At 49.9% G+C, this 56131-nt stretch overlaps 1 protein-coding gene and 1 long non-coding RNA gene across 2 annotated transcripts in view; both read right to left on the reverse strand.

Annotated features, from left to right (window-relative positions):
• The window catches only part of LOC114813130, a 2806-nt gene extending 603 nt beyond the window's left edge, over window positions 1–2203 (reverse strand). The window contains exon 1 of the long non-coding RNA XR_003760744.2: window positions 1968–2203. This is a non-coding gene — a long non-coding RNA (uncharacterized LOC114813130). The remainder of the gene's footprint in view (window positions 1–1967) is intronic.
• Window positions 2204–7998: 5795 nt separating this feature from the next.
• Window positions 7999–14753, reverse strand: FAM124B (family with sequence similarity 124 member B). The gene is made up of 2 exons (XM_029069376.2): window positions 14018–14753; window positions 7999–8669 (listed from the first exon to the last, which is right to left on the reverse strand). The coding sequence occupies exons 1-2, from the start codon at window positions 14741–14743 to the stop codon at window positions 8079–8081; spliced, it is 1317 nt and encodes a 438-aa protein (XP_028925209.1). The 5' UTR covers window positions 14744–14753; the 3' UTR covers window positions 7999–8078.
• Window positions 14754–56131: the final 41378 nt, after the last annotated feature.

A 56131-nucleotide genomic window follows, 5' to 3' on the forward strand; every position in this document is an offset into this window, starting at 1 on the left:
ACTTCTACCTTAAATTGCTGGGACCCATTTTTTTCCCCCTCTGTGACATGGTCTGCCTGGAGGCAGAGGGTTGGAGCAAATGGCTTTTGAGGTCATTTCCTATTCTCTCTACTAAAGCTGTGAACTCCTAGTCTTGACTCCACATTTTAGCATCATGCCCCTCTCAACCTGACAGACAGTGTCCTTATAAAGCCCTGTGTGACCTTGGATAAGTCACAACTTCTTTGTGTCTCAGTTACCCCATCTGTAAAATGGGGATTAAGACTATCAGCCCCATGTGGGTCAGGGACCGTGTCCAACCTGATTAGCTTGTACCTACCCCAGTGTTTAGTACAGTGCTTGGCTCATAGTAAGCACTTAAATACCACAATTATTATTTCCTGCTTTACTGTATCATAATTGGTGGCTGAATCTCTACTATGTAACCAGAAAATGCTTGCGCGAAGGGGGGGAGTAGAACCTCTGCTATCGAATATTCCCTGGGAAATCTTGGCTATTACCTATTTTTCTCATTTACTTCAGTATTTGTTCCTAAGACTTAAAGAATGCCCCTCTGGGGGATATCTTTGTCCCATCAAAGAAACATTCGCTGGGCATGATGATGCATTTAGCAGGGCCGTCCAAGTTCACAACTTCAGAGTTACTTTATCTCCAGCTAAAAACCAGAAGACACTCAATAGCCAACAATTTTTCCTATTTCGGGCTTTAAACTGCAAGCTCCTTCCATTCCTCTTCCCCCAGAACACATTCCTACCACCTCCTATTTATTCCCTTTCTCTCCTCTTTCACATTTAGTCATACATAGATACATAAAGCATCCGTCACACGTATACACAGACTTACTCTCCCTTCTGTTAAGATATTTTCTCTACTGCATACTCCAGCTCTCTGAGCCACGTGTCCATGTCACTCACAAAAGCACATAATTTCTGCACACACACGCAAACGCTCACACACACAACCCTTCCCCCCAACAGTGGCTGTACTAGCAGACGGCTGCACACTAAGGCACGCTCCCGCCTATCGAGGCAAACGTGCCCAGGTTTTCTCTCTCTCACACACACACAAACATGCTCGTGGCCCAGTGGGTCTGGAACGTTATTGACGACACATCTCCTCCAAGAGGCCTTCCCTAAGCCCTCTTTTCCTTTCCTTCAACTCCCTTCTCCATCACCCTGTCTTCCTCCTTTTATTTCCAGTCCTCAGCACTATGCGCATATCTGCAATGTTTTATTTATATTCATTCAATAGTATTTATTGAGCGCTTACTATGTGCAGAGCACTGAACTAAGCGCTTGGACTGTACAGTTCGGCAACAGATATTAATGTATTTCTCCGTCTCTAGACTGTAAACTCACCGTGGGCAGGGAATGTGTCTGTTATATTGCTATACTGTACAGCGTGGCTCAGTGGAAAGAGCACGGGCTTTGGAGTCAGGGCTCATGAGTTCGAATCCCGGCTCTGCCACTTGTCGGCTGTGTGACTGTGGGCAAGTCACTTAACTTCTCCGTGCCTCAGTTCCCTCATCTGTAAAATGGGGATTAAGACTGTGAGCCCCACGTGGGACAACCTGATTCCCCTATGTCTACCCCAGCATTTAGAACAGGGCTCGGCACATAGTAAGCGCTTAACAAATACCAACATTATTATTATTATTACTCCCCCAAGTGCTTAGTACAGCACTCTGCACACAGTAAGCGTTCAGTAAATATGATTGACTGAGTCAGAGGACCTAGTTCTAATCCCAACTCCACCTCGTGTCTGGTGTGTGACCTTGGGTAAGTCACTTAGCTTCTCTGTGCCTCAGTTACCGCATCCGTAAATGGGGATTCAATACCTGTTCTCCCTCCTAATTAGACCGAGACACCCTCGTGGGACCTTACCTTGTGTCTACCTCGGCGACTAGTACGGTGCTTGGCACCTAGAAAGAGTGTAACCGATACTACAATTATTACCGTTATACTCACTCAGACCTCTCCATGCTCGTCCATAATGGAAGAGTGGTGTCGCTTCTGCTGTCACAGATTCTTCAGGACTGTTTAATGCTTTCTCCCAGCTGGCATCCCAAGTGCCCACCTTCCTCCCCGGCCCTCGGGACCCCGCTGCGAGCCCTGGAGAAACCGGAGAGGGGCTTCTGTTTCACCTCATCGTGTAGGCCGGACAGGTGGTCCCAGCTATCTAAGAGAAGTTCCCAGAAGTTGAGCATTTTGATGTTGGGCCAACAGGTGAATGTGTTTGTTTTTTGTTACACTGTATTCTCCCAAGTGTTTAGTACAGTGCTCTGCACGTGGTAAGTGCTCAATAAATGTGATTGAATGAATGAATGAGGTGGATGTGTCTCCTCAGTTCTGCAGGCTCAGACAGAATTTCCGCCTGAACAGAAACCAGGGACCCACAGTGGCGACTCCCCCCAAATCACTCCTACACAGTGAAAAAGCAACCTGTGGCTCGGCAGCCGCAAACCGGCCAATCCTAGCCTCCGGCGACCCCCGAGTCCTTTGTATGTAGTATCTCTTTAAAAATAGATACAACACCATGTGGGGCAAGCGCTTAGTACAGTGCTCTGCACATAGTAAGCGCTCAATAACTACTACTGAATGAATGAGAAAGTGGCCGGCTTTTACCCTTCCCATTCGACCGACGGGGAAAGCGCTGCTTAGAGAGGTTCGAGGACACGCTCAGGGACCGGAATCTCAAATCCAGTGAATCTCATCACAAGTCGAATTGGGACAAATGAAACTTCACTTCGCCAAGGTATAGCTTCCCCTGCAAAAATCGGTAGAAACACTCAAGTCGAAGGATTGACTAAATCATTGCCCTCGGCAACTCCTGGGCAAATTCATTGTTGGCTCATAATGGGTCAACAACCCGGGGTGGAGGAGTGGAAGGTCAGAGAGGTAAAGGAGCAGTGGAGCAGAGGGACAGGGAAGCAAAGGGGCACTGGGGTAGTGGGGCAAAGGAGTAGAGGGGCAATGGAGAGGAGAGGTAGAGAGGCCGAGCGGTAGAGCGGCAGCGGGGCAAGAAGAGTAAGCTCGGCCAGGCCGATCTCCAAGAGATCCCAGGAAAACATTTTAGCATCATGCCCCTCTCAGTGTGATAGACAGTGTCCTCATAAAGCCCTTGCCATTCTTAGCGATGGAAAGTCATTCCTCGGTAAACTCGTTTCTGAAACGTTCCCCCAAACTGGGAAATCTAAGCAGCAGCCTGACCTTACGGATCCCCAACGGGCTGGGAGTCAGAGGACCTGAGTTCTTATTTTGGCTTTACCACTTTTATACTGTGAGACCTAGGGCAAGTCACTTCACTTCTTTGGGCCTCAGATTCCTCATCTGTAAAATGGGGTTTCATTACTTGTTCTGTCTCTTCCTAAGACTGAGAGTCCTGTGTGGGACAGGGACCGTGTCCGACTTGATTATCGTGCATCTCTACCAGAGTTTAGTACAGGGCTTGGCACCTAGTAAGTAGTAACGTAGTAAGTACTTAACAAACACCATATTATTATTAACAAAGCAAACACCATATTATTATTATTATCATTATTCTTGTTATCTGGCACTCTGATACCTAGGTACCAAGTTTCCATTTGGTGAGTGGGGCTAAAAGAGATAGGATTTCTTTTTTTTAGGGTATTTATTTGAGAAGCAGCGTGGCTCAATGGAAAGACCCCGGCCTTGGGAGTCAGAGGTCACGGGTTCTAATCCCCGCTCCGTCACTTGTCAGCTGTGTGACTCTGGGCAAGTCACTTCACTTCTCTGTGCCTCAGTTATCTCATGTGTAAAATGGGGATTAAGACTGTGAGCCCCACGTGGGACAACCTGATCACTATGTTAACCCCCCCAGTGCTTAGAACAGTGCTTTGTACACAGTAAGTGCTTAACAAATATCATCATCATTATTATTATTTAAGCACTTACTATGTCCCAGGAATTTACTTCCCACTGGGGTAGATACAAGTTAATCAGCACGGGCACAGTCTAAGTCCCACATGGAGCTCATAGTCAATCTCCATTTTACAGGTAAGGTAACTGAGGCACAGAGAAGTGAAGTGACTTGCCCAAGGTCCCACAGCGGACAAGTAGCAGAGCCGGAATTAGAACGGAGGTTCTTCTGACTGCCAGGCCCATGCTCCATTCATTCACTCATTCATTCATTCGTATTTATTAAGCATTTATTGTGTGTAGAGCACTGTAGTAAGCACTGGGGAAAGTACAATTCGACAATAAAAAGTGACGTTCTCTGCCCCCTAGGCCACCCTGCTTCGCTAGAATTTCTAGGAAGGGGCAAGCTGGAGGGCCTAAAAGTGGAAGAGAGGATTTGAAGAGCTCAGGGGACAGAGAAACCTGGACTTGGGTCTTGTGAGGCCTTGCTGGGAAACGCTCAGGTCTTGTCAGTTTCTTGGGATAAACAAGGTTAGATCAAGGACAAGGTTAGATCAAGGACAGAAGTCCACAGAGCCACGGGAGTGAAAACAACAGTCACGTCCGCCCTGCCGGTTGGCACCACGGGCTCAATGTTCCCCAACCCCGGAGGGTATGTCCCGATTTCGGGCAGAGTGAGGCCTGACTTTTCAATCAGCTGCAGACTTCAAACACTCTGGGCTCCAGGCTCAGAGACGAACCGCTCTGCGTTACTCTCACCATCAGAAGGAGGAAATATCGGACTCCATAGGACGGAGAAGGAAAGAAAACATTTCCAGTGGCAGATGTTCGGCCCTGAAGTAAAAAGTCACAACATTTTATTGCAAAAAGTTAAGCTCCTTACTGGAGAACATAAAAGGAAATGATAAAATTATGGGAGTTCAGTGGTAGGACTGTAACACAGATGATTAGTTATTTCTGGTGATGGATGGATTTAGATTTATGGGAAATCCGTAAACTCATATAGCTGCTTCCCTCAACTGAGGAGCCAGGAAGTCACAATCCACTCTTCATATACTAAACCCCAGTAACAGGGCTGAATTCTTTTAATAATAATGATGGCATTTGTTAAGCGCTTACTATAGGCAAAGCACTGTTCTAAGCGCTGGGGAGGATACCAGGTCATCAGGTTGTCCCACGTGGGGCTCACAGTCTTCATCTTTTCCTGATAGCAGGAGAACCCTCACCCCACCAACTCCTCTTGGTCCAGGGGCACCTCTGTGCCTTGCTTGGATTATTAGTAATTATAATGATTAAGGTACTTATTAAGCACTTACTATGTACCAGACACTCTACTAGGCACTGTAGAGGATACGAGCAAATCGGGTTAGTACAGTGCTCTGCCTACAGGAAGCACTAAATAAATTCTATGACTTCTCCTAATAATTGTGGTATTTGTTAAGTGTTTTGCACGCAGTAAGCACTTAATAAATACTATTACTAATAACAATTGTGATATTGGTTAAGTATTTACTTTGTGCCAAGCATTATACTAAGTGCTGGGGTAGATGCCAGATAATCTATGTCTGTCCATCTCCCCCGATTAGACCGTAAGCCCGTCAAATGGCAGGGACTGTTGCCGACTTGTTCATCCCAAGCGCTTAGTACAGTGCTCTGCACATAGTAAGTGCTCAATAAATACTATTGAATGAATGAATGAATGAATGAATAATCAGGCTAGACCGAGGTCCTGACCCTCATGGGGCTCCCAGTCTTAGTAGGAGGAAGACTAGATATTGAATTTCCATTTTACAGTTGAGGAAACTGAGGCTCAGAGAGGTCAAGTGACTTGCCCAAGGTGTCACACAGTAGGCAAGTGGCAGATCTGGGATTAGAACCCAGGTTCCCGCTCTTTCCCCTAGGTCACGCCGCTTCTTATACGAGCGACTCCAGCAACGTCGATGGAATCTCACTCCCAGTAATCCCAGCCTGGGAAAATGAGGTACTTAACACCCATGATTTGCGGACAACTCACGACGACACAATTCTCCTTCTGCCTGGGTTTCTCAAAGACATAACATGCCAGTGTTTAAACCAGTCTCACCTAATTAAACGAATCAGTGTTTATCTGACAAGTGGTAGAATAATAATAATTATTATTGCACTCTTAATCCTCATTTTACAGATGAGGGAACTGAGGCCCAGAGAAGTGAAGTGACTTGCCCAAGGTCACACAGCAGACAAGTGGCAGAGCCGGGATTAGAACCCGGGTTCTTCTGACTCCCAGTTCCAATCAGTGGTATATATTGAGCACTCACTGTGTGCACGGTATCCGAGTCCTTGGGAGAGCACGAAATAACAGAGTTGGTTAGATCCGTACACTGCTTAGGCAGTGGCCAGCTGCCATCACCCAGAGGAGACCACCACCAGAATAGGGCCATCTTTTATTGGAATAGGGTGGTCCCCCGATAAGGGGCATTCCTGACCCAGGGGCGGAGGATTCAGAGGAAAAAGGTCTGCTCTCCAAATCACCTCTTGGGTTGGACCTTAAATCTCCTACCCTCCTGCATGACTCCATTTCTATTCCTATTTCAAACTCACAACAACAACAATAGAAACCCCATTTCTATTCCCCGCTCCTTGCCTCCATTCCAGCATGGGGAAGCAGCATGGCTTAGTGGATAGAGCACGGTCCTGGGAGGCAGAAAGACCTAGGTTCGAATCCTGACTCACTTGTCTGCTGCGTGACCTTGAGCAAGTCACTTCACTTCTGTGGGCTTCAGTTACCTCATCTGTAAAAGGGGGATTAAGAGTGTGAGCCCCATGGGGGCAGGGACTGTATCTGCTCCAGTGCTTAGAACAGTGCTTGGCACTAGTAAGTGCTTAACAAGTACCATAATTATTATGAATTATTATTATTGGTTAAGTACGAATGAATGAATGCAGATGGGTTGTGACGAGCTTTTGGTGTTTTTACCAAATAGATTGGGCGGGGGAGGGAATAACTTTGGGCAACTTAACATACTCTTTGTATTTTTTAACGAAGCAGGATCAGAACAATTTTAAAGGCAGAACAACCACAGGGCGAGGGACAAGTAAAACCAGGGGGCAAAGAGGGATCACTAAAAAACTGGGAAGTGGTACGGGATAAACGACGCATGTGTTAGAGAATTTGCTCTGCAACTCAAAGGAACATTAAAGCAAAATTAACCGCTAATGAGACTTGCACAACTTCTAGCCCCCGACTAATTCAGAACGCACTGCCCCTTATATACGCTGACCACCAAAATCAAACTGAAGCAAGAAGGTTGCATTTTTCTTTAGGCTTCAGGTGTCACATCACAGATGAGTGTAGGTGAACTCCATCAATGGCATGAACTTCCTCTCTGGAGTTTTATCATCTTTGTTAGTAAAAGTAGCCCAGATGCAAAAGTGATATCCAGAAATCCTTCTAAGGTCACGGCAGACGGCATACCGTCTCCACAGTAATTTCTCCCCACCTCTAGGTAGCCATCTCCTTGAGGGCGGGAAGCGTATCTAGTAATTCTACTGTACTCTCATCACCCTATTTATTTTGTTTATTTTGTTTAATGAGATGTACATCACCCTGATTCTATTTAGTTGCCACTGTTTTTATGAGACGTTCTTCCCCTTGACTCTATCTATCGCCATCGTTCTCGTCCGCCCGTCTCCCCCGATTAGACCGTAAGCCCGTCAAACGGCAGGGACTGTCTCTATCTGTCGCCGACTTGTTCATTCCAAGCGCTCAGTACAGTGCTCTGCACATAGTAAGCGCTCAATAAATACTATTGAATGAAAGTGCTCAGTAAAGTGGTCCAGACAGAAAAAGCAACTAATATATACTACTGATTTTATTATTTGACTTTGTTCTTTTGCCTTTGTTCTTTTCTATCGTTCTCCCCACCTTCAAAGCCTTACTGAAGGCACACACCCACGAGGCCTTCCCCTACGAGGTCCTCATTTGCTCTTCTCCCTTCTGCGTCGCCCTTGAATTTGGATTTGCGCCCTTTATTCGCCCTCCCTCAGCCACCAGTACTTACCCGATTTACATTACTGTCTGTCTCCCCCTCTCGACTCTAAGCTCGTTGTGGGCAGGGAACGGGTCAACCAACTCCGTGGCACTGTACCCTCCCAAGGGTTTAGCACAGTGCTTGGCCCACAGAAAGCACTCAATAAAAACGACTGATGGATCGCAACCCACTATAAGAAGAATTCCTCCTCCTCTTCATTTCCACGCGGTGCTTCTGAGCGTTGCAAATGAAATTCCAAGGCTGCTTTCCCTACCCTCCCGTCCCCCTGGTCAGCGAATGATAAGGGAAGGCCTCTCAAGGGCAGGCTGTCCCGTACGTCCCTCGGGAACGTGCTCAGAGAAGTCTGTCTGCGACCGGGACCGACGACCGGGAATCCCGTGTCAACATCCACCTCCTCCTCGGGCTCCGGAAACTCGCTTCCCTGGCTGAGAGTCTTCAGCCTGGCCGAGCCGAGGTGGAGGGAGGACCTGTCCCTCTGGGCCCCTGCTGCCGGGCTGCTCGAGTAGGGCGAGGAGCAAGAGCTGCTTCGTGGACTGCTGCAGGGGCTTTCGGAAGTCAAGCTGCCCCGGGATTCCGGAGGCGTCAGGGAGCCGGGCTTCCCTCTCGCGGCCCGGCCTCGCTCCGGCCTTGGCTCGGCGATCCTCTGTGGGAAATTAAGTGGCCGGGGGGAGGTGTGCGGGACAGTTCCGGCCCCCGCGCTGCTCCTGTCCCGAGGACAGAGCCTATCGTTTCTTTCAGCGACGCCTGGGTTTGCCTGCACCTGTCAAGGAAGGAAAGGAACAGAGTTGAGGCTGTTTTTGCGACTTATAATCGGGTGGCCGCCACTGAGAACTGAAAAATTCAGGCTCTGACTGGAGCCTAATTCTCACTCTAAAAGGCTTCCCTCTGGGAAGCGGCACGGCGTAGTGGATAGAGCAGGGGTCTGGGAGTCGGAAGGTCATGGGTTCTCAGCCCAGCTCCGCCACTTGCTTTCTGTGTGGCCTTGGATAAGTCACTTCACTTCTCTGGGCTTCAGCTGCCTCATCTGTAAAATGGGGATTAAGGCTAGACTAGGAATCCCATGCGGGACAGGGACTGTGTCCATCGATTGGCTTGTATTCACCCCAGCGCTTAATACGATGCCTGGCACAATACCACAATTATTATTATTTATTGATCACCACCATGGGATTATTAAACTGGAAGTTCCCGAGATCTAGCAGAGCACCCCAACACTCTGCGTGTGCTCGGCAAATGCCGGCCGATTAGGACGCTGACTTGTGTGATCTGCGGCAAGTCGGTCACTTTCCCTGGGAGAGGGCACATGATCTAATGGCAAGAGCGGAGGTCTTGAGGGCTAAGAGATCTGGGTTCCAGCTCTGCCCACTGTGGGATTTTAGAGATTTTCCATGCACCTCCGCTTTCAAAACGAGAATAAATGGGATTACTGAGATGAAAACAAAGTACCGGGCCAGTTCAAGATACTCATTTTATCAAGACAGCCAGTAGACTGATCTGGGCTCTGCCCAGGTTGAGCAAGAAACGGACGGGAGGCGGCAGTGAGCAAGGGAGACGGACACACACCATCTTCTCAGTCACGTAAACACTCTCGCTCGGTGACCCTCGCCTCCAAAAAGATACACGTTCAACGCCTCCATCCCTCCTCCCTTGGAGAATAGAGCAGTAACTGGAGCTGCTAAGGATATTAAACATTCGGTGGCATTTACTGAGGACTTATTGTGTGCTGAGCTAAGCGCTTGGGAGAGTACATTGTGACAGAGTAGGCAGATACATTCCCTGCCCACGACGAGCTTACGGTTTAGAGGATAGAAACTAGAGCTGCTGTCCCAGCTGAAGTCTCCTTGGAGTTCCCACCACATCTTCCCGGTGGGAAGTCCCGGAGCTGGCAAAGGCAAAATCCCATACAGCTAGCAACTGTGGCTAATGTAATTCTGTTGCGCTGTACTCTCCCAAGCAGTTTGCACAGTGCTCTGCACGTAGCAAGTGCTCAATAAATACCATTAATCGATAGGGCAGGGAGCGTGTCTACCATCTCTGTTGGATTGTAGTCTCCCAAGCATAGTAGATTGATCGATTGTTTCGTTTTTATTTTCTAGATTTTGATTTCAATCTCTCTCGACTTCTTCAGTTCCTTCACCCATGAATGGGTAGAGCCAAATAGATACGGTTGAACACCTATGAATAAAACATCTAAAGAACGGCTTGGTGGATAGAGCACAGGCCTCCAAGTCTGAAGGACGTGGGTTCTACTCCTGGCTCCAACACATGTCTGCTGTGTGACCTTGGGCAAGTCATTTAATTTCTCTGGGCCTTAGCTACCTCATCCGTAAAATGGGGATTAAGACTGGGAGCCCCATTTGGGACAGGGACTGTGTCCAACCTGATTAACTTGTACTTACCCCAGTGCTTAGAACAGTGCTTGGCACATAGCAATTGCTGAACAAGTACCATCATCATTATCACTATTACTAAAATTCAAATGATAAAATTTGGCTCTCGCTGGTTCCCGGCCCTGCCCTAATGGCTGTTCCGATCCCCCCTCTACAAGCTTATCAAAGCCACATCCTTTCCTCTGACCCAACCCAGCTCACTCCATATAGACTCGCGGCTCCAGTCTTTTTTGTGGGGCGGAGGGAGGCCGAGGAAGGGGGGAGCGTATGGAGGTGAAGGGGAGGAGAGGAGCAAGAGAAGGGTTATTTGGCGTTTGGTTAGGGGATGGTTGAGAGAGAAGTCACGGGAGACTTTGAGGGATGTTAGTGTAGGTGACTGGGGGAAAAGTTGAAGAATCACTGGTGGGGCAGACAAGCTTAGGAGTGTGTATTATTTATCTCTTCTCCAGAAGCTTTTGAACCAAGCTATGAGAACATTCAGAAGGGGGTGAAGAATTTGTTACACGTAAATCTTATTTACTACACTTGGATGGGGTCAAGTAGATAAGAATGACCCCTTGGCGGTTTCCTCGTTGATCCTTTTTCATTTTTAAGAGTTAGTAGTTCCGAATTTCATTATAATGGGCTAATGTCTCATTCTCCAGGAAAAAAGGGGAAACTGGCTTCCACCAGCATGGACTCTTCTGTATCGGGTGACTGAAGAGTAACTCGCTGCTTTTAAACAAGACACATGAAAGAATAATCCCAATGATGGGTAAGATGTAGAAAAATGTTTGGTGAAAGAACATTTCGGTTATTGTCTTGAATTCTCTGCCTATTCCCTCATCAAACTGCTCCCCCAAATGAAAGATAAGAAGTGTGCGGTAGGCTATTATTCCTATTTATATGAGAAGCAGTGTGACCTAGCGGAAAGAGCATGGGTCTGGGAGTCAGAACAACCTGGGTCCTATTCCCGGTTCTGCCACTTGTCTGCTGTGTGACCTTGGGCAAATCACTTCACTGTGCCTCAGTTCCCTCATCTGCAAAATGGGGATTAAGACTGTGAGCCCCATGTGGGACGTGGACTGTGTCCAACCTGATTGTGTGGTATCTACCCCAGCACTTAGTACAGTGACTGGCACATTATAACCAATACCATTAAAAAAAAATGACATTAAGGCAACCATTTCTCTCTTTCTCTTCCACACAAAGTCCTAAAGGTAATAGAAGAATGTGGGATGCATAAATGATTAGGGAAGTAGAGGGGGCAGGCTGAAAGATATCAATTTACTGAGAAGTCGGTGCTTATTTTAGTTTTATGCGACTTTTCTCTAATTGAGTTTGATTTCTATAGGACGGCGGGCAAGGAACATAACCAGAGAAAGCTGGGCCCCTCACCCAGAATGTCACTGTCTCCGCCATGGTTGGCTTCACTCTGCTACAGCAGGTGTGAGGAGGTTGATGAACCCATCCTCTGTCAGGGGATTTGCAATCCTGCCCTAGAAAATACACGGAGAAATTATACTAAGTACCTAAACTAAAATGAGTCAGGCTACATATTGTAACTTCTAGATTCTCGAAAGATAAACTTGCCTGCTCAGAGTACTCAACTTAACAGATATATTGACAGTCAAGGTGACTGAATGCCAGTTATTCACCAGTCTAGTATCAAAACCAAGAGAAATAAAGGGAATATATGAAGTAATGGCTAGGTAGTTTATGGAAGTGCCTATTAACATCATCTCCTATTCAGCCCTATTCCAGGAAGGCAGGGGACTAGGATTTTTCAAAGCCTTACTAAAATCACAACTCCTCCACAAGACCCTCCCTAAGTCCTCATTTCATCTATTAACTCTCCCTTCTGTCTCACTTTTTGCACTTGAAACTCTACCCTTTAAGCAGTTGATATTCACCCCACCTTCAGCCCCACAGCACCATATTCTTGTACTTTTCCATTATCTGTAATTCATTTTAATGTCTATCTCCCCCTCTAGACCGTAAGCTCCTTGCGGTGAGGGAACAGTCTTCCAATTCTGTCGGACTGTATTCTCCCAATCCCTTAGCACGGTGCTCTACAGGCAGTGGGTGCTCAATAAAAACCATTGATTGAGTGATTGAAATTAATCTTGCAGATAATAATACACTGCACCCTAGGAATCCATGATTTATCTTTAAAGCTAACCACTATAACCCAAGCACCTAGAACAGTGCTCTCTAAACAGTAAGTGCTCGATAAAAACCATTGAATCGGTGGATTGGAATTAATTCTGTGGATAATAATACACCGCTCCCTAGAAAACTGTTTTATAATTAAAGGTAACCACTATAGCCCAAGCAATTAGTACAGTGCCCTGCATGCAGTAGACACTCACTAAATATGAATGACTAATGGAAGGGTGGCAACAGAAAGCTCGATACGTTTAGGAAGTTTTCTTCCCTATTTTGACCAGAAATGCCCTTAGCTAGGAAAACGCTCCTCCTAATTAATCAATCGATGGTATTTATTGAACTCTTACTGCACGCAAGGTACTGTACTAAATGCTTAGGAAAGTGCAATATAACGGAATTGTGAACACATTTCCTGCCACAAGGAGTGGGGGAGAAAAGAGAGGGAGATGGTATCCTAGAGCCCCACTACCAGGGGTTGAGTGAGGTTGAGTTGTCCACCTGGATGTCGGCCCGCCACCTAAAACTCAACATGAGCAAGACTGAGCTCCTCGTCTTCCCTCCCGAGCCCGGTCCTCTCCCAGACTCCCCTATCACCGTGGACGGCACGACCATCCTTCCCGTCTCTCGGGCCCGCGATCTCGGTGTCATCTTTGACTCGTCTCTCTCGTTCACCCCAAGCATCCCATCCGTTACCGAGACCTGCCGGTTTCACCTTTACGATATCGCCGAGATCCGCCCTTTCCTCTCCACCCAGACGGCTACCTTACCGCTACGGGCTCTCGTTATATCCCGGCTAGACTACGGCGTCAGCCTTCTCTCCCATCTCCCTTCCTCCTCTCTCGCCCCGCTCCGGTCTATTCTTCACTCCGCTGCCCGGCTCATCTTCCTGCAGAGCTATAAGTGAAAGTGAAGTGACTTTCCCAAGAAGACACAGCAGGTAAGTGGCAGAGCCAGAATAAGAACCCAGATCCCCTGACTCCTCGGCCCGTGTATTTTCCACTAGGCCATGCTGTTTCTCTGTCCATCTGTCTATGTAATAATAATAGTAATAATTATGATATATGCGTGGCTGAGTGGAAAGACCACGGGCTTGGGAGTGAGAGGAGGTGGGTTCTAACCCCGGCTCCACCACTTGTCTGCTGTGTGACCTTGGGCAAGCTACTTAACCTCTCTGTGACTCAGTTAACTCATCTGTAAAATGGAGATTAAGACTGTGAGCCCCGTGTGCGACTACCTGATTACCTTGTATCTCCCCCAGCGCTTAGCACAGTGCTTGGCACACAGTAAGCGCTTAACAAATACCGTCGTTATTATTACTATCGTGTGCCAGGCACTGTGCTAAGCTTTTGGGGGGGAGTACAAGAAAATTGGGTTGGACACAGTCCCTCTCCCGCTTGGGGCTTACAGTCTCACTCCCCATTTTACAGATGGGGTAACTGAGGCACAGAGGAGACAAGAGGCGGAGCGAGATTAGAACCCACGACCTTCTGACTCCCGTGTTCTATCCGCTACACCGCGACAGGGTTACATGTGTGTAGGTGTTTGTGGAGAAGTAAATCAAAAGCGATACCTGAAATAGAATTGTGTTTCCATCATAGTCTTGAGTTTGCCACCTGGTGCCGCTTATGGGGACACAGGGATTAGGGAGCAGGGGCACCAGCTGGCCGATCTCCTGCACCTTAAACTGCAGTATTGTAGACTCCTTCAGTTCGACAGCCATCCCTAGGGGCAACTGCTTCAAGGACAACTGGACCGTGAAGCTCCGCGTCGAATGCAGCACAAAGAAGCAGAGGTTGCCTTTCTGCACGGTGACCGCTTTCCGCAAGATCGTTTCGTAGAGTCGGACTGCATCTTCGTAGTTGTCAAAACTACAGTACAAGGTCACCCGCAGGATCTCGGCGCCGTAACGGACCCGCCTCACCCCCCAGACGGGCATGCGGTCATCCAGGCCGTAGAACTCCTGCCCGGCGGGGGCGGGACTCCTTCCCGGAGTGCTCCGGGTTTGGTGGTGCTTCCACGGGGGGTGCCGGAAGGAGTCCAGGACCCGGAAGACGCGCTCCGTGCCGAGACCCTCGTGGAGGAAGAGCAGAACCGACGTGCCAGGAAACCCCAACCTCTTCGGATGGTGTCTTTCGTAGCACGTGACCGGAGCGACCCGCTCTGACACCAGGAAGAGGCGAATGTCGGGAAAAATCCACTCCAGGAGATGATCCAGAGTTTGCTGCAAGAGCAGGGAGTGGCCGGCGTTTGCCAGGAGGTGCACGGTCATGACCAGAGCGTCCTGCCTCTCCTCCATTGTAAAAGTGCCTTGAGAAGAAAGGGAAATAAATCAACCAGTCAGTAGTATTTGTTGACCACTTCCCGTGTGCAGAGCACCGTGCTAAGCTCTTGGGAGAGCGCAATACAATTACGTCGGTAGAGACTACCCCCGTTCACGAGGGGCTTACAGACCGGATGGGGAGGCGGCCATTACAGACGGATATGGACACGAGTCAGCTAGTTGCGGGCGAGGAATGTGCCCGTTGGTTGTCGCACTGAACTCTCCCAAGTGCTCAGTACAGTGCTTTGCACACATTAAGCGCTTAATAAATACAATCGAGTAAATGCTGAGGCTGGACGAGGGGTGAATATCAAAGCGCTCAAGGGGCACAGACCCAAGCGCACTGGCGATGCAGAAGTGAAGACAGACAGATGTGGGAAGTTCATTCAGTAATACTTAGTGAGCTCCAAGTGAGGACTTAGGAAAGGCTTCTTGGAGGAGATGTGATTTTAGGAGGGTTTTGAAGATAGGAGGAGAGATGGGCAGGTGTGAAGGAGGAGGGAGGAGGAGGGAATTCCAGGCCAAGATGGAAGAGAGGGGCTCGGGGATAGGGGCTATATTCACCCTGCCCTCTAGCCCACAGCACTTATGCATACACCTCTAAACTATATATTACGAATAATTTATCTGTATTGATGCCCGTCTCCCCTTCTACAATGTAAAGTCATTATGGGCGGGGAACGAGCCTAATTCTTTCGTACTGTACTTCTCCAGGCACTTAGTAGAGTGCTCTGCACATACTAAGCACTCAGTAAGCACTTATTAAACTCTCGTCCCTTCCCTCCTCAGAAGCCGTCTTCAACAGTTCGCTCTCCAGGGGCTTCTAGCCCACTGCCTTCGAACGTACTCACATCTCCCCATCCTAAAAAAACCCTGGCTTGACCCCCACGGCTCCCTCCAGTTGTCGCCCCATCTCTCTCCTACCTTTCCTCTCCAAACTCCCTGAACGGGTCATCTACAGCCGCCGTCTCAAATTCCTCTCCGCCAACTCTCTCCTGGCCCACCTCCCATCTTCCGTCCCCTTCACTCCACTGAAACCGCCCTCTCGGAGATCACCGAGGATCTTGCCAAATCCACCGGCTCCCACTCCATCCTAATCCTCCTCGACCTCTCAGCTGCCTTGGACACTGTGGACCACCCCCTTCTCCCAGCGTGGCTCAGTGGAAAGAGCAAGGGCTTTGGAGTCAGGGGTCATGAGTTCGAATCCCAGATCTGCCACTTGTCAGCTGTGTGACTGCGGGCAAGTCGCTTCACTTCTCTGTGCCTCGGTTACCTCATCTGTAAAATGGGGATTAAGACTGGGAGCCCCACGTGGGACAACCTGATTCCCCTTCGTCTACCCCAGCGCTTAGAACAGTGCTCGGCACATAGTAAGCGCTTAACAAATACCAACGTTATTATTACCTCATCCAACCTCGGCTTCAACGACTCTGTCCTTTCCTGGTTCTCCTCTTATCTCTCTGGCTGTTCGTTCTCAGTCTCCTTCACGGGCTCCTCCTCTCCCTTCCACTCCCTATCTGTGGGGGTCCCAAAGGGTCAGTTCTTGGCTTCAGTTCCCTCTTCTACAAAATGGGGATTCAATACTTACATTCTCCTCCTTAGACTCTAAGTGCCATGTGGAACCTGATTATCTTTTATCTACCCCAGCACTTAGTACAGTGCTTGGCACACAGCATGTCTTTAACAAATACTAGTATTATTATTTCTACCAACTCTGTCGTATTGAACTCTCCTAAGCGCTTAGTACATTGCTCTGCACACAATAGGCAATCAATAAGTAACACTGATCGAGCGACTGATTGCCCGTTCCTCTCTGCATCCAGCAGAAACTCCTCACCATTAGCTACAGGACACTAAATCACTCTTCTCCCACTACATTCCAGTTCACACTTTTCATTTCTCTCAAGTGAACATACCCACTGCACCTTGTTTCCATCTCTTCGTGACTCAAGAACACATCCCCGCTTTTACAGAACTGATTGCATCTATTTACCCCACCTAGGTGGTGAGCCCCCATCTCGGGATCCCCCCCCGCCCCCCGGAGAGTTTTCAGTTCTCTACCAGTCTCGGCTGCGGGTGGGAGAGCCGAGCACAGACACACTCGCTCCATTCCTAGCTTGAGCAGAGGCTAGGGAATGGAAGACAATCTGCTTCAAATCAAAACTCACCCATGCTGGGCAGCAGCGGCACGGGAGACGGTCGAGGGCAGGGACTCCAATTTACTGAGAAGGCGGCGGCAGTGGAAAACCACGTCCGTATTTTTACCAAGAAAAGCTTCCGTATTTTTATCAAGAAAACTCTACGGATCCACTACCAGAACGACTGCAGTTGGAGAGCGGGGCGTTCCGGGAGAGATGTGTCCGTGGAGTCGCTATGGGTCGGAGACGACGCGAAGGCGTAAGACGAGACTATGTTGTGAGCCTCTAGCAGGCCCAGGACCAAGTCTGATCTAATTATCTTGCACTTACCCCAGCTCCTAGTACAAGGACTTAGCACATGGGTAGCGTTCAATAAATACTGCTATTTCAGCCACTGTTACTAAAGGGAAAACAGGAGGAAAATAGGGAGTGGCAGAAAGGAAACCAGAATGGAAGAATATCATCTAGCTGAATGACAAACGGGTATAGCTGCTACTGTTTTTTTTGAAGATGATAACTGAAAATGCGGGAAACCAAAAGCATTCCACGTCATCATAACTTTTGCTAATTATTGGCAAGGAATGTGTCCGCGAATTCTGTTGTACTCTTCCAAGGGCTTAGTACAGTGCTCTGGCCATAGTAAGTGCTCAATAAACACCACTGATTGACTGATATTTGTGAAGTGCTCACTATGTGAAAAGCACTATTTTAAATGTTGGAGTAAATGCAGTGGAGTAAAAGCTCAGACACAGTCCCCGTCCCACAGGGAACACATTCTAAACAGGAAGAACAGGTGATGTATAGGATGACGTACCTGGTGACATGAGATTAGTTGTCCTTCGGCTACGCGTTCCGTCTTCATCAGTGGTACTGAGCACTTACCGTGTGCAAAGCATTGTTTTAAGGTCTGTGTTTATGTCCTGCAGGACAGCAGTTTCCCCAGTATTTCTCTCCCCTGCATTATTACTTCCACTTGCAGAAAGGTCATTTTTAGTGCTACTTCTTTAAGCTCGGCTCCCCAAATTGGCTGACCGTCCTCTATTAACTTTCATACATGCTTTCCAACCCTGGAATGGAGAGGGTCAAGTGGTGCTGTGCAATCCACTCATCAATCAATCGATGGTATTTGAGCGCTGGCCCCGGGCAGTCCATTAGACTACATGTTTGGGAGAGTACAATACACTGGAACTGATAGAGTTAGCTCTCTTCATTCACCCCTGCGCCCTACTCAGCCCAAAAGCACTTACGTCCACATCGGGACTTTATTTATTCATATTAATACTTGTCTGCCCCTCTTGACTGTGAGTTCACTGTGGGCAGGGAATGTGCCTAGCAGCGCCTGTAGTCTATTCTCCCAAAAGCTTATCTTCACTCATCGCTTGGTGAGAGAAAGCATTCTGATCCATTCCTCCACGCAGGTTCTCGGTCCTGAAGTTGGCGGCCTGGGTCCGAGACCCATCCGTTCTCCCAGCAGGGAGAGCCCATCATCAACTATGTAATGCAATATTAACCAGCTCCTCTCATTACTTAGCTTTGGTAGGTTTATATAGGTTCCTTGTGATGCGATATTAGTATGACACAGTAAACTTGGGTTTAATTGGGCTTCTGAAAACAAAAATGTGGAGTACAGCATATAAAAATGAGCCCATTGACTCTGACTCAAGCAGCCAGCTCCCTTTCATGGCGTCAAGCAGGTCGGGGCCCTTATTGAGCGCCCTCAGGGAGCAGAACACTCCCCTCAACGGGGCAGTGTTCACTGGATGCTTTTTATGGGCTGCCAAGGGCAGGCCCGACATCATTCATCCCTTCCCCGACACCTGTCACCCAGATGAGACTTTTTATTTACAGGCGAAACCCTTAGATTCCAGGGGCATCCCCCAGTATGGGCCACCCAGAGATGAGGCCCGTGCAGGTCTGGCCGACGAACCCCAAGTTTCATACGCTCCTTCTCGTAACAGCCGTTCTCCGCCTGGAAGATCATTTCCTCCCTTCCCGCTTTGCCCATCTCCGCCACCCCACCTTTCACTATGTCTGGCCTCTTGTCGTCCTCTCTTCCTGTAATAATGATGGCATTTGTTAAGCGCTTACTAGGTGCCAGACACAGTCCTAAGCGCTGGAGTAGATTCAAGATAACTGGGCTAATCGCAGTCCCTGTCCCACACAGGGCTCACAGTCTTCATCCCCATTTTTCAGATGAGGGAACTGAGGCCCAGAGAAGTGAAGTCATTTGCCCAAGATCACACAGCAGAGAGGTGGCGGAGCCGCGATTGGAACCCATGACCTTCTGACTTCCAGGCCCAGGCTCTACCCACTAGACCACGCTGCTTCTCTCTGTGCTCCCTAACTGCTGAACTGGGCTCCATGGTAGTTAGGGGGAATCTTTCGAACTAGCGCTAACTAGGTGACTAGAATGGAAGCCATGGTAGCCATTGCCTCCCCTCCCTACCCGCCCCCAGCCCACTGCCTCCCTCTGGACTGTAAGCTCACTCTGGGCAGGGAACGTGTCTACCAACTCTGATACACTGTTACACTGTTATTTGTTAAATGCTTCCAACGTGCCAGGCCCTGTACTAAGCGTTGGGGCGGCTACAAGCAAATCGGGTTGGATCCAGTCCCCGTCCCACGTGGGACTCACAGTATTAAGCTCCATTTTAGAGATGAGGTAACTGAGGCACAGGGAAGTGAAGGACCTCGCCCAAGATCACACAGTGGACAGGTGGTGGAGCCGGGATTAGAACCCAGGTCCTTCTGACTCTCCTAAGCCTGTGCTCTGGTCTCTAGGCCACACTGCTTCTCCCAAGAGCTCAGTACAGTGCTCGGCACAAGGTATGAGCTCAATAAATACCATGGGTTGACTGGTTCCCAACTGCAGGCTTATCGCCTGGCTTTCCTGCCTCCATGGCTTAGTGGAAAGAGTACGGGCTTGGGAGTCAGAGGTCGTGGGTTCTAATCCCGGCTGTGTGACTTTGGGCAAGTCGCTTAACTTCTCTTGCCTCAGTTACCTCATCTGTAAAATGGGGATTAAAGACCGTGAGCCCCACGTGGGACAAACGGATACTCTGTATCTACCCCAGCGCTTAGAACAGTACTTGGCACAGAGTAAGTGCTTAACAAATACCATAATAATAATTTTTACCCTGGGGGCGGAGGGGAGAGGAGAGGGAGGGAGGTCAAGGGGGCTGCGAGGGCACAGGCAGCGATGCATCTGGGCAATAGCTCCTTGTAGGCAGGGATCGTGTCTAACAACTCTGTTATTTTGTACTGTCCTAATGGGTAGTACAGTGCTCTGCACACAGTAAGCACTCAAATAAAAACTAATTGATTGTGCAGGCAAGGGAACAGAAGAGAGAGGGACAGACCAGGTAATGGCGAAATAGGGAAATGAGGAAAAAAAAAAATAAACGGTGGTATTTGTTAAGCACTTACTATGTGCAAAGCACCGTTCTAAGCACTGGGGGATACCAGGTGATCAGGTTGTCCCACATGGGGCTCACAGTTTTAATCCCCATTTTACAGGTGAGGTAACTGAGGCACAGAGAAGTTAAGCGACTTGCCCAAAGTCACACAGCTGGCAAGCGGCGGAGCCGGGATTCAAACCCATGACAAGAGAAGAAACAAGGAGGGAAAAGAAACCCCAAATCACATGCAGTTTATCAGCTAGTACGGATTATGAAGCACCAATTTTGATAAGGCTTGAAAGGAGAAAAAAGGAAGAAGGAATTTGGTATCCACAGGCCCAGATTTGATGGTTTCAGCTCCTCTTGATAGGCGACAGGTTGGAACCCACCGATCTTGCCACGTATCAAATGCTGTTTGGGGCAGATTTTACCATCATGAAAATGGAAATCCTGACATCTAGATTCATTATAATTTCACCAACCTCACCTATCAAGGTGCCCATTTTATAAATATCCTAAAATCTTATCAGGTCCAGCAACTTGCAGACAAAAAAAGTTTGTTATGTGAAAAATCTAGTAGAAAATTTCAGTTCCCAGCAATTCACAGCATTCACTGAGCACCTAATTCAGGCAGAGCACTATACTAAGCACTTGGGAGAGTCTAACAGAACCGTCACCAGTGGATTTCTTAAAAAAAAAAATAAATGTTGCATTTGTTAAGCATTTACTGTGTGCCGAGCACTGTGCTCAACGCTGGAGTGGATACAAGATATTCAGGTCCCACATGGGACTAACATTCTACGTCGGAGGGAGAACAGGTTTTGAATCCCCATTTTGCAGATGAGTAAACCGAGACCCAATAAAGTAAAAAACTTGCCCAAGGTCACGCAGCAGGTTCGTGGCGGAGCCGGGATTAGAACCCAGATCCTCCGACTCCGGGGCCCGTGTTCTTTCCACTAGGCCATGCCGCTTCTTTCTCTGAGTCAACTCATTTCTCAGTTGAAAGCACTGAGAAATGCGACAGATTTAAACACCATTCATTCGGAGGACTGACGGGCACCTGAACAAGAGGAGAGAAGCAGGCGTTCGGAAAAACGGGACATCTTCGAACGCCGCTCCAAAATGATGGGGCGCCAGCACGCGTCTCAGAACCACTGCTTTAAAATCAGCCCTGAGCTTGCAAACGGAGTTTAATATTCACGCTGCAAGAAGTTCTTACCCGGCAAATCTTTAAACTGTTAAGGCTTGCTCGGCACTCTGCTGACGGGCCCCGAGACAGTCAGACAGAGACTAGCAAGTCCGAACCCATCGGACCTCCCTTAAAGAGCGTAGGGTTTTGCCGTCCTCAAACAAACACTCTTCCACTCCCTACCCTAGAAGCCCATTTTCTCTTTACACCCAAGCTGCTGTCAATTGCGGGCCCTGTAAAACTCCTTAGAAGAAACTCGTCGGGGGCAGGGAAAGTATCTGCTTATTCTCTTGCACTGTCCTCTCCCAAGAGCCCAGAACAGTACTCGGCACGTAGTGGACGCTCAATAAATACTACCGATCGATTGACGAAAGGCAGCCATCTCTAAAGATCAATCTGGTAAAATTAGAGTTTCCATTTCTGAACCAATCCGGGAGATTCCAACCTGTGAAAGGATAAGGATTTGCTTCCTTGGTTGCATGTAATGAAACTCGCCTGCATTTCGAACTGTTGCAGGAACGTGGTCTAACGTGGTCGGTTTTTTCCGACCAATCACCTCCACCTCCTCCAAGAGGCCTTCCCTGACTAAGCCCTCATTTCCTCATTTTCCCACCCCCTTCTACATTGCCTTGACTTGCTCCCTTTATTCGCCACCCCCCGCCCGCAGCACGTATCCGTCCGTCCGTACGTAGGTACATGCGTTCAGATCTGTAAGTTATTTCTTTATATTCATGTCTGTCTCCCCTCTGGACTGTAAGTTCTTAACGGGCAGGGAACGCGTCTGATATATCGCTGCGTTGTCCTCTCTCAAGCGCTTAGTACAGTGCAGTGATCGATTGATTTATTGAACACTTACTGTGCGGAGGGCACTTGTATTAGGTGCTTGGGAGAACATAATAAAAATAATAATAATGTTGGTATTTGTTCGCTTCCTAGGTGCAGAGCACTGTTCTAAGCACTGGGGTGGATACAGGGTCATCAGGGTGTCCCACGTGAGGCTCACAGTTAATCTCCATTTTACAGATGAGGTCACCGAGGCCCAGAGAAGTGAAGTGACTCGCCCACAGTGGCAGAGGCGGCATTCGAACCCATGACCTCGGCCTCCCAAGCCCGGGCTCTTTCCACCGAGCCACGCTGCTTCTCTACAATAGAGTTGGGAGCCACGATTCCTGTCTTCAAGGAGCTAACAATCTAGTAGGGAGACAAGCATTACAATCAATTACAGAGCGGGAAAGCAGTAGAACATAAAACTACTTGGGGATGGAATGAATATCCAAGTGCTCAGGGATTACGGACCCAAGTACGCAAGCCACACAGAAGGGAAGGAGGGGAGCAGAAAGATCAGTCAGGGAAAGCTTCCTGGAGGAGATTTGATTTTAGAAGACGGGGAGGGTGGCGGTTTGTCAGTCGTAAAGGGAGAGGGAGGATGTGAGCAAGAGGGGAGTACGAGAGACGCGATCGAAGTCAAGTAAGAAGGTTAGCGTTAGAGGAGAGAAGCGGGTGGGCTGCGTCGTTGTGGAGAGGAGGAAAGTTAAGTAGGAGGTGGAGCGCTGATCGAAAGCTTTAAAGCTGACGGTAAGGCGTTTCTGATGCCGAGATGGATGGGCAACCCCTGGAGGTTTCTGAGATATACGTGTAGGACAACCTTTTTTAGAAAACGGATCCAGGCAGCAGGGTAAGGTATGCAACGGGAGTGGGGAGAGATTGGGGGTCAGAGAAGTAGACTGGAGTCAGATGAGTCAGAAAGGAGATGCTACAGTAGTCCAGCTGGGCTACGATAAGTGCTTGGACCAGCTTGGTAGCAGTTTGGATGGAGCGGAAGGGGTGGATCCCAGAGGCGTGACAAAGTCAGAACTGACAGGATTTGGTGACGGATTGAGTAGGCGGGTTGACTGAGAGATGGTCTGATGCTAATGTCAAGGTTAGGGGCTCGCGAAACAGGGAAGGTGGTGATAACGAACCTCAGGGATGGGAAAGTCGGGAGGAGAAGAGTGTCCAGGTGGGAAGGTGAGGATTTCTCTCTCGGAAGTGTTACGTTTGAGATATCAGTGGGACATCAGAGTAGAGGTGTCCTGAAGGCAGAAGAATATGTGAGACTGCTGAGAAGGAGTGAGGTCAGGGCTGGAGATATCAATTTGGGAATCATCCACTTAGAGACGACGATGATGATAATAATGGTGGTATTTATTAAGCGCTCACTATGTGCCAAGCCCTGTTGTAAGCGCTGGGGTAGCTACAGGGTAGTCAGGTTTTGTCCCACGTGGGGCTCACAGTTAATCCGGCACCCGCCCCTTGTCAGCTGTGTGACCGTGGGCGAGTCACTTCACTTCTCTGTGCCTCAGCGACCTCATCTGGAAAAATGGGGATTAACTGTGAGCCCCACGTGGGACAACCTGACTGCCCCGTATCTACCCCAGCGCTTAGAACAGTGCTTGGCACACAGCAAGCGCTTAATAAATACCACCATTATCATTATCATCATCATCTCTAGGTGGATGATTCCCAGATCCACCATGGCTTCCCTCGCTGTTCTCAACAGGGGCACAAATGCCAAAGATTTAGCAGCAGCAGGAGGAGGAGTTTCTCTTATTCCATTCCTCCTGGGCTTTTTGCCGGGCTACCTGGAATTCTTGCCTCTTCAGGGAGCTCAGCACGAAGCAGCTCAGAAGCAACAGGACTTTCAACCGCCATAATGGCCACCCAAGTCGATCAGGGCACTGTTCTAAGCTCTCTGGAAACTAGACGGGGTAGACACACTGCTATCTAACCTTTCCTGACGCCGTCCTCTCCCGGTTCTTCTTCGATCTCCGTGGCCGCTCCTTCTCAGTCTCTTTCGCTGGCTCAATCGATCATACTTACCGAGCACTCACTGTGTGCACGGCACTGTTTTTTAAACGTTTGGGAGAGTATACAGTAAGAGAGTTGGTAGAAATGTTCCCCGCCTAATGCCTCTCACCTCCTAACGGTGGGAGCCCCTTAAGACTTGGTTCCGGTTCCCTTTCTGTTCTCCGACTAAACCTACTCCCTTGAAGAACTCGCTCCCATGGCCTCAACTAGAAGCAACGTGGCTTAGTGGAAAGAGCCCGGGCTTGGGAGTCAGAAGTCGTGAGTTCTGGTCCCGGCTCTGCCACTTGTCTGCTGTGCGACCTCGGGCAAGTCACTTCACTTCTCTGTGCCTCAGTTTCCTCATCTGGAAAATGGGGATTAAGTCCGTGAGCCCCACGTGGGACAACCTGACCACCCTGTATCTCCCCCAGCGTTTAGAACGGTGCTCTGCACATAGTAAGCGCTTAACAAATGCCGACATCCTTATAATCTGGTGGGATGCAGTCCCTGTCTCCGCATGGGGCTCACAGTCCTTCCTCCCCATTTTACAGATGAAGTAACTGAGGCACAGATAAGTCCACTGTCTTGCCCTAGGGTTCACAGCAGACAAGTGGCTTAGCAGAATTAGAACCCATATCCTATCACTCCCAGGCCCAAGCTCTTTCCAACAGGCCATGCTGCTCCTCTGATCTTGTGTCGGGGCGGCGGGACAGAGGAAGGAGAGGAAGAGTGCCGGGGGCCTCGTAGGGCAGAGAGGTACTTCTGGCGAATCCCTGCGACTACAAGTGTTCAGTTCCTAAAAGAAAAGTTGAAAACCCCTGATCTAGCATATCAAAGTCCGGAACTCATTAGCTCCTCAATCAATAGAGCTCCCAAGCTCTAGTCTCTGCTCACGGAATCAATTAATGGTACTTACTGAGCACTTAATATTTGCAGAACACTGAACTCTGCACTTGGGAGAGCACAACGCAACAGAGTTGGTAGACGGGTTCCCTACCCACACCGAGCTTACAGTCTAGAAGGGGAGACAGACATTGATGTAAGTAAACCATTTATAATGTATAATTTAAAGGTATTTCCATGGAAGCGCTGTGGGGTTGAGGCTGGGGAGAATATCAAATGCCCAAAGGTCACAGATCCAAGTGATCATTCGTTCATTCCTTCAACAGTATTTACTGAGCGCTTACTATGTGCAGAGCACCGTACTAAGCACTTGGAATGGACAAATCGGCAACAGATAGAGACGGTCCCTGCCCACTGATGGGCTCACGGTCTAATCGGGGGAGACGGGCGGACGAGAACAATAGCAATAAACGGCTAGTGAGTAAGCCGGCTGCTTTCCCTGCTCTTCAGTTTCCCAGGCTATAAAACAGGAATGGCTTTATACGCTTCTAGAACTTCTTTAATATATTTGCCCACCTGCTCCCGACTGGGGTGAGAGAAGTCACAAGGAGGCAGCGGGGCTCAGCGGGAAGAGCCCGGGCTTGGGAGCCGGAGGTCGTGGGTTCGAATCCCGCACCTGCCACCTGTCGGCTGTGGGACTGTGGGCAGGTCACTTGACTTCTCTGGGCCTCAGTGACCTCATCTGTAAAACGGGGATTGACTGTGAGCCTCATGTGGGACAACCCGATGACCCTGTATACCCCAGCGTTTAGAACAGTGCTCTGCACATAGTAAGCGCTGAACAAATACCAACATTATTATTATTATTATTATTAAATCACTTCACTTCTCCGTGCCTCAGTGACCTCATCTGTAAAATGGGGATGAAGACAGTGAGCCTCACGTGGGACGGCCTGATTACCCTGTATCTCCCCCAGCGTTTAGAACAGTGCCCTGCACATAGTAAGCGCTTAACAAATACCAACATTATTATTAAAGTCAGAGCCACGCTGTGGCTCTGCTCTGGAGGAGTCCTTTCCCGCCCCTCAAACGTGGTTTCTAGAATGGAGAGAAGACAGGGAATTTACAATTTTGTGCCAGTGAGGCAGATACTCTCTATATAAATAACCAGATTCAGCGACAAATCTCAAGAGAAGCAGTGTGGCCTGGTGGATAGAGCATGAGCCTGGGCATCAGTTGGACCTGGGTTCTCATCCCAGCTCCACCCCTTGTCTGCTGTGTGACCTTGGGCAAGTCACAACTTCTCTGGGCCTCAAGTCACCTCATCTATAAAACGGGGATTAAGACCGTGAGCCCATGTGGAACGGAGACCGTGTCCACCCTGATTAGCTCGCATCTACCCCAGCGCTCGGTACAGCGCCTGGCACATAGTAAGCGCTTAACAAATACCATAAAAAATGAGAACTGTCAAGTAGATTCGAATCACACAAAGCTCAGACAAGGCCCCTGTCCCTTTAAGACCACTCCTTCCCCAGAGAGAAAAAGGTGACACATAAGTTTGTAAGGCGACTTAGTCTTCTGGGCTCTTTCCAAACTCGGGAGTAAAGGCACGGAGTCGTGGGAAGATGCCCGCGGCAGCTGAGAGAGAGGAGGCAGCCCTGAAGCCCAAGATGGGTTTTGCTGGTTTCGGGATTAAAAGCGGAGCTGAGCACCGCAGCGAAAGCTAGAGGACCGGAGGAGATCCGCGGTGGGTGACAGACGAACACAGGACTGAGGCGAACGCAGCGTTGCGGCCAAGGTTGGAACTAGAGGATCTGTAAAGGCACTCCATCTTCAACTTTATAATATCCATTCTTTTAATGGGTCACCTCCCACAGACACAAATCATAATAACGTTGGCATTTGTTAAGCGCTTACGATGTGCAGAGCACCGTTCTAAGCGCTGGGGTAGACACAGGGGAATCAGGTTGTCCCACGTGGGGCTCCCGGTCTCCATCCCCATTTTACAGATGAGGTCACTGAGGCCCAGAGAAGTGAAGTGACTTGCCCTCAGTCACACAGCTGACAAGCGGCAGAGCTAATAATAATAATAATGTTGGTATTTGTTAAGCGCTTACTATGTGCCGAGCACTGTTCTAAGCTACGCACGTACGAAGATTGTCCTCTCTTGGGCTGTCATATATCGTCTGTGACCCCTGGCTCAATTGCCGCTTTCGCCTCCGTTCCATGATCCTCCGATTTCACGATCCTCCGACTGTGAACTCTTTGTGGGCAGGGATCACGTCTACCAAATCTCTTGTACTTTTCCAAGCGCTCAGTACAGGAATGGGCACACAGTAAGCGCTCAATAAACAACAACGACTGACTGAAAGTTTCCGCTCAAGAGCCGCCGCTCCTTGAGAAGCAGCGTGGCGCAGTGGAAAGAGCACGGGCTTTGGAGTCAGGGCTCATGAGTTCGAATCCCGGCTCTGCCGCTTGTCAGCTGTGTGACCGTGGGCGAGTCACTTCACTTCTCTGGGCCTCAGTTCCCTCATCTGTAAAATGGGGATGAAGACTGGGAGCCCCACGTGGGACAACCTGATTCCCCTGTGTTTACCCCAGCGCTTAGAACAGTGCTCGGCACATAGTAAGCGCTTAACAAACACCAACATTATTATTTCCCAATCACAATAGTAACAATGGCTCAGTGGCATGGCTCAGTGGAACATGGCGCAGTGGAAAAGAGCCTGGGCTTCGGAGTCAGAGGTCGTGGGGTCGACTCCCGGCTCCGCCACTTGTCAGCTGTGTGACTGTGGGCGAGTCACTTAACTTCTCTGTGCCTCAGTGACCTCATCTGTAAAATGGGGATTAACTGCGAGCCTCACGTGGGACAACCTGAAGACCCCGTATCTCCCCCAGCGCTTAGAACAGTGTTCTCCACATAGTAAGCGCTTAACAAATACCAACGTTATTATTAGTATTATAACTATAATAATACTATAGTATTATAACTAACTAAGAATAATGTTGGCATTTGTTAAGCGCTTACTATGTGGCAGGCGCCGTACCAGGCTAGTGGACCGAGTCCCTGTCCCCCATGGGGCTCACAGTCTTGATCCCCATTTTACAGATGATGTAACCGAGGCACAGAGAATTTAAGTGACTTGCCCAAGGTCACACAGCAGACAAGTAGTGGAGCCAGGACTAAAACCCATGAACTTTGACGCCGGTCTGCCCGTCACAGTTGCCTCCCGACTTCCAGCTCTCACGGCGTAGTGGATAGAGCGCGGGCCGGGGAGTCAGGAGGTCATGGGTTCTAATCCCGGCTCGGCCACTCGTCTGCTGTGTGAACCTGGGCAGGTCATTTCACTTCTCTGTGCCTCAGTGACCTCATCTGTAAAATGGGGATTGAGACTGTGAGCCCTATATGGGACAGGGTCTGTGTCCAACCCAATTTGCTTGTATCCACCCCAACGCTCAGTACAGTGCCCGGCACATAGTAAGCTCTTAACAAATACCATAATTATTATTATTGCTATTATCATTAAAGGCTCCTCTCCCCAAAACCCAGCCCTACAGCCTGGAAGGGCTCCTCCACACCAGGGGTCACCAAGGGTCAGCGGCTAGAGAACCGTCAAGCCCCCACCAGGTTCGGGTGCTAATCGAGGGCTTCCCGCATTCTCCCAGAGGTCGGTGTCTTCCGCCCCCCCCCCCCCCCCACCCCCCCCAACAAATGACCAGCCCTCTTGATGCCGCATCTTTCCAAATCCCCACCCCCTCAACTCCTCTCTCCAAGTTTTGCCCCACTCTCAAAGTGAAAAATTGGCAGCTACGGATTATCCTCGTGCAGAGACACTCTATCCTGGCAGAGAGTGGAAAAGTGATTTTTCCGCTTTCATAAAACCAAGGAGGAGATTCCCTGGATGCCTCTGGGGGTTGGGGTGGCCCATCCTCCCTCCTAGAGTGGGGAAGAGAGTTGGGCCTCATTAAATCATCCGTCTTCGAAACGATTCTGAGATGGAAGTGGCTAGGTACTAAATGTGGATGAAAACAGAAGGATTCGAACACTGTCACTGACTCAGCCATTTGTAGTTGAGAATTAAGTTGAAACGTTACAGGTGGGCCTCCCGTTCTCTACCTAGGACAGAATGCTTCCAGCCTAGAATGAAAGGCACGGTGGTGGGGAGGAAGAAGGACCGCCGGAAAAGCTGGGAACCAGGTAATAAAAACCGTATTTGTTAAGCACCTACTATGTGCCAAGAATTGTACCGAGCGCTGAGGTAGATACGAGGTGATCGGACCCCACCCGGGGACCTCAAACTAAATAGGAGGGAGAACAGGTACTGAACCCCCATTCTGCCGATGAGGGAACTGAGGGACAGAAAAGTTGTGACTTGCCCATGGCCCGACAAAGCAGCTAAATGGGGGAAGCAAGATTTGAACTCAGGTCCTCTGACTCCCAGGCTCGTGCTCCTTCCACCAGGCCATGCTGCTTTCCAAGTACATCAATCCATCAATCGATGGCATTTTTTGAGTACTTACTGTGTGGATAGCAGCTCAGTGGAAAGAGCACGGGCTCTGGGGTCAGAGGTCATGGGTTCGAATCCCAGCTGGGCCACTTGTCAGCTGTGTGACTGTGGGCGAGTCACTTCACTTCTCTGCGCCTCAGTGACCTCACCTGTAAAATGGGGATGAAGACTGTGAGCCCCACGTGGGACAACCTGATTCCCCTGTGTCTACCCCAGCGCTTAGAACAGTGCTCGGCACCTAGTAAGCGCTTAACAGATACCAACATTAGTATTAGAGAAGCAGCGTGGCACAGTGGAAAGAGCCCGGGCTCGGGAGTCAGAGTTCATGGGTTCGAAACCCGGCTCCGCCGCTTGCCAGCTGTGTGACTTTGGGCAAGTCACTTAACTTCTCTGTGCCTCAGTGACCTCATCTGTAAAATGGAGATGAAAACTGTGAGCCCCACGTGGGACAACCTGAAAACCTTGTATCCCCCGGCGCTTAGAACAGTGCTCTGCACATAGTAAGCGCTTAACAAATACCAACATTATTAAGCGCTTGGGAGAGTGTGATGCAAGAGAGCTGTGTAGACACGATCCCCCTGCCCACAAGGAGCTTACAGCCTACAGGGGATCCATCGGTAAATCGATCACCCTACATCTATAGGGGAGGGCCAGGGGATGCAGATTAACAGAAATTTCAGTAACCGATGGAAGAGTCCCAGTGTTGGGAACATGAGAGATTGGGACTCTCTTACGCCATTCTTTAGGCGAAGGAGCTTAAGAAAAGTTTGTCCATCCGACTGCTCGTTCTTTCACCGAGAGCTTTTCGGGGAGAATTCAGAAACAATCTTCTGAAGTAAAGACAGCGATTATTTTCTTATTTTAAATAAATCCACCTCCCCAGGGTGAGGAACGGGTTCACTCCTTCCTTTCTCTCTCGCCTCTCCGGCCTCCCGGCACCCCGCCTAGAAATCTTCAGGCAACCCGGGAGACGCGACTGATGCCTCAGCCACCTGTTACCCACAGCCCAAGCGGATTCGTCGTGCGCGGCCGCAAGCATCCGAGATCCAAGCGAAAGTTTCAAGAACGGATAGTCTGACGGAGGAGATCACACTGGCCATGCGGATGAACTACCGTCTCAACTGGCGTTTTAGAAACGGCCTAGCCAAACAAGTCACACCACCGCCGTTATTCAGCACATTACAGTGGCTAAAACGGGTGTCTAGGGGAGTGATTTAAGAAGACACAGAATACTTACCAAAAACTTCTTAGTGCACATTCTCAGAACCATCCTCGGTACAGTTAGGCTCTCCTCCACCGGCTGGCCAATGCCTCTTTGGGTTACCTTTCAGGATCCTGAAAATCCATATCCCGGTTCCAAAGGGATATTAAGCTGTCTGCTCTTCTAAAGCTGAGAGGACTGTTTGGCACATCAGAGCTGCCTCCCTGCCTATTTGGAACGCCAGCTGAGCAGCCAAGGGTAATCTAATATTTCCCAGCTGGGGACGGGGGAGGAGGACAAGGGCTGGAAGAGGAAGGAAGAGGGAAACGGGGAGAAAGAAGCGATAGCAGGAATAAGCAGTCTGGAAAAAGGCAACAGGAGGAGAACGGAGGAGACTGGCCTGTGACAGTGTTGGGCAGTTGGTGAAATGAAAGCTCGGTTTTAAATAGCAGTAAAAAGGGGGCTGTTAGAAACTGGTGCCAGAGAAGGGGTGGGACCTAGTGGATAGAGCGCGGGCCCGAGAGTCAGAAAGACCTGGGTTCTAATCCCAGCTCCGCCACTTGTCTGCTGTGTGACCTTGGGCGAGTCACTTCACTTCTCTGTACCTCAGCGACCTCATCTTTAAAACAGGGACGAAGACTGTAAACTCCCTGTGGGACAGGATCTGTGTCCATCCCGGTTACCTTGCATCTTCCCTAGCACTTGGCATAGTGTGTCTGGCACACAGTAAGCACTTTGATAAATACCTGAAAACAAACCGACCACAAAATTTAGCCTCTCTCTAAAACTGTGTGTGTAAAAATATAAAGCACACATACACACTGTAAGAATCCAAGTTAGTTGTTTCCTCTCTGAATTTGGAGCCACTCTGCTGTATATCCAACCAGGGCTAAAATTACCTCGTACCTTAAATTCGACATCTTCCAAGGAGGGTAAGGAGTTAGGTTCTACCAGCACCAACTAGGTGAGGCTGCATAACCCCCAGCAGCCATGCTCCTGGTGAACAGAGAACACGTCTACCCACTCTATTGTACGGTCCTCTCTCAGGGGGTTTATCACAGTGCTCTGCGCACAGGAAACCCTCAACAAATACCATTGATGGACTAATTTACGGTTGAACCTCGGCACATCCCAAACCGGGATATTAAAGATTACAATCAAGATCGAGTTAATAATACAAATACCCAGAGTACCGAAGGAAAAGTTTGTAGGGAAAGTGTTAAGATCCCAAAGGGTTTAAGTCAATCAGTCCAGCAGGTAATCGGTCTGATGAAGAGGGCCACGTGGCCAAGAGGACTCTAGAAAACTCTGAAAATCTAGGTTTAATCTGCTATCGCCCACAGACTAGGCTCACGAGCAAATAAACTCCCGCTAACCTCCCTTTCTAGCCCAGATGGAACTTGGGTTGCAACAGAAACAGCTCGCTGGCTGCACATCGATCTGGCAGGGTCTCTGAGCCAAGAATCAGACCTACAACCCCATAATAATTCCCAGTAAACTCCAGGCCTCCTTGCTCCGCTCTGCCCATCAGAACTGAGCTCTGCCCCCAGGAGCGGGGAGCTTTCCACTCTACTGGCCCAAAGCCAGTTCCCCTCCCAGAATATTCCAAAAGATCCTTGAGGGGAAGGTGCTGGCCTGAACCAATCTGAAACCAGGATAACACAATCCCTTCTTCCCTCCACATGCATACCTTAATAACGAGAAGATAACTGTGTCATCGGTTAAGCATCTACTCTGTGCCAAGCACTATGCTAAACTCTGGGGTGGACTGAATTCAACCTCCTCACCCTTCCTCCTTTCCTGCCTTCGTCCAGCCCCATACTGTGGACCCTTAGTATTAGAGCTTCGGGTTTGTCTTATAGTGTGAGAAAACATTTCTTCAAGGAGACTGTGGTTCCTACCTTCAAATAATAAATTCTAAATTCTCCAAATCAGTTCATACACCGGACATGGCGGCTTCACGATCATCGCCGTCATCGGTAGCCATTGAAAAATCATTATTCTTAGCAAGGCAAAAAGGAACCGGTTTGGGTTTACTCTTGGCGGAAAGAGCACGGGCCCGGGAGTCGGAGGATCTGGGTTCTAAAACCGACGGGTGACCTTGGACAAGTCACTTAACTTCTTTGTGCCTCAATTCCCTCATATGCAAAATGGGGATTCAATACCTGTTCTCCCTCCTACTTAGACTGTGAGCTCCAAGTGGGACACGGACTGTGTCCAACCTGATTACGTTGCACCTACCCCAGTGCTTAGTACAGTGCTTGGCACATAGTAAGCATTTAGCAAAAGCCACTGTCATTACTGTTAACAATATTAGGAGATATTAAAAGAAAATGACATTGTAAAGTATATCTGGCTCGAGAAGAGGAACATAGACAAAATAAATCAAGACACTTCTGCCCATCTTCCAGTGCCAATTCTATACATCAGGACAACCTCGATGACAGCAAAGGCATTCTTAACCGAAGTAGAACCGGGGAAACAGTCACAGAGAAATGCAAAAACGGAGAAGCGGTGTGGTCTAGTGGAGAGAGCGTGAGCCTGGGAGTCAGAGGACCTGGATTCAAATCCTGGCTCTGCCACTCGTCTGCCGTGTGACCTCGGGTAAATCACCACTCCCCTGTGCATCAGTTCCCTCATCTGTAAATATGGGGATGAAGACTGTGAGCCCCATGTGGGATATGGACTGTGTTCAACCTGATTTGCTTCCATCCAACCCAGGGCTTAGTACAGTGACTGGCACATAGGAAGCACTTAAAAAACAAAAAAGGAGAGGGGGAGACCTGGCAGTTAGTTCCTTCCAAGATTGTCTGTCTCACTCTTTTCCCTCCAGCTCCCGCAGAGGACTGCTCTCCAGCCTCAGATGACCAGCTCAGATCCTATCAGGTTGGATCTTGGATCTAGGGTCAGGGTAATAAGCTAAAATATAGCGGTGATACGGGTTTAGGACATCTCTACCCCATTGCTTTTCCTCCCGCTTCCACTCTTTATCAATCACTTCTGTAAGTCCTCCCCCTTAGACCGTAAACCCTTTGAAGTCAGAGAACATATGCTTCGAGTCTGTTTTTCTCCCCCAAGCACTCAGTACACTGCTCTGCACTCCGTAAACGCTCGATAAATACCATCGACCGATAACCTCATAAAGCTGACCTGATACTCTCCAAAATATGGGGAAAAAAATCAATAGGTATGAAGCTCGGGCAAAGAAAGCAACTGCACTTCTGGCAAAAAACGATGATTAAACTGAGGCTGCCTGACTAAAGCTGAAAATCGATCTGATTTAGATTACATTCAACCGCAGCTAAATCATTGTAAAAGGCTGGGTCTACGGACAGAGAAGGGGAGGAGCGGGTAAAACCTAATGGCAGGTTGTAAAGATGCATGTGGATTTTGGGAAATTCTAAGAGCACTCACGACTACTGACTCGACAGCCAGAAAAATTAGGGAGACTTGATATTAGTACTCTTCAAAAGCAACCGAGAAGATCAGGCAGATAGGTTCTGTTGGCTTTTTTTTCAGTGAGATTATGGCCTCGTATGCCTCGTGATTGCTCAGGAGTCTCACCAAACAACTGCTGTTGTCCAGAAAACTGGGTGAATTATCTTCACCCTTGCATCTTGGCACTGACCAACGTGGACTCAGAACCCTCCCTCTCTTTCCCTTCCTTCTATCCCAAAGCGTAGCGGCGGAACATAGTATGAGACCAGGGGCTGGAAAATTTCAAAATGCAGTTCGTCAATCAGGCAAACTTTCTGAATAAGAAATTGGGTGAAAGATTTGGACACAGATTTCCCCTCCTTCCCCCCACCCTCCACTAACAGCCCTTGTTACTCCTCCAAAGCCACTAGGAAGAGGGATCTTTCGTCCAAACAAACCTCCGATAATCCTTTTCTGGGTCCAAGCACCCACTTCTCTTAATTTTCTCATGATAAAAAAAGTAAGAAAGTTCACCTCCCCCATTGTCAAGAGCCTTCCTCTAAGGAAGAACTGGGTTTCAGAGTTGACGTGGCTCGTTCCCGTACTAATCACTTGCTTCCTCTGGAATCGGGGTTGGCAGCTGGGAGTCTGGCGACCTAGGGCAAACCACCATTTCACAGAGGGTGAAAGCGGGGAACTACTTGCGGTTAGTTTAGTTCTAGTCCTTTAAATGCCAGGGGGCCGCATCCCCAACGGAGCTCAGTTCCGGCCACTGCAGGCTTGCTCTGGGGCCACCGTGGGAGACTCACTCGGGCAACGAAATGGGGCAGAGGGAGGAAAGGGCAGTCCGGTCGGCTCCGATGGGCGGCCCCTGATACCATCTGGAGCAGGAGGAACAATCAGCAGCTCAAAACTCTGATTTACCACACTGAGCTCCCCGTTTCCCTCTACTCCTTCTACCCTCCCCCCCACCTCTCCGCAGCTAAACCCTCTTTTCCCCCCATCTCCCTCTGCTCCTCCCCCTCTCCCGTCCCCTCCCCTCAGCACTGTACTCGTCCGCTCAACTGAATATATCTTCATCACCCTATTTATTTTGTTAATGAGATGAACATCACCTTGATTCTATTTATTTGCTATTGTTTTCATGAGATGTTCATCCCCCTCGATTCTATTTATTGCTATCGTTCTCGTCCGTCCGTCTCCCCCGATCAGACCGTAAGCCCGTCAGAGGGCAGGGACCGTCTCTATCTGTTACCCATGTGTACATTCCAAGCGCTTAGTACAGTGCTCTGCACATAGTAAGCGCTCAATAAATACTACTGAATGAATGAATGAATTTCCTGAAGCACGAAAAGCAATGACTCCCCAGTATGAAATTCAGCAATCTTCACCGGAGCAGGAGAAATCGCCAGCTGAATCCAGAGTAAAAGGAATGGCATTGTAGAGCATTGGATAAGTCTATAATAATAATAATGATAGTGTTGGTATTTGTTAAGCGCTTACTGTGTGCAGAGCACTGTTCTAAGCGCTGGGGGAGATACAGGGTCATCAGGCTGTCCCACGTGAGGCTCACAGTCTTCATCCCCATTTTACAGATGAGGGAACTGAGCCACAGAGAAGTGAAGTGGCTTGTCCACAGACACACAGCTGACAAGTGGCAGAGCTGGGATTCGAACTCACGACCATACACATACGGAGGTAAGATACACCCTCGTTAAGGCCTTCCTGTCTAGCTCTATGTTCTAATCAATCGATCACGGTATTTACTGGGCACTTACTGGTAGAAAGGAGCATGTAACTAAGCGGTTGAGAGAATACCGTACAACAGAGGAGGTAAAACACTATCTCTGCCCACCAGCAGCTTACAGATTACAAGGAGCCTAGTCTCTACCTAGACCTCTAATTCCAGCTCGGCCAACTGCCTGCTGCGTGACCTTGGACGAGTCACTCAACCTCTCAGTGTCTCAGTCGCCTCATCTGTAAAATGGGGATTGAATACGGGTCCTCCTCGCTACCCGGACCAGGCCCTATCGGGAACAGGGACTAGTTCTCACCTGATTGACTTGTATTCACCCCCGCCCTTAGAACGGTGTTGACACATAGCAAGCACTTACATACCATTTAAGAAAAACCAACTAGACTATACTTTTTATTATATAATTTTATATATATTATATATGTAATTCTATAATTTTATTGCTATTGTTCTCGTCTGCCCGTCTCCCCCGATTAGACCGTAAGCCCGTCAGAGGGCAGGGACCGTCTCTATCTGTTACCGATTTGTCCATTCCAAGCGCTCAGTACAGTGCTCTGCACATAGTAAGCGCTCCGTAAATACTATCGAATGAAAGAATGAATGAATAATTACAACTGGGACTGCAGCCGGTCTACGTGACACCTTAGGGAGGGGAATGAGACCCAAGGTAGCATTTGTCAGCTGTCTCAAATTTGAACAGTCTGGAATGGTCCTACCCGGATAAACAAACCATTCCAGAAAACCTCCGGGCATTTCCCGTTGCCCCGCGACCGCCGCAGCTTGTACTCTTGGAGAGCGGAGGGGGCAGGGGCAGTTGGCAGAGCCTTGGTTTTCTGTGACGGCCCCCCGACCAGCTCCCCAGGTGGCGGGACCAGAAGCGAACCTGGGTCGCACCAGAAAAGGGCAGACGTTAAGGAAACCCGTGTCTCGCAAAACCTAGAGGAAAACAAGACCGACAGATCGGCCGCACAACCCGGCCGACGGGAGGAAGGGTCGGATAGGGAGGGTGACGTGGACGGTGGGAGAGGGGTGACGGGGGAGCGAGGGGTTACGTGTCCATACGCTTCTCCCTCCTGCAGCAGGGGCGTGAAAAGAGGAGGGAAAGAGGGAGACAGAGGTTTCGGAGCCACCGCACACGGGACCTGAAGCTGCAACTGACCAGGAAGCTACGGAGCCACAGTAACCCGATAAACCAGCGCTGCCATCACCAACCGAGTCAATCCTAGGCTCTGGGTCCAGAGGGTCCGGGGCAATCCGGTGGAGGCAGCAGATGAGTGTACTGCCCTCGCCCCACTGCTCCTCCACCTCATTCATTCAACAGTCGGGATTGAGCGCTCGCTAGGTGCAGAGCACCGTACTAAGCGCTTGGAACGGACAGTTCGGCAACAGATAGAGACCGTCCCCGCTCAACGCCGGGCTCACGGGTCTCAGCGGGGGAGACAGAGGGCAGAGCGAATCAGAACGAAACAAAAACAAGACAACATTATCACGCTAAATAGAATCAAGGGGATGTCCACCTCATTAACAAAATAAATCGGGGAATAAATGATATATACAAACGAGCACAGTGCTGGGGGCGGGGGGGGGGGGGAGGGGAGGAGCGGAGGGAAAGGGGGGGTCGGCTGAGGGGAGGTGAAGGGGGAAAGGGGGGGAGCAGAGGGAAAAGGGGGGAGCTCAGTCTGGGAAGGCCTCTTGGAGGAGGTGAACTCTCACCCCCACTTCTCTCCCACTGCCCCCTTAGCCTCTGCTCTTCGATCGATCGTATCCACTGAGTGCTTACTGTGTGCAGAGCACCGTACTGGGCGCTCGGGAGAATACGCCATAACAAGAGTCGGCAGACACGTTCCCTACCTTACTTCCCCCAACGTACTCCTCTGCCCACCCTCAATCTCCAGTTCTCCCAATCCCTTTTAACCCTCTTCCTTAAACTTTTTCCTCTAACCACCGGCTCTGTCCTGCCCCCTTTCATGATGCTCTGCACACGATAAGTGCTCAATAAATAGCGCTGATCGATCGATTCCGGCGCTTAGAACAGTGCTCGGCACACAGGAAGCACTTAAGCGCCATCACCATCATCCTGAGGATGCCGCTTAGAGACCCGTCGCGTCCTTAGAGAAGCAGCGTGGCTCGGTGGAAAGAGGCCGGGCTTGGGAGTCAGAGGTCGTGGGTTCTAATCCCGGCTCTGTCGCTTGCCAGCTGTGCGACTTTGGGCGGGTCACTCAACTTCTCGGTGCCTCAGTGACCTCATCTGTAAAATGGGGATTAAAACTGGGAGCCTCACGTGGGACCACCTGATCACTTTGTATCCCCCCAGCGCTTAGAACAGTGCTTTGCACATAGTAAGCGCTTAACAAATACCACCATTTTTTTTTTTTTATCCTTTGGGCCAGCCTCCATCCCACCCAAGGCTCCAAACCATTCACTTTACTTCCAGCCCTGCTTGCATCCCAGTCGATCGCTTTTCTTCTCGTCTCGTCTTACGCTGTCAAGATGTTCCCGACCCACAGCGCTTCTGTGGACACACCTCTCCCGGAACGTCCCGCTCTCCATCTGCAATCGTGCTGGCAGTGTAGCCACAGAGTCTTCTTGGTAAAAACTATGGAAATGGTTTACCGTCGCCTCCTTCCGCGCAGGAAACCTGAGTCTCCGCCCTCGACGTCCCCCCCGTCTATGATCCCATTCGAAGCTTTTGCTTTTCAATACTATATAATGCTCCCCAAATCTCATCTGGCTTCAAAAGAAATTCTACTGATCGATAACACATCCTCTAGAACCTCACTACCGTGAACCGTTTCTACGGATTTCAAACCCGCTAACTTTAATCGAAGGATTTAATTTTCGGTTTTTATTAGAAGGGTATTATTCCCCCGAATATTCACTGAAACAAAGATTCATCATCGCAAGTTAGATTTTTTTTTTTTCTGAATCTAAAAGTTTCCTGGATATGATGCAAGCTCCATACCAACTGTTCCTGTCTAACAAGTGGAGTATTTCAGTTTCCTAATTTGCGGCATCATTGGTTGTAACAGGAGTTTCCAGCGATTTCCTGGTTCTTTCCATATCCAAGCTAGACAGCAAACAGTACAAAAAAAGACGTGAACATTAAAGTAGTTTCTGAAGCCCAGACCGAAGGAGTTTTAATTTTATGTCTGGGTAATTCCGGGTGGATTCTCTGGAATTTCGTTTCTTCTTCATCCATTCACTTGAATTATAATCATCCGGTCGATTGAGACAACTTGGTAGACGATGCCATTTCCCACTGACTCGGATTCTATTGTAAACTAAACTCTTTTAAAGATTCTTTTTCTTAACTTTCATTACGGCCCTGACAGTGGTTCTTTTCCTGAATAACAAAGTAAGCGTCTATTTCTTATTTTTCCACGGGTCTGATCGGGTACGTGTCGCAACACAGTACTTCCATTTAACCTTTCGGACACGAGGGTTTATCTGGCGGCAATACAGACACATAATGAAATAATAATCTGCAGTTTGGTGCTTCTGGAGCCACTTTTCCATCTCAACTAAGAAGTCTTCCAATTCCGACCAGTTTCGCCTTACCAGGTTCCGCACAGTAACGGGTCTGCAATTTTTTCGAGGAGTCCTCACACCGATTCCCTCCCTCTCTCCTTGGGAAACTTGAATCGGGTATTCGGTTTCACGGTTCCCGGTTAGCCCCGCGGGTTCTAATCCCGGCTCTGCCCCTTCTCTGCTGTGTGACCTTGGGCAAGCCACTTAACTTCTCTGGGCCTCAGTTCCCTCATCTGTAAAACGGGGGATGAAGACCGTGAGCCCCACGTGGGACCACCTGATCACCGTGTATCCTCTCCAGCACTTAGAACAGTGTTTTGCACATAGTAAGCGCTTAACAGATGCCATCGTCATTATCATCACAATAACGCTGGGCACATAGTAAGTGCCTAACAAATACCATTACTATTATTAAAGAGGTACAGGAAGCTTTAAAAACACACACGTGGAAACGGGAAAATCATCACTGCAGAGTTTTGGGTGTATCTTTTACTAAGTCAAAGGCCAAACTTCTCCAATAACCCCGTTGAGAACAACGCTTCGCACATAGAAAGCGCTTAAGAAGAAGGGTCACAGTTCCTTCTTGGCACATAATGATAATAATCATGATGGTACGTATTAAGCGCTTACTATTCATTCAGTCGGATTTATTGAGCACTGACTATGTGCAGAGCACCGTAAGAGAAGCAGCACGGCTTAGCGGAAAGGGCCCGGCCTTGGGAATCAGAGGTCGTGGGTTCCAATCCCGGCCCCGCCACTCGTCAGCTGTGTGACTTCGGGTGAGTCACCTCACTTCTCTGCGCCTCAGTTCCCTCGTCTGGAAAATGGAGATGAAGACCGGGAGCCCCACGGGGGGGCAACCTCATTACCTTGTAACTCCCCCAGCGCTTAGAACAGGGCTCGGCACGTAGTAAGCGCTTAACGAATACCGACGTTACTATGATTATTATTATTACTAAGCGCTTGGAATGTACAATTCGGCAACAGATAGAGACGATCCCTGCCCAACGACGGGCTCACAGTCTAATCGATGTGCCGGGCGCCGTTCTAAGCGCTGAGAAGCGCTTGACACATACCGTCCCTACTGTTCCGAAGAAGACAAAAAAGATCACTCTGTCGGTTGCCGGAACGGTCCCGGCGCTCAGAACGGAGCTTGGCGCACGGTAAGCGCTTAGCACATCCCCTCATCACTATTAGGCTTGGGAATCCGAGGTCGTGGGTTCTAATCCCGGCTTCGCCACCTGCCACCTGTGTGACCTCGGGAAAGTCACTTCCCTTCAGCACTAAACACGGGGACGGAAAAAGGAGGGACAACCTGATGACTCTGTTTCTCCCCCAGCGCTCAGAACAGTGTCCCGTTTGGACTGCGAGCCCGTCATTGGGCAGGGACGGTCTCTATCTGTTGCCGAATCGTACACCCCAAGCGCTCAGTCCAGTGCTCCGCACAGGGCAAGCGCTCAATAAATACTACTGAATGAATGCTCAGCACATAGTAGCTGCTCAATCCATAGTACTGAGTGAATGAATATCTGTTGGCTAACCGCACACTCCAAGCGCTCAGTCCAGTGCTCTGCACAGGGCAAGCGCTCAATAAATACTACTGAATGAATGCTCAGCACATAGTAGGTGCTCAATCCATAGTAGGGAATGAATGAATACCTGTCGGCTAACTGTACACTCCAAGCGCTCAGGCCAGTGCTCTGCGCGCAGTAAATGCTCAATAAAGCCTATTTAATGAATGCTCGGACCACAGTAAGTGCTCAATAAATGCTATTGAATGAATGAATGAATATCTGTTGCCGAACTGTCCATTCCAAGCGCTCAGTCCAGTGCCCTGCACCGAGTCAGCGCTCAATAAAGACTATTGAATCAATACTCGGCGCATCACAGTGAATGATAATAATAATGATAATGGTATTTGTTAAGCGCTGACTCGGTGCAGGGCACCGTTCTAAGCGCTGGGGGAGAGACAGGGTCGTCAGGTGGCCCCACGTGGGGCTCGCGGGCTTCATCCCCGTTTGACCGAGGAGGCCACTGAGGCCCAGAAAAGTGAAGTGGGCTAAATCGTGGCCCAGGGGCTTGGGAGTCAGAGGTCGTGGGTTCGAATCCCACCTCAGCCCCTTGTCAGCTGGGGGACTGTGGGCAAATCACTTCTCCGGGCCTCGGTGACCTCATCTGGAAAAGGGGGGATGAACTGCGAGCCTCACCTGGGACCACCTGACGGGCCTGGATCTCCCCCAGCGCTCGGCACATGGGAAGCGCTTACCGAGTACCGACATTATTATTATTATTAAATGGGAAGGAGGAGAGGGAGCCGGGGGGGGGAGGGGGAGGAGAGGGAAGGGGAGATGGGGCCGCGGGGATCCCGGCCACCCCGCAGCCCCGGAACTCACCTTCAGCCCCCGCCCACCGCCGGTCCGGGAAAAAGAAGGAAAAAAGGGAAAATCCCACGCCCAGAATCCCATGAAGAGGGAAGGAGCCGCACGCACCGCACGCCTTCGCTCCATGGGCCGGATCAGGGCGCTCAGGCGCTGCGAGGCACCGAGGCGGCCACCGCCTCCCAGCCCCGCCCCCTTAGGAGCCCCGCCCCCCGCGCCGGCCAATGGGCGCCGGCCGCCTCCGAGCCCCGCCCCCGCAGACCACGCCCCCTCCCCGTTCTGTGTGCTCAGTGGTCGCCTCCGAGCCCCGCCCCCTGCAGACCACGCCCCCTCCCCGTTCTGTGTGCTCAGTGGTCGCCTCCGAGCCCCGCCCCCTTGGAAGCCACGCCTTCTTCGCCGTCCAATGGGCGATGGCCGCCTCCGAGCCCCGCCCCCTCTCGGTCCAGGGGGTTCGGCGTTCGTCTCCGAGCCCCGCCCCCTTAGGAGCCCCGCCCCCCGCGCCGACCAATGGGCGTCGGCCGCCTCCGAGCCCCGCCCCCTGCAGACCACGCCCCCTCCCCGTTCTGTGTGCTCAGTGGTCGCCTCCGAGCCCCGCCCCCTTAGAAGCCACGCCTTCTTCGCCGTCCAATGGGCGATGGCCGCCTCCGAGCCCCGCCCCCTGCAGACCACGCCCCCTCCCCGTTCTGTGTGCTCAGTGGTCGCCTCCGAGCCCCGCCCCCTTAGAAGCCACGCCTTCTTCGCCGTCCAATGGGCGATGGCCGCCTCCGAGCCCCGCCCCCTTTAGACCCCGCCCCCTCCCGGTCCTGTGGGTTCGGTGGTCGCCTCCGAGCCCCGCCCCCTGTAGACCACGCCCCCTCCCGGTCCTGTGGTGGTATTATTAATAATGATAATAATAATAGTAATAATAATAATAATAATAATAATGTTGGTATTTGTTAAGCGCTTACTTTGTGCAGAGCGCTGTTCTAAGTGCTGGGGGAGATCCAGGGGCATCAGGTGGTCCCACGTGAGGCTCCCAGTCTTCATCCCCATTTGACAGATGAGGTCACTGAGGCCCAGAGAAGTGAAGTGACTTGCCCACAGTCACACAGCTGACAAGGGGCAGCGCCGGGATTCGAACCCACGACCTCTGACTCCCAAATCCGGGCTCTTTCCCCTGAGCCCCGCTGCTTCTCTAGCGGGCTCCGTGGCCGCCTCCAAGCCTCAACCCCTTGTAGACCACGCACCCTCTCGGTCCAGTGTGCTCAGCGGGTGCCTCTAATGATAATAATAATGTCGGTATTTGTTAAGCGCTTACTATGTGCCGAGCACTGTTCTAAGCGCTGAGGGAGATCCAGGGTCATCAGGTGGTCCCACGGGAGGCTCCCGGTCTTCATCCCCATTTGACAGATGAGGGAACTGAGGCCCAGAGAAGTGAAGTGACTTGCCCACAGTCACCCAGCTGACAAGGGGCAGAGGGGGAATTCGAACCCATGACCTCCGACTCCCAAGCCCGGGCCCTTTCCACTGAGCCACGCTGCTTCTCCTGTGTAGATAAGTGCTGGAGGGCTGGGGGAGAGCAAAGGCAGCAAGTCAGGGCGACGCAGAAGGGAGCGGGAGATGAGGAAAAGCGGGGCTTGGTCTGGGAAGGCCTCTTGGAGGAGACGGGCCTTCAGGAAGGCTTTGAAGGAGGCGACCCCTGCCAGGGATCTCTATTACAGAAGCAGCGTGGCTCAGTGGAAAGAGCCCGGGCTTGGGAGTCGGAGGTCGTGGGTTCGAATCCCGGCTCCGCCACTTGCCAGCTGGGTGACTTTGGGCAAGTCACTTCACTTCTCTGGGCCTCAATTACCTCCTCCGTAAAATGGGGATTAAAACCGTGAGCCCCACGTGGGACAACCTGATCACCTTGCATCCCCCCAGCGCTTAGAACGGTGCTTTGCCCACAGTAAGGACTTAACAAATACCACCATTATTATTATTATTACAGGGACGCCAGCAGCTTAATCAATCAATGGTATTTATTGAGTATTTCCAGTCGGGGGGAGATCCGTACTGACCGTTTGGGAAAGTTGGTAGACGCGACCTCGGCCCGCAATTCATTCATTCATTCAATAGTATTTATTGCGCGCTTACTATGTGCGGAGCCCTGTACTAAGCGCTTGGAATGAACAAGTCGGCAACAGAGAGAGACGGTCCCAATTCTAGAGGGGGAGGCAGACATGAAAGTAAATCACAGATCGGGGAAATAGAGTCAGGAAGATCCGAGTTCTAATCCCCATTCCGCCACGTGTCTGCTGCTATGTGACCTCGGGCGAGTCACTTCCCATCTCCGTGCCTCAGGTACCTCATCTGTAACATGGGGACGGAGACTGTGAACCCCACGAGGGGGAACCCGATTTGCTTGTATCCACCCCAGCGCTTAGAACAAGTCCCCGGTCAGACCGTGAGCCCATCACGGGGCAGGGATGGCCTCTATCTGTTGCCGGATTGCACATTCCACACGCTTAGTACGGTGCTCTGCACATAGTAAGCGCTCAATGAATACTAATGAACAACGTCTGGCCCCTAGTGTTTAACAAGTACCCCGATTATTATTATTTCTGTGACGGAATATGTGGGTTGAAGGAGAAAGATAAGTCGAGATTAATGCCAGGTTTATGGGCTTGTGAGGCTGGGAGGATGGTGGCGGTGTCTACAGTGATGGTGTCTTGAGGGGGATTTAGAGGGGAAATGAGGAGTTGTGAGTTTGGACATATTAAGGTGGAGGTGCTAGTGGAACACTCAGATAGACAGGAAGAAATTTAAGACCGGAAACAAAGGTGGTCTCGGCCGGAGAGGTAAATTTGGGAATCAGTTTGCCGCTCACCTCCTCGCGGTCCCCCGTTCGCGCCCGTCCCGCCGTCGAACCCTGGTCCACGACCTCCCGCGGTCCCGGGACGCCCTCCCTCCTCACCCCCGCCACACTAACTCTCTTCCCCTCTTCAAAGCCCTACCGAGAGCTCACCTCCTCCGGGAGGCCTTCCCGGACCGAGCCCCCCCTTTTCCTCTGCTCCTTCCCTCCCCATTCCCCCCCTCCCCAGCCTTCTGCTCTTCCCCCTCCCCCTCCCTCAGCACGGTGCGTATTTGTATCTGGCCGCTTGTCAGCTGTGTGACTGTGGGCAAGTCACTTCACTTCTCGGTGCCTCAGTGACCTCATCTGTAAAATGGGGATGAAGACCGTGAGCCCCACGTGGGACAACGTGATTCCCCTGTGCCTACCCCAGCGCTTAGAACAGTGCTCGGCACACAGTGCGCGCTTAACAAATACCAACGTTATTATATTTATTACCCTAGTTATCTTGTTGATGAGGTGTATATCTCCATGATTCTATTTATCTTGATGATGTTGTTCTGTTCGGTTTCGCTTCGCTGTCTCCCCCGTTTAGACTGTGAGCCCGTTACTGGGCGGGGATCGTCTCTATCTGCTGCCAGATTGTACATTCCAAGCGCTTAGTACGGCGCTCTGCACATAGTAAGCGCTTAATAAATACTACTGAGTGAATGAATCGATCGACTGTGTAGAGGCGATAGTCGAAGTCCTCGGAGTTTTACCAAGTTTTACGAGGTGAAGAATAGAAGTTTACCCGGAACTGAGCCTGGAGGGACTCCCCCAGAAGTTTAACGGTTTAGACTGTGAGATCCACGTGGAACAGGGACTGTGTCTGACCTAATTAACTTTCATTCAATAGTACTTATTGAGCGCTTCCTATGTGCAGAGCACTGTACTAAGCGCCTGGAACGAACAAGTCGGCAACAGATAGAGACGGTCCCTGCCCTTTGACGGGCTTACGGTCTAATCGGCAAACTTGTACCAACCCCCGCGCTTAGAACAGCGTCTGACACGTAGTAAGTGCTTAACGAGTACCAGCAGAAAAGTTCCAGGCCACAGGGAGGATGTGGGCAAGAGGTTGGCGGTGAGACCGAGGAAAAACGAGCAGTAGGATGAAGCGTGTAGGCTGGGTCGTAGTAGGAGATAGGAAAGCTTGAGCCCGTCTTCGGGCGGGGATCGTCTCTGTCTGTTGCCGAATTGTCCATTCCGAGCGCTTAGTACAGTGCTCTGCACATAGTAAGCGCTCCATAAATACGACTGAATGAACGTAGGAGGGGGAGGGCTGCTTGAGTGTCTCAAAGTTGAGGGTAAGGAGTTTCTGTTTGATGCTGAGTTGGAGGTCCGCGGATGGAGGTGTCAGAGGAATGGGGAGATGTAGTAGAATGAGATTTTTTGAAGAAAATTGATTCAGGCGGCAGAGTCGAAGTGCGTATTGGAGCGGGGAGGTAGAGGAGGCGGGGAGGTCAGCGAGGAGGCCGACGGGGTGATGAAGGCCGTCTCACTCTGGAGGCCAATGATAATAATAATAATAATTAGTGGAATTTGATGAGCAGGGCAAACACTGTCCTTAAGCGCTGGGGGAGACGCAAGAGAATCGGGCCCCGCATGGAGCTGACGATCTAGACGGGAGGGAGAACAGACACCGAATTCCCTTTGGCAAATGGGGAAACCGAGACACGGGGAAGTTAAGTGACTTGCCCAAAGTCACACAGCAGGTAAGCGGCAGAGACAGAATTAGAACCCGGGCCTCCCCTCTTTCCACCAGGCCACGCTGCTTGTCTTGGCACGCTTCGCTGCCGTCTCTGCTCTCTTCCCAGGCCTCTCTCCTTCCCTCTCCGCAGCCCTCCAGTCTTCATCGCCTACATAAACCCACCCCTTCCCTGCCAGCCGTGCTGCACCTTACCCAAAGCTTTCCGGAGCCCCCTTCCCCTTCTCCATATAGAAAAGGAAATCCAGCAAGCTCCAGGGGAGCAGCAGCCGCCTCCCGTTCTCGTCCTTCGGAGGATGCTACAGCTTCAGCATCGACCCCAGTTTGAAGGCAAGGAAACGTTTTGGGTTGTTTTTTTTCTAGCAGGAGAAAGCAATGAAGTGAGAGTGACGGAGCTGGAATTAGAACAGACAAGTCTTGAGCCTCGGGTGCACGTTCGCCTCCTAATTACTTGGTTTGTATTCCCCTGCCCGCTTTATTGGCAGCGCTAACCCCGGTGCACTTTACAGCTATTCACCTGTGGCCTCTGCAAGCACCTGGCTCTAACTGGTTGCTTGTGTGGAGGGAACAGGTGGCTGGGATTCTCCCGGGGGTGACCCGATCGGCTGGTTTTCAATGCCATCGGGTAAGCAACAGAACAAGACCGGGAGCTTTGAGCGCCCCATATTTGAAGCCTGAGGTGGGACGAGGGAAATTACTCCTCCTCCCCGAGCACACTGATTTGGGGTTTTCGCGAATCTCAAGACACCAGGAAGGGACGGCGGGCCCTCGGGGGCTTTTCCTGAGAAACCACTGCTGTGAATAAGCAGTGTAAACCTGGAACGCTACATTGAGTTACAATCTTGTCTCCCTGATGTATCCCTACAAAGCTTTAGTTATTAAAATAAACCTTAATGACCATCACTACCTTCGAACATAAATACCACGCCGGATCATTCTAGTGAGTCTTCCAGCTCAGAATTCCGCTTCCGACGGGGACGTCCTCTCCCTTTCACTCATTTATTCCGTCAGGTTCCAGGATTTCGATACCTCCGACGGCCGGGTTCCCCATTTTTCTCCAGGTTCAGGTGGACACCCGAAGTTTCCCTCCCCATAAACAGTGAAGCACCCTGAGCCCAATAGCTCTCCACGTCCCTCCGCTTCAAGCAGATACTCCTCACCCTTTGCTTTGGGGTTCTGTGTCAGATTTCTCCTTACATAGCAACTCTGTTCTCTTGCTACACTCCAGCTCCCACTCTTAGCTTATCCCAAGCTCACCTCGTAAATATCTACCTCATTCCGACTTTTTGCTCGAGACTTTCCCCTGCCTGGAGTTCTCTCCCGCTTTCAATTCTGTCAGCTCGGAGCTCACCCCCTCTTCATAGTCCTCCCGAATGAAACCCCATCTCGAAGCCTTTCGCAATTAATTTACAGCAATTCCCAAATTGCGTCAACCCTGTTGTCACCCTGGCATACGATTAGAATGTGAGCCCGTCATTGGGCAGGGATCGTCTCTATCTGTTGCCGAATTGTATATTCCAAGCGCTTAGCAGAGTGCTCTGCACATAGTAAGCGCTCAATAAATACTATTGAATGTATGTATTTGAAACCCATCCTGAGCATTTATGTTCTTGTGCTTATTCAGTTACATTCATCTACTTCATCCTGATTTATTTATGTTACCTGTTACAGCTTGGTTCTCCCCGTTGTTCCCACTATTGGTAAATTTTATGTCTGCCTCTCTCCTCCATAATATTAACAACTCCTTGAGGGCAGGGACAGCATTTAAAAAATTTCTACTGTAGTCTCCCAAGTGCTATCTTCCCCTCCCCTCAGCACCGTACTCGTCCGCTCAACTGGATATATTTTCATTACCCTATTTATTTAGTTAATGAGACGTACATCACCTTGATTCTATTTATTTGCTATTGTTTTAATGAGATGTTCATCCCCTCGATTCTATTGATTGCCATTGTTCTTGTCTGTCCGTCGCCCCCGATTAGACTTTAAGCCCGTCAGAGGGCAGGGACTGTCTCTATCTGTTACCGATTTGTCCATTCCAAGAGCTCAGTACAGTGCTCTGCACATAGTAAGCGCTCAATAAATACTACTAATAATAATAAAGTTGGTATTTGTTAAGCGCTTACTATGTGCAGAGCACTGTTCTAAGCGCTGGGGTAGACACAGGGGAATCAGGTCGTCCCACGTGGGGCTCACAGTCTTAATCCCCATTTTACAGAGGAGGTAACTGAGGCACAGAGAAGTGAAGTGACTCGCCCACAGTCACACAGCTGACAAGTGGCAGAGCCGGGATTTGAACTCATGATCTCTGACCCCAAAGCCCGTGCTCTTTCCACTGAGCCACGCTACTACTGAATGAATGAATGCTTAGTGTAATGCTTTGTCATCAAGCAATGACACTGATTGAGCACTTACTTTGGGCTCGGAAGAGGACGATACAGTTGGTAGACACGGTCTCCGCCTTCGAGGAACTTGCAGTCTAATGGACTAAAAGCACTGGGCTCGGAAGTGGACGAAACAGTTGGTAGACACGATCTCTGCCTTCAAGGAACTTGCAGTCTAATGGACTAAAAGCACGACAGAATACTTCTGACTGATCAACTTCAGTGTGAGCAAGTGTAAGGGAAGAAATGTAGGGAAAAGTAGTTCAAACCGCAATGCTGTGAAACAGAGTCTGTCAGGATTCAGCTCATCACCAGCCCAAGAGGTGAAGGTAACCCAAAGCAAAACTGTTGGACATCAACACGAAGGACAATCACAACAAAAGAAAAAGATGGGATTAGGGGGTGTAAAGACAATAAAGACAAAAACGTTATTACTGGGTCAGACCAATGTTCCATTCGGCCCGATAATCTGTCTCTGACTCAGCTTCCCCTCTCTTCTGCTCCAGACTGATCTCCTTAGGGAAATACCACTCTGACATAAGAATGTAATGATGATGATAATAATGTTGGTATTTGTTAAGCGCTTACTATGTGCAGAGCACTGTTCTAAGCGCGGGGGGAGATGCAGGGTCATCAGGTCGTCCCACGTGAGGCACACAGTTCATCCCCATTTGACAGATTTAACTGTTGGAGTTCCTCAAGGGTCAGTTCTCGGCCCTCTTCTGTTCTCCATCTACACTCACTCCCTCGGTGAACTCATCCGCTCTCACGGCTTCGACTACCATCTCTACGCAGATGACACGCAGATCTACATCTCCGCCCCTGTCCTCTCCCCCTCCCTTCGGGCTCGCATCTCCTCCCGCCTCCGGGACGTCTCCACCTGGATGTCGGCCCGCCACCTAAAACTCAACGTGAGTGAGACTGAGCTCCTCATCTTCCCTCCCAAACCTGGTCCTCTCCCAGACTTCTCTATCACCGTCGATGGCACGACCGTCCTTCCCGTCTCTCGGGCCCGCGATCTCGGTGTCATCCTTGACTAGTCTCTCGTTCACCCCACGCATCCTATCCGTTACCGAGACCTGCCGGTTTCACCTCTACGATATCGCCAAGATCCGCCCTTTCCTCTCCACCCAGACGGCTACCTTACCGCTACGGGCTCTCGTTATATCCCGGCTAGACTACCGTGTCGGCCTTCTCTCTGACCTCCCTTCCTCCTCTCTCGCCCCGCTCCGGTCTGTTCTTCACTCCGCCGCCCGGCTCATCTTCCCGCAGAAACGATCTGGGCGTGTCACTCCCCTTCTTAAACGACTCCAGTGGTTGCCTATCGACCTCCGCTCCAAACAAAAACTCCTCACTCTAGGCTTCGAGGCTCTCCATCGCCTCGCCCCTTCCTACCTCTCCTCCCTTCTCTCTTTCTACCGCCCGCCCCGCACGCTCCGCTCCTCCGCCGCCCACCTCCTCGCCTTCCCTCGGTCTCGCCCGTCCCGCCGTCGACCCCCGGGCCGCGTCCTCCCGCGGTCCCGGAACGCCCTCCCTCCTCGCCTCCGCCAAACTGATTCTCTTCCCCTCTTCAAAACCCTACTTAAAACTCACCTCCTCCGAGAGGCCTTCCCAGACTGAGCTCCTCTTCTCCCTCTACTCCCTCTGCCATCCCCCCTTCACCTCTCCGCAGCTTAACCCTCTTTTTCCCCTTTTCCCTCCGCTCCTCCACCTCTCCCTTCCCCTCCCCACAGCACCGTACTCGTCCGCTCGACTGTATATATTTCCGTTACCCTATTTATTTTGTTAATTAATTGTACATCGCCTCGATTCTATTTAGTCGCCATCGGTTTTTATGAGATGTTCTTCCCCTCGACTCTGTTTATCGCCATCGTTCTAGTCTGTCCGTCTCCCCCGATCAGACCGTAAGCCCGTCAAACGGCAGGGACCGTCTCTATCTGTTGCCGACTCGTTCATCCCAAGCGCTTAGTACAGTGCTCTGCACATAGTAAGCGCTCAATAAATACTATTGAATGAATGAACAGATGAGGGAACTGAGGCCCAGAGAAGTGAAGTGACTTGCCCACAGTCACACAGCTGACAAGTGGCAGAGCCGGGATTCGAACCCATGAACTCTGACTCCCAAGCCTGGACTCTTTCCATAAGAGAGAGTGAGTGGTGAAGAACTCTGAGGAAATTCCCCCCATCCAGCTTCCAGGACCATAGTTGGGAGAGAGCGATGCAGCGTCAGAGCCCGCCAGCCCCCGGACCCGGCTTCCCGTCGGCCAAGCGGCTTCCGAAGGTGGTACGGGGAGCACCTGCAAGCCCAGCCCACGGTTCCTTTGCTGGGGAAGAGACAGCGGCGTGAGAAATTTCCCGACTCCCTTTTTTAGAATTGGCCTATTTCCCTGAGAGCCTGAAGCTTCCAGAAGTGGAGGAAGGCCACGTGCAGCCTGCGGGTCTGAGCCTGACACTTTTTGGTGGTTTGCCAGACTCAAAGTGCATTTTTGCTGGTGACTTGTCCCTTAATGTTTTAAGCTATGTATATCTAGGAAGATTTGCAGCGTGGCTCAGTGGAAAGAGGCCGGGCTTGGGAGTCAGAGGTCATGGGATTCGAATCCCGGCTCTGCCGCTTGTCAGCTGTGTGACTGTGGGCGAGTCACTTCACTTCCCTGTGCCTCAGTTACCTCATCTGTAAAATGGGGATTAAGACTGAGAGCCTCACGTGGGACAACCTGATGACCCTGTATCTACCCCAGTGCTTAGAACAGTGCTCTGCACATAGTAAGCGCTTAACAAATATCAATATTATTATTATTATTTTGTCTTCCCTTTCCTGATAGGGCTTTTTTTAATTTATGCTATCTGATAAGTACTTACGAGTCGCCAGGCACTGTACTAAATGCTGGGGTAGATTCAAGTTACTCAGGTTGGTCACAGTCCCTGCCCCACCTGGGGCTCACAGTCTTAATCCCCGTTTTATAAATGAGTTAACTGAGGCACAGAGAAGTTTAGTGTCTTGCTCAAGGTCACACAGCAGACAAGTGGAGGAGGCGGGATTTGAACCCAGATCCTTTTGAGTTGCAGGCCCGTGCTCTACCCACTAGGCAAAGCTGCTTCTGCTTATCCAATTGTCTCCGGATGTCACAGAACCCTTCCCTGCTATTCTTTCCTTCTCAAATAAAAATGAGGGTGATTTTCACAGTCTTGAGAGCCAGAGGCCACCCTCCCCAGCCCCTCCGCCCTCAGTTTTTTTATATTTAGATGAAGGGGTGCGAAAGCCTATTGCAGAAATGGAAAAGAACTCCTCAATGGTTCAGATGCATTCCAGCTTTAGTGAACTGAAAAAAGGAACTTGGCATTTCATTCAGATCATTCATACTACAGATTTTTTTCTCACTTTTCTATAGTCGGTGTTGCTCCTTTCAATGTTTTCTCGTCTGTCAAGAAAGTAATTCAACACTGGATGTGTCATTTAGCACTCAACAGTCCCTATCCTCTAGAAACACTATGATCGTACATTAATATAACAATTTGATAGCACTTGTCAGGTATAGCTTCTTTAGTGTCACAACTAGCTTTGGGAGAAAAAACTACACCTAAGGAAGAGAGATGATATCTTTGAAGCACAAGGACTATCCCATTCGTTTATTCCTGCACACAAAAGTCAAACTAAAAATGTTCCCAGTGATCTGACTCTAAAATGGACGATAGCGTCAGTCGGGGGCTCCCTCCAGATCACATGATCCTTGGAGGATCCGCTCTGATCCCAGGTCATCCCAGCTCCAGACGACTGCAAGGCCAGACCTTGGCTTTGGTTTCAGTCTGGGAAAATTAAGAGATGAAGTTCCCTCCATTCATTCAATTGTATTTATTGAGCACTTACTGTGTGCAGAGCACTGTACTAAGCGCTTGGGAGAGTACAATACAACAACAAACAGCCGAGAAAACCATGGGCTCTACAGGGATCCCACTAGAATGGACTAGAAGACTCGGTTTGATCCCATTCTCTGGCTTCCCCCCACTAGAGATGACGATCCGGGGCCAGACCGGGGTCCTCGGGGAGCCTCCGGAGGAGGTAGATTCTATTCTGTTCGCTAAACTGGTCTCATCGGACTAGTTTCATTCATTCATTCAACAGTATTTATTGAGCGCTTACTATGTGCAGAGCACTGTACTAAGCACTTGGAATGAACAAGTCAGCAACAGATAGAGACGGTCCCTGCCGTTCGACGGGCTTACGGTCTAATCGGGGACTCAACGGTCTTCTAGGCCTGACGGGTGGTAAGCGTAGGAAGAATATACACCTCTGTCAACTGCTATCCCTTGTTTTACAAAAAAAAAAAAGCCCGTGCACTTCTTTAAGAGAGTGGGTCTAGAGATGGGAAAGGGCAGGGAGATAGCCCAAGTCTCAGACTACCCCAGTGGAAGGAGAGCATAAGAGCTATTCCAATCAAGAGGACTGAAGGGATTGCGGATTGAGTCGAGTAGTTTCATAATGGAAAAACTCAAGGGTGTACTCTGAGGGGAAAATAATAATGTTGGTATTTGTTAAGTGCTTACTATGTGCAGAACACTGTTCTAAGCGCTGGGGTAGATACAGGGTAATCAGGTTGACCCACGTGAGGCTCACGGTTAATCCCCCTTTTACAGATGAGGGAACTGAGGCACAGAGAAGTCAAGTGACTTGCCCACAGTCACACAGCTGACGAGTGGCACAGTTGGGATTCGAACCCATGACCTCTGACTCCCAAGCCCAGACTCTTTCCACTAAGCCACGCCGCTTCTCCATCGGTAATTAAGCGCTCACTATGTGCAGAGCACTGTTGTAAGCGCTGGGGTAGATACAGGGTAATCAGGTTGTCCCACGTGAGCCTCACACTTAATCCCCATTTTCCAGATGAGGGAACTGAGGCACAGAGAAGTGAAGTGACTTGCCCACAGTCACGCAGCTGACGAGTGGCAGAGTTGGGATTCAAACCCATGATCTCTGACTCCCAAGCCCGGGCTCTTTCCACTGAGGAAGAGGCAGGTCTTCAAGGACTCTGTGAAGGGAGAGTAAGTTCGCCACATTTTTTGAAGGAGGGTGTAAAAAGGAATCCAGAAAAATTTGGTTCCGTGGGAACCAAGGGGTGTGGGTTGACTGCGGCCAGACTCCGTGCGGGGGATCCATTCAGACTTCAGTTCCCTGGACCCGTTTCATTTAGGATCCACATCCCAGGGCCGAACCTGGTGTGAGATTCGCTCCAACATCAGCTTGGATGAAAAATTGCTCTAAGTAGTCGTTCGATTAGAAATGAAGAGATTAAAATAGAACCAAAGCTACAGTGACCGATTTGCCAAGCTATTCCTAAAATGAATGAGCCGGCACAATAACGTACATTTATTCAGATGGCAAACCGAAACAGGTATGTGGATCCCACTCAAAATAACGTACACCTGTTTGAAATGGAACAAGGGAAACACGCCTAGCTGTTGAAGAGAGCAACAATATAGGCTTGTGTGTGTGTGTAGGTCTGTAAGAGAAATGAAACTATATATTTATATAAGAGTTCTGAAACTAGCTCTGTTTTTTCAGTAACAAGGTAATAATAATAATTATAATAATGTTGGTATTTGTTAAGCGCTTACTATGTGCAGAGCACTGTTCTAAGCGCTGGGGGTAGATACAGGGTTATCAGGTTGTCCCACATGAGACTCACAGTCGATCCCCATTTTACAGATGAGGGAATTGAGGCACAGAGAAGTTAAGTGACTTGCCCACAGTCACACAGCTGACACAGTAATAATAATAATGATGTTGGTATTTGTTAAGCGCTTACTATGTGCAGAGCACTGTTCTAAGCACTGGGGGAGATACAGGGTAATCAGGTTGTCCCACGTGAGACTCACAGTTGATCCCCATTTTCCAGATGAGGGAACTGAGGCACAGAGAAGTGAAGTGACTTGCCCACAGTCACGCAGCTGACGAGTGACAGAGCCGGGATTCGAACCCACGAACTCCGACTCCCTAGCCTGGGCTCTTTCCACTGAGCCACGCTGCTTCTCTAAAGCGAGGGGTAGGTAAGTAGTAAGTAGGTAAAGGAGTAGAACGATCAATCAATAGTATTTACAGAATTATCGTGCACTGTACTAAGTCCTTTGGAGATTATGATACAATACAGTCGGGAGACACATTCCCTGCCCTCGAGGAGTGTGCAATTAGCGGAGGACAGACCACCGCTCGCCATTTTCCAAGACATCGTAAAATCACAACTCCTCCCAGAGTCTCTCCATGATTCAGCCCTCATTTCCTTTACTCGCTCTCCCGTGCTCTTGGATCCGTAGCCTTTAACCACTTGATATTCACCCCCACCCTCGGTCCCACGGTCTTGTCTTTCGCCTTCGAGTTATTTCCGACCCATGGCGACCCCACGGACACATCTCTCTCCCAGAACGCCCCGCTCTCCATCCGCAATCGTTCTGGTAGTGGATCCAGAGAGTGTTCTCGCTCAAAATCCCAAAGTGGTTTACCCTCGCCTCCTTCCGCACGGTAAACTCGAGTCTCCGCCCTCGACTCTCTCCCGTGCCGCCGCTGCTCGGCGTGGGTCAGTTCTGGCCTGTAGCGGATTGCCTTCCGCTGCCCAAGCTAGAAATGGAACGGGTAGGCCTCTGCTTGACTCTCCCTCCTGTAGCTGAGATTGGTAGAGAAACTCTCCAGGTACGACCCACCGTACTTAGGTCAATATACCCTGTCATTTCCTCTATCCGTAAATTTCCACGTCTGTCTCCCCCCGTTAGACTGTAATTATATTATATTATTATATTAACTATAACAATGTTATTATCATCATCACTGTATTATATGATACTTTTATTGGTATCGTCGTTAACGATCTTATGCCGACATTGTTACTAATGATCATGATGACATGATTATGATGCTATTTCCGAAGTGCTTACTATGTGCCAAGCACTGGGGTAGATACAAGATAAACAGGTCGAAGGCGGGCCCGGTCCCACATGGGGGTCACAGTCTAAGTAGGAAGAACAGGTGTCTTCTCCCCATTTTACAGATGAGGAAACTGAGGCACAGAGAACTCATTCATTCAATAGTATTTATTGAGCGCTTACTATGCGCAGAGCACTGTACTGAGCACTTGGAATGCACAATTCGGCAACAGACAGAGACAATCCCTGCCCAGTGACGGGCTCACGGTCTAATCGGGGGAGAAGGACGGCAGAGCAGAACAGAACCAAACAAAGACGACATCATCAAGATAA

The sequence above is a fragment of the Ornithorhynchus anatinus genome, chromosome 7, assembly GCF_004115215.2.
Source record: "Ornithorhynchus anatinus isolate Pmale09 chromosome 7, mOrnAna1.pri.v4, whole genome shotgun sequence".
In the NCBI taxonomy this organism is placed as follows: domain Eukaryota; kingdom Metazoa; phylum Chordata; class Mammalia; order Monotremata; family Ornithorhynchidae; genus Ornithorhynchus; species Ornithorhynchus anatinus.

Excerpts from the sequence above, each read along its gene's own strand:
- FAM124B (XM_029069376.2), bottom strand. The coding sequence starts at position 14,743 with ATGGAGGAGAGGCAGGACGCTCTGGTCATGACCGTGCACCTCCTGGCA. Across the intron at positions 8,670-14,017 it reads GAAACACAATTCTATTTCAG|GTGCAGGCAAACCCAGGCGT; the intron begins GTATCGCTTTTG and ends CTTCCTTGACAG.